General features: G+C 42.0%; 1 protein-coding gene across 2 annotated transcripts; it reads left to right on the top strand.

The window, feature by feature from the left end:
- The first annotated feature begins 24,626 nt into the window (after positions 1–24,626).
- LOC109889605 (nuclear factor of activated T-cells, cytoplasmic 3) lies at positions 24,627–49,604 on the top strand. Of its 2 annotated transcripts, XM_020481160.2 has the most exons (12): positions 24,627–24,664; positions 24,788–24,858; positions 25,937–27,706; positions 32,481–33,672; positions 34,045–34,207; positions 35,979–36,178; positions 36,961–37,133; positions 38,595–38,735; positions 39,125–39,180; positions 39,292–40,360; positions 41,211–41,270; positions 48,259–48,371. In XM_020481160.2, exons 3-11 carry the CDS (start codon positions 27,622–27,624, stop codon positions 41,237–41,239), a joined length of 3,108 nt encoding a protein of 1,035 aa, XP_020336749.1. In that variant the 5' UTR covers positions 24,627–24,664; positions 24,788–24,858; positions 25,937–27,621; the 3' UTR covers positions 41,240–41,270; positions 48,259–48,371. The 2 variants fall into 2 exon arrangements, with proteins under 2 accessions (XP_020336749.1, XP_020336748.1); XM_020481159.2 differs by lacking the exon at positions 41,211–41,270 and having other exon boundaries at positions 24,633–24,664; positions 48,259–49,604.
- The last annotated feature ends 21,261 nt before the right edge of the window (positions 49,605–70,865 follow it).

The raw sequence follows: 70,865 nt of genomic DNA, 5'->3' as shown, positions 1-70,865 counted from the left end.
CAGATCGTTATTCCTCATCCACCAAACATTACAGTTGGCACTATGCATTGGGTCAGGTAGCGTTCTCCTGGCATACGCAAAACCCAGATTCATTCGTTGGACTGCCGGATGGTGAAGCGTGACCCATCACTCCAGATAACGCGTTTCCACTGAGAGTCCAATGGCTGTGAGCTTTCCACCACTCCAGCCGATGCTTGGCATTGCGCATGGTGATCTTAGGCTTGTGTGCAGCTACTCTGCCATGGAAACCCATTTCATGAAGCTCCCAACAAACAGTTTTTGTGCTGACATTGCTTCCAGAGGCAGTTTGGAACTCGGTAGTGAGTGTTGCAACCGAGAACATACCATTTTTACGCGCTATACGCTACAGCACCTGGCGGTTGCCTAGACGTTTCCACTTCACAATAACAGTACTTATAGTTGACCGGGGCAGCTCTAGCAGGGCAGAAATATGATGAACTGACTAGTTGGAAAGGTGGCATCCTATGACGGTGCCATGTTGAAAGTCACTGAGCTCTTCAGTAAGACCATTCTACTGCCAGTGTTTGTCTATGGAGATTGTATGGCTGTGTGTTCGATTTTATACACCTGTCAGCAACAGGTGTGGCCTACGTAGCCGGATCTACTAATTTGAAGGGGTGTCCACTTACTTTTGTATATATATATATATATATATATATATTGTATCATTATTTAGTTTGTAAGTACAACATTAAGTTCTCTCTCTCTCCAACAGCTGCCATAACCATTAAGCCCCAGTCAGGTAAAACACACTGCTTATGCAAGGTTTTATTACTATTTTATATGCAGTTTAGTTCAGATTTCTAGAGCAGTCTTGGTATGAAGAGATTTTACACTAAGTTATTTGTAAAGCATCAGGTGTTTACAATGGGTTCAGTACTTGGAATGTTAACTGGAATGTATTTTAGTGCACTTTTTGTAAATGAGAAAATAACAATAATAGCACAATAAATCAAATACCTATCGGAAATGCTTTTTCTCATTGCCATTCTCATTTACCATACACTATATAGTATTCAACTGTTTAAATGTGCCAATAGTGTACTGGTAACTGCCAGCCAGAGACAAGAATAAAAAAGTATTTACATCACTTTGAAATATTTTAACCATCGCATTGTTGAATACATGTTTCTCATTGGCTTGAAGAGCATTCTAGAACGTGTATTATTTCCATAAAAAGCACGGAATATTTGCACGCTAGAATTCAATGGCTATAGTTAATTCTTATGTGAATGAATGCCAAGAGTGTGCAAAGCTGTCATCAAGGCAAAGGGTGGTGTCATGGTTGTCATAGTGAGGAGACCAAGGCGCAGCATGGTAAGCGAACATAACTCTTTAATTAAAGAGAGAACACTGAACAGAACTAAACAAAGTGTGACGCAATATGGCTAGTGCAGCACAGGCAACTAAACATAGAATAACAACCCACAAACTATCCAAGGAATATGGCTACCTAAATATGGTCCTCTGATTGAGAACCAATCTAGGCAACCATAGACTAGAAAACCCCCATAAACATACAAAAAACCCTAGACAATCCAAAAAAACAACACAAACCACTCTTGTCACACCCTGACCTAACCAAATAATAGAGAAAACAAAGTTAACTAAGGTCAGTGTGTGACAGGTGGCTACTTTTTGAAGAATCTCAAATATAAAATATGTTTTGATTTGTTTAACACTTTTTTTGGTTACTACATGATTCCATATGTGTTATTTCAAAGTGTTGATGTGTTCACAATATTATTCTACAATGTAGAAAATAGTAAAAATAAAGAAAAACCCTGGAATGAGTAGGTGTGTCAACTTTTGACTGGGACTGTATATTTTTTGGGGGCCTATTTTGTATGTTATTTTTGGCATTAATATGTGTCACATATCAGTTTGCAAACCAACATGGTCTCTTTTTTGCTTTCTTGGGTAAGGCAGCTCCAAAATGCAGGTGTTTCAGCCTAGTGCTTTCTGTGGTGGTGGGATAGGCAGCGGAAAATGCGGAGTGTAGGGGTTGGTAATGTTCTCTAGTTGCGCTGTAATTGGCTCAGTGTTATGTCACTAATGGGGACACTACGTCACCGCAAAATCTAAGGGTTGAGCTCGAAAATTCCAGCTCCTTGGGTGCTGCCATAGAGTTACATTAGAAGTGCCCATCCAAGAAGGCTCAAGGTCACTAGCCACAGATAAAATTACGTCAAATCATGTTATATCTACAGTAGCTTTGATTGGACTGAACATGTCACATCATACTTTCAAAATCTTAGCTAGCAAGCTAGCAGTCATCATCATGAATTAAGTCGACAAATTACTGGCAAATCCTTTTCAATCCTTGTCATATGAAGATAAATAATGAAGAGAAATTATAGATAAAATGTATCGGAGATAAAATAATGGCGCCGAAGGGGATGGCTGCCGTTTTTAGACAACACTATCAACCAAGACCCCACTCAACGTGCTGTATAAGGCCATAAGCAAACAAGAAAATGCTCATCCAGAAGCGGCGCACCTATTGGCCGGGACTTTAATGCAGGCAAATTTAATGCAGGCAAATTTAAATCTGTTTTACCTCATTTCTACCAGCATGTCACATGTGCAACCAGAGGATTAAAAAAACTCTAGACCACCTTTACTCCACACACAGAGACAGGTACAAAGCTCTCCCTGGGAAATCTGACCATAATTCTATTCTCCTGATTCCCGCTTACAAGTGAAAATTAAAGCAGGAAGCACCAGTGACTAGATCAATAAAAAAGTGGTCATATGAAGCAGATGCTAAGCTACAGGACTGTTTTGCTAGCACAGACTGGAATGTGTTCTGGGATTCCTCCGATGGCATTGAGGAGTACACCCCATCAGTCATTGGCTTCATCAATAAGTGCATCGATGACGTCATCCACACAGTGACCGTATGTACGTACCCCAACCAGAAGCCATGGATTACAGGCAACATCTGCACTGAGCTAAAGGCTAGAGCTGTCACTTTCAAGGAGCTGGACTCTAACCCGGAAGCTTATAAGAAATCTTGCTATGCCCTCCGACGAACCATCAAACTCGCAAGGCGTCAATACAGGACTAAGATCGACTCGTACTACACCAGCTCTAACACTCGTCAGATGTGGGAGGGCTTGCAAACTATTACAGACTACAAATGGAAGTACAGCCGAGAGCTGCCCAGTGACACGAGCCTACCAGATGAGCTAAACTACTTCTTTGCTCGCTTTGAGGTAAATAAAACTAAAACATGCATGAGAGCACCAGCTGTTCCAGAAAACTGTGTGATCACGCTCTCCTCAGCCGATGCGAGTAAGACATTTAAACAGGTCAACATTCACCAAGACATACACGGACCAACTGGCAAGGGCCTTCACTGACATTTTCAACCTCTCCCTGTCCGAGTCTGTAATACCAACATGTTTTAAGCAGACCACTATAGTCCATGTGCCCAAGAAAGCGAAGGTAACCTGCCTAAATGACTACCACCCCAGAGCACTCACATCGGTAGCCATGAAGTGCTTTGAAAGGCTGGTCATGGCTCACATCAACACCATCGTCCCAGAAACCCTAGACCCACTCCAATTTGTATACCGCACCAACAGATCCACAGATTACGCAATCTCAATCGCACTCCACACTGCCCTTTCCCACCTGGAACCTTAGTCATACACCTCTTGTAGCCTAGCCCATAGACCTATATGTTTGTATCACAACTAAAGTAGCCCAATAACTTCTTAAAATTAAACACATTAATCCGCTTTACAGGGTGTTTAGAGCCTACGTGGCATACATAAGCAGCGCATGAGTGTTGAGTTTGGGGAAGATACTTTTCACCATAAAAATGCACCTTTATAATAAAAGCATTACATGCATAATCACGTGATGGAGAGCCATGTGAGTGAGAAGAAAGGCACAACGACCACAGGCTGCAAAAGGCATGGAATTTTTTAGGGTTCATTACAGCCACAAAGGGGATGCCACCGTGAAATTTGAGGAATTATCAAGTGCTTGTCAAACTGTGAATGAGAGACTAATGAAGTGTGTACAGCCTGCTCAAAAAACAAAGCAGAGCTCATGCCTTTCAAGCACCTTTTTTCAAATCATCATTAGTCACATCATGCAGCCTTACAATGTATTAAAAATCTAAACATATAGCCCAATGTTTGTAGAACTGAAGTTACATTAATAACTCTAATTGAAGCATATAGGAGTAGCTATTTCTTTGTTAACCGCTCAACACAGAATAGCCGCATGTGCGCACTCCCTCAAATCGCTTGGAGAAAATATTTATATTTTTTTCAGCTTTGTTCAATTATTTTCTTCATACTATAAAATAATTTAAAATAATGCCACGGAATTCTAAGCAAATCTGGTCTGCTAAACGAACTAGTGTAGCCCACAGCCATTTGGCATAGCCACATCAGGACCTAACATAAGGACAACTCAGAGTATGATATTCATTTATTTTGAAATAGACTATATTTTCTTCATATCATGCTTCTTTAGACCTGTCTAAAATAAATAATGGATTTATTGTGAAGGTGTAGGCTATATTACATGGATTTATTTGATTTTTTAAAATGTAGATGTTCCAAAGGTATGTGTGGAAGCCAGGAGATGCTAAATGTGTTTGTTAATTAAAGGTCAATTATTGTGAAACTGGCAGGCATTTGCTTGACAATCACCGCCTCACACATCCCTAGGCCTGATCACCGACAATGATAATAGGGAAGAGGTCAGAGACCTGGCAGTGTGGTGCCAGGACAACAACCTCTCCCTCAACGTGAGCAGGACAAAGGAGATTATTGTAGACTACAGGAAAAGGAGGGCTGAACACGCACCCATTCAAATCGACAGGGCTGTAGTGGAGCGGGTCGAGAGATTCAAGTTCCTTGGTGTCCACAACACCAACAAACTATCATGGTCCAAACACACCAAGAAAGTAGTGAAGAGGGCACGACAACGCCTATTCCCCCTCAGGAGACAGAAAATATTTGGGTACCCAGATTCTCAAAACGTTCTACAGCTGCACCATCAAGAGCATCCTGACCGGTTGCATCACCGTCTGGTATGGTAACTGCTTGGTATCTGACCGTAAGGCGCTACAGGCGGTAGTGCGTACAGACCAGTACATCACTGGGTCCAAGCTTCCTGCCATCCATGAACTATACACTAGGCAGAGTCAGAGGAAGGCCCCAAAAATTGTCAACAAGTCCAGTCACCCCCCCCCCCCCCCCCCCCCCCACCCGTTGTTTCCGGTGCTGCTGCTCAATGTTTATTATGTATGCAAATTCACTTTAACCCTACCTACATGAAAAATTACCTCGACTAACCGGTACCCCCCCACATTAACTTGATACCGGCACCCATGTATATAGCCTCATTATTGTTATTATATTGTGTTCTTTTTTCCCCCTTTTTAAAAAAACTATAGTTTATTTAGTAAATATTTTAATTAACTTTATTTTCTTAAAATTGCATTGATGGTTAAGGGCTTGTAAAGTAAGCATTTGAGGTCTACTACACCTGTTGTGTTCGGCGCATGTGACAAATACAATTTTATTTGATCACCGACGTCATCACGATTCTACCCTGTTTTTTCCCCGAGTTCCCTGTTGTCTTGAAAGCACCATAAATCCAGAGAATGCCAGACTGACGACAAAGTTTGCTGACAAAATTTGCCCACGAAGGACCGCCGCGCCACCTTCCTGTTCAAATGAGCACAGCACAACAAGTAGAGTCCAAAAAATGTCTTGTAAGCTGCTGCATAAATTATGTAATTTACCGGGGAGATATGTATACTGTAGCTAAGAAAGTAATACAAACGTTAAGTGTATGTTGTGTAGTGAGCTTTACATGCTAAAATCGCCACTGCTTACATGTTCTATGTTTTTGGCTGCTTTTGAAAGCAAAATTCAATTTGAAAACAGTATTGGCATTGTTTAATTCGATTTACATTATGTCAAACTAGGACTGATGGTTTGGTTACCATGGCAACTACTGTAGCTATCTCGTAAACTTGCTAGCTACTTCAGTGGATGTTAAACACATTTCTACCGGCAAATTAACCTATTTCTAGCGACAAATGTGTTAAAGTATAGCCATGGTATAAAAGGGTAATCAACTCAGGGGCCTCTGGAAAATAATATAATTCCTTGGAAGGACAGTTTTATCCCCGCTAGCTGTTCTTGGAACACACCTTCCGTGTCATTCATTATTTTCCATAGAATGCATAGCCCATCGTTGATTATCCCTTACATAACTTATGTTTTTTTTTTTTTTACGTTCGCCTGGTTTATAAACAATATACAGTGAGGTATGCTGCACACAACACACCAGGGACTTATTCAATGGAATTATTATATTTAGAACACATTACTCTCATATTGAGTATACCTGTTCTATGCGGGTATATTTCGATACTGAGTCGACTAGGTTTGATGACCCAAGGAAATAGCGAGTCAACACGCGTCTTTGGAAGTTTCTAATGAAGGCCACTGCAATGTACTTTCTGTAAATGACGGTGAGTTATTTTAATTGTGGATGAAAAACTTCATATCGTAAGTGCCAGATGTGTGTCCTCCAATTATTTTACGAGCAATAAATGCCACTCGCTGTTTATTATCAATGCGTAGCTACTACACCCCTACCTACATGCACAAATTACCTCAACTAACCTTTACCCACGCACACTAACTCGGTACCGGTACCCTTATATGTTATTGTGTTACTTTTGATTATTTTTTTAAACTTTGGTAAATATTTCCTTAACTCTTCTTGAACTGCACTGTTGGTTAAGGGCTTGTAAGTAAGCATTTAACTTTAAGGTCTACACCGCATGTGACAAATAATGTTTGATTTGATTTGACTTACACGTTTCTCTAGTTGAACACAAGCAAACTGCTACACTACTGTGGAAGGTCAAGAGATTTAATTTGTCTTACACTTGCAACGATAGTTTTTCACTTGCTATTTTCTAGTGTCAAATGTAATTTATTGAACACGTGATTTTTTTCACCTGTCCAGTGTGTGTTTACAGGCGATTTGAACACTTGTTTTGGTCATTTTTACACGCGTTCATTACATCTGTTCAATGTGCAATTACAGGTGATTAGAATGCTTGTTATGAGCATTTTACATGCGTTCATTACACCTGTTCATTGTGCATTTGTGACTCACAACCTGGATTCGGTCTTATGTAGCAACATTTTAAATTATTATTATTTTTTTACATTGGATAAAAGTAGAGACTCAGAGCTACAAAAGTGTATATCATACACTGCATTTGAGGAAACAATGGGAAAGTAATTCTGCTTTGATAGTTGATCAACTTGTAAACTCTCTTTTGAGAAAACTGCCATTCAGTGTTTTGGTACTACTATTGGAGAGCCCTTCTTTGTCCTCACCCATTCAACATTGTTCACACCCTCTTAAGACTTAGCACCACCCATCTCTTTAAGGGTTGATCCATGTGTTCTGTACTAACCTGTCAGCTACTTCCAGACTTCTAAGAGACAGAGAACAGCTCACTGAACATTACTTGCCCTAGCAGAGCTGGTTAGGCTGTTATGTTATCCAGAGCATTGGTGACTGCAACTGTGCTGTCAGATTGTCCATTTGTAAATTCATAGCGTTTCACGTTCTAAGCGCACACTGGGCACTCTGGCCAACAAGTAGGGTTGTTCCGAAAGCTCTGACCTCACAACGACAGTCAAGCACCCAAGCTAACTGCCTAACATTGGCTAGCTAAACTAAGCAAAAAAAGAAACGTCCTCTTACTGTCAACTGTGTTTATTTTCAGCAAACTTAACATGCGTAAATATTTGTATGAACATAACAAGAGTCAACAACTGAGACATAAACTGAACAAGTTCCACAGACACGTCACTAACATACATGGAATAATGTGGCTCTGAACAAAGGGGGGGTCAAAAGCAAAAGTAACAGTCAGTATCTGGTGTGGCCACCAGCTGCATTATGTACTGCAGTGCATCTCCTCATGGACTGCACCAGATTTAGCCAGTTCTTGCTGTGAGATGTTACCCCACTCTTTCACCAAGGCACCTGCAAGTTCCCGGACATTTCTGGGGGGAATGGATCCAGAACGTCTGGATCAAACAGGTCCCAGACGTGCTCAATGGGATTGAGATCCGGGATCTTTGCTGGCCATGGCAGAACACTGACATTCCTGTCTTGCAGGAAATCACGCACAGAACAAGCAGTATGGCTGGTGGCATTGTCATGCTGGAGGGTCATGTCAAGATGAGCCTGCAGGAAGGGTACCACATGAGGGATGTTACAGGATGTCTTCCCTGTAACGCACAGTGTTGAGATTGCCTGCAATGCCAGTCCGATGATGCTGTGACACACCGCCCCAGACCATGATGGACCGTCCACCTCCAAATCGATCCCGCCCCAGAGTACAGGCCTCGGTGTAATGCTCATTCATTCGACGATAAACTCGAATCCGACCATCACCCCTGGTGAGACAAAACCACGACTCGTCAATGAAGAGCACTTTTTGCTAGTCCTGTTTGTTCCAGAGATAGTGGGTTTGTGCCCATAGGCAACGTTGTTGCCGGTGATGTCTGGTGAGGACCTGCCTTACAGCAGGCCTACAAGCCCTCAGTCCAGCTTCTCTCAGCCTATTGCGGACAGCCTGAGCACTGATGGAGGGATTGTGCATTCCTCGCATATCTCAGACAGTTGTTGTTGCCATCCTGTACCTGTCCCGCAGGTGTGATGTCCGGATGTACCGATCCTGTGCAGGTGTTGTTACACGTGGTATGCCACTGCGAGGACAATCAGCTGTCCGTCCTGTCTTCCTGTAGCACTGTCTTAGGTGTCTCACAGTACGGACATTACAATGTGCTCTGGCCACATCTGCAGTCCTCATGCCTCCTTGCAGCATGCCTAAGGCACGTTCACGCAGATGAGCAGGGACCCTGGGCATCTTTCTTTTTAGTGTTTTTCAGAGTCAGTAGAAAAGCCTCTTTAGTGTCTGTGACGTTAATTTCCTACCATCTGTAAGCTGTTAATGACCGTTCCACAGGTGCATGTTCATTAATTGTTTATGGTTCATTGAACAAGCATGGGAAAGTTTTTAAACCCTTTACAATAAAGATCTGTGAAGTTATTTAGATTTCTAGATTTCCAGGTTCTATGGCCATAACTAGTCAAGCAAATGTGTCTGAGATACGAAGAATAAGATCATACACATAACGTTAACTAGCGAGCCAGCCAGCTAATGTTAGCTAGCGAACAGTACACTTGAAATGAAACCACTTTCTGTCAAAATTAGAAATGTGTAATATTTGAAAATGTAGCTAGCTACATGGTCTGAAATCGGAGTAACGTAAACTCGCTCACTTTTGTACATCGCCTTGGTCCGTACAAATTACCTTATTTTTGCGCCCAAAAAACATAATACTTCCAGATCAACTGTAATAGCAATACCAATGTAAAGCACAATTTCTCTCCTTTCCAACAAAATGAATGACGAGACCTTCATGATGCCCATCTCTGCATAATTCCCACCCGACATTTAAAAAAACGTTAGGTGGGGAGCTAAGGCTACAAAGTGATCTTGAAAGGTGGAAATATCTTGTGTGAAGAAACAGGTTATTTATTTAGAAAGTCATGTGTCCTCCGATACACAACCCAACCAAGCCGCACAGCGTGCATCCAACCCGGAAGCCAGCCGCACAAATGTGTCGGAGGAAACACCGTGCACCTGGCAACCTTGGTTAGCGCGCACTGCGCCCGGCCCGCCACAGGAGTCGCTGGTGTGCGATGAGACAAGGATATCCCTACCGGCCAACCCCTCCCTAACACTAGGCCAATTGTGTGTCGCCCCACGGACCTCCCGGTCGCAGCCGGTACCGACAGAGCCTGGGCACGAACCCAGAGTCTCTGGAGGCACAGCTGGCACTGCAGTACATTGCCCTTAACCACTGCGCCACCCGGGAGGCCCAGAAACAGGTTTTTTCACCCGATTTGTCCAACTAATCAACTTTAAAATGTAAATAAAACATAAAGAGTTTATGTAATGTCTCATCACATACCTGTTTGAAGGTTTGTGTCAAATTTGAAGAGGGATTTAGGGCTGCGCTAACGTTAGCCTCACAAGTGAACTGCAGCTGTTCCGGCTTTTGAATGTGATGATGGCTCGCAGTAATGACATGTAAAAGAATGCAATTGGCACCCTAGTCATGAAATATTAGTTTATTATTAGCAATAATTATATTAATTTAGACAAAAATCATGAATAATTAAGTTTTCTTACAAGTGTATATGGTTAAGCATGATTTTAATCTGCGAGAGAAGGGTGGTGGAAAGAGGCTGTACGGCACAAAATTAGTTGCAAATGTGCGCTGTACGTTACGTAGTGACACGTCATGATGTAACGTACAGCGTCAGAGGGGTCAGTTTTTAAAATATTTTCTCCAATACTGTTAGTCCATTACCATGTCTATCAACGCTGAATCAAAACGTAGTTCACACCCCGGATTTTTGATGCCAACACAGTCACTACATTCCCATTCGTTTTCATTGCAGCCTCGTTTGAATGTCACAGTTACGCACATTTGTACGGAATGGGGTGAGTTTACGTTAGATAGCCAGAGCAAATTTGCCAGCTAGTACGTCTATCAACAGTTGCAGTGACATTCTATTGAAATGGATTCTTGCATGGAGTATTTTGTTAAGACATGTAGCTAGCTAGCTAAACAATGGACCATAATTACAACTCATGACGTTACTAGCCTGCATGAATCTGCAGGTAGCTAACTAACCAGGTTCTATGACTATAACTAATCAAGCAAATGTGTCTGAGATACGAAGAATAATATACACTACGATAGCTAGCAGCCCAGCCAGCTAACATTAGCTAGCTACCCAGCCAGCTAACGTTAGCTAGCTAACAGTACACTTGAAATTAAACCACTTTCTGTCAAAATTAGAAACATGTAATATCTGAAAATGTAGCTAGCTAGACTATTTTACCAGTATACATCATGGTTGGACGCGTTTCCTGTCTGATGCCATGCATGGTTGCCCTTAGTTTGACGACGTAATCCAGACTGGCTATCATACTCGAATTCCACAAATTTCAAAACTCGGTCCTTCAGAAAGGGGAGAGCATACACATAGCGTTAGCTACCGAGCCAGCCAGCTAAAGTTAGCTAGCGAACAGTACACTTTAACTTGACAGGTTTGTGTAGTTTTACTACGCGATACATTAAAAAAGCCACATTTGACACAATTACCAAGACATACTGACCAGCTCCAATAGACAGACGCATGCTATATGGTAGACCAATCCGAACTCATCTCTCGGCATGTCCAGCCCACTCATTATCTCAGCCAATCATGGCTAGCGTGAAGGTTTCTCACTTTTCCAGTGGCTAAACCAACTAGGCTCGTAATTTAATTTTTTTATTCATATTTACAGATGGCTTGCAAGTTTGATATTAAGGCATTTCTGCCAAAAAACAAACGTCAAATATTTTTCCGTTCAAACATCTCTCCTGTGAAGTCGTGACTTGCGACATACGCCTCGTTTCCTGAATCGGGTCACATTTACAGGTGATTAGAATGCTTGTTATGGGAATTTTTACACATTTTCATTACACCTGTTCAGTCTATTGGGTAAGGAATGGCATTTTTGTAGTTTTTGGATAATTGGCGAAAACATATTTGATAGCTAACTTCGCATTTATGTATTGAAAAAAAGCACAAAGTCTTCGTAATTCAAAGGTATTTTTTCTTTTTAATTAGCTATCCATAATGTTTCCTTGTCTCTAATATCAAGTCTATGTGTATATAAACACAATGACTGTTTCCATCCACCAGATGGGATTGTTTTGAGAAGTACCTACTTTTCCAAAACCCCATTTGTTTGATAAATCAATTAAAGCAATAGTCACTACACTTTCAAAACCACAAAGGCTGAATTAAAATGTTTTCTAAAGAGGAATTTATAAACTTTTACAGAGGAAGCGGAGGAAGGACCAGGGTGCACAACATTTGAGATAAATAAGCTTCTTGTGTGTATGGATAATGTCTGGGATATTTTATTTCATGAAAACACTTTACATGCTGCATTTATATTTTTGTTCAGTATTGAATGTACGTCCATGTGAAAATGTGGTGCAAATTGAGATGCTACCGCTGAAGTTGGTAATCCAATGTTTTGAAAATATCTGGCTAGCCGTCTGTCCAGTACGTAACATGCACATATCTAATGTTATCTTAAGGCTACCTCTGCACAGTTTCTTTTGTCATTGATACTGCAGGCAGTACATTTACCTACTTAATTCCCTGACATTGTCCAAGTTCTGATTTCACATTCATTCTCCCTTCCTCCAATGTATTTCATATTGCTCACTTCCTCACCAGACAGTAGCAACAAACTATTAGAAACGGTGCTAATTTCATTCATCAGCAACATTTTAAGGGTAGTAGACATTTCCCCGATCATAGTCTAGCTCAAAACGAATGACTGTTTCAGCATGTAAAAAGTAACAGTACAAACATACTTATTTTATGTTTGCTAAAATAATGTGAGTTGACTGAATAGATAGTTAATAAACAGTTAAACATTTCAAAACAATACATTATACAATAGAACTGCTAAATTACCCACATCCAGCATAAAAAAACATTAAACAGAATAAACTAAAATAATTCTGTATTTATTTCAGATGTAACAATTGTTCATGAAGCAAACATTGCATGACTTGGTGAAGGTATGGTAGATAGAAGCTGTCTGTTTTCCTCCGCCTCCTTCATCCGTGGTGCTCTTTCAACATAGCATTTGGAGATTCCTGTGAACATCAACAGTCATAAACATGTCATTCTGGATAGCAACATCTTCCTAACAAGAATTTGGACCAGTTGACAATTCAACAGAATTCAGTATTGTTAATGTTGATGATCGGTACAACATGAGACAGATGGCAAGATAGCAAGCCATGGTATATCAGACCATATACCATGGGTATGAGTCAATATTACTTGTTTACTGTTGTAATTATTTTGGTAACCAGTTTTTAATAGCAATAAGGCACCTTGGGGGATTCTGATATATGGCCAATATATCACGACTACGGGCTGTATCCAGGCACTCCGTGCTGGGCATTCAACTGAACACAAAATAACAAGAGAATGAACTAAAACGAAACAGTCACAAAACTACCCACAAATCATAGTGGGAAAACAGGCTGCCTAAGTATGGTTCTCAATCAGAGACAACGATAAACAGCTGCCTCTGATTTGGAACCATACCAGGCCAAACACAGAAATACAAAAACATAGAACACATAGAATGCCCACCCCAACTCACGCCCTGACCAAACTAAAATAGAGACATAAAAAAGGAACTAACAGGACGTGACACCACCAAAAGGGTTCTACCTGGAACCAACAAGGGTTCTTCAAAAAGTTATTCTATGGAGACAGCTGAATAACTTTTAAAGTTCTAAATAGCACCTTTTGTTTAAGAGTGTAGCTTTAGAGACATTTTCAGGAAAAGCAACTCATTTAGCAAGCCACTACAATGTCTGATATAACTAGCTAGTAATTGTCCGACAGGTTTTCCTCCTCGCTGTACTTGACATTGCATAAGAACAATAACTAGAGCTAACAACTTGATCAGATAGAGTTTCAGGAAAAGCAGCTAATTTAACAAACTAATAAAATACCTACTGCATTGGTTCAACCTTGAAATATAGCTACTCAAGATATAAATCTTACCTTTTTATCTCTGTAGCAGTTTGCTCTCACCTCATCTGGGCACTGCAATAGCCATATCTCATTCCCCATTCTCTATTGTCTAGATTCTGCAGCCTGCTCTCCTCAAACATTAGCTTACAACGCAAAGGTCAAAACCAGTTCGGAGTCCAATAGATACCGAAGGGCAGGCAGATTCAAGGTCAGGGCAGGCAGGATGATCAGGCAGGCGGGAAAGTAGTCCAGAGTCAGGCAGCGGTCAAAACTGGGAAGACTAGCAAAAGAGAATAGAAAGGGAGTACGGGGGAACACCACGGTGGTGGACTTGACTAAACATACAAGACGAACTGGCCCAGAGAGACAGGAAACACAGGGATAAATACACTGTCGAAAATAAGTGACACTTGGAGGAGGTGGAGACAATCACAGGAACGGGTGAAACAGATCAGGGCATGACAATATTTGACATAGACAGGACTCATGTCCTTATGTGTTCAACATGTCAAAGATGGGACCCAACATGACTGTAGCTATGTTGTCATGAACTTGTCCAGTGATTTCTATTTTGTCGTCATTTAGAATGTTCGCATAGAAATTTGATGTAAAAATTATGTGGCGCAAGTGTTTCCATTATCCTATTAGGCAAATTGCGCATGAATAAAGTGGCGACAGTCTGTATGCCCTGCCCACATATCTTTAATGTCTCAAGTAGCCCGCAAAAGCCAGCATGGATTGAATGCAATTGATTATTTGCCATATTCTAATAATTCTCATGTGCCTACTTATCGAGCCGTCACTAACTTCCACAGCCACAAAGTAGCAATGATGGTTAAACCCCGCCTATTTATACAATTTCTCTTCTTAAAAATGTATTTTAAATCTAACCCTAACAGTGTTGCAGCCATTGAATGAATAGAGCTGATGGGTAGCTTACCAAACTTGCTAACGGCCCCCGCTATTGGCCTGTTATTATTGGCCAGTTATTCAGCCCTCTACTGTCCTGCTGAGCTAATCACTCTCTAAACGCTTCATGATTGAATTTGAATAATATGAATGATGAAGACAAATGGTGATGGGAGTTAGAGGTCTGTTCCAAAATGGATACGCAAATCCCCGGACCTGATATGAATAAGTTCATTTTTACAACCCATTCCTAAAGGACAACCAGACCCATCCCCCTTTTATTTTTTTTATTTAACTAGGCAAGTCAGTAAAGAACTAGTTCTTATTAACAATGACAGCCTACCCTAGCCAAACCCGGACAGCACTGGGCCAATTTTGCACCCAATCACGTCCAGATGTGATACAACCTGGATTTGAACCAGGGACTGTAGTGACACTTTTTGCACTGAAATGCAGTGCCTTAGACCGCTGCGTCACTCAGGAGCCCTTGTGGACTGGTCCGATCAGAGTGAGGGATGCAGCACAAAAGCCAATTGTTTTGTTACATTATTTAACCAGAGCCATGGTGAAAAGGGAGAGAGAGAGGCACAGAGCAAGCTGCTGTAGGCTATAGGGAGCGGAGGCCATGCAGGGTGTGTGTGAGCCTTGGAACAGCAAAGGGTTAGGCACTGAGAGACAGCAGGCATAGAGAAAGAGACCGCAAACCCTGTTAACTCGCGCTAGACTAACTTCTTGCTAGTTATTTATCATCCCATCCGATTACATAGTACCTGTCTTTACTGCATCAACCTGAGAGAAGTTAGCTAACTAGGCTAATTCTAAAGTTAGCCTACACATAATGACTGCGTTCAGATCATAGCCTAAATAGCATTCTTTGCATTAGCAGCTTGTATGCATGGAAGCCTGGAGATGCTAAACATGTTTATGTTACTTAACGGTAAATTACCGTGAAACTGGCAGGCATTTGCATGACAATTACCGGCTGACAACTTTTATGACTGCCCTAATTGTGGATCGACCAATTGCACTATGACCTAGGAAAGTTGCATAGGTAATTCAAGGTTTGTCTTTTCACCTGATAATTACTCAATCACAAAATACAGAGGGTGTAAATCAGAGATGACTTGCTATATACCAACTTTACCAAGCAAATGATAAATTGTGTCATCTTAGAAGTTGTTGGGGAATAATCAGAATTAGTTGGGTAACATAGATAAGATGTTTTATTTTCATGATATGCTTATGAGTTACTTCTCATCAGAATGTATCTTGTTGTACTATAGTGGTGGCCATTTGCAGTTATCTGTTCTCTGTCAGGACTAAGTTATTTGGGCCGCAGAGAGGGGAGGGGTCAAGCTTGTCTTCATATGTAAACATATCTTTTAAATCAATTATCTCTTGGCTCCACAATGTCTGTGTTGCCAGTCACTGTGTCTATGTGATCTTGTCAAGGAGGGGGTATTTGATATATACCTGTTGATTTGTTTTGTTTTATGGTTCTGAGAGCGAGAAAAGAACATAGTTTAGGAGACAAAGCTGAACGATAATTTATGGCCAATGCTGTCTGGCTATGTGTGTCTTTGCTATAAAGGATCTCAGTTGCAATGTGTAAGGACTCTCAAAGAATTCATTGATAGACACTGAATTGATCTGAGAGTCACAGGGTTGTGATGGAGCTCATATAATTAACGATGGACTTTATAATAACTCTGACTTGTGTGTGGTTTGCTCCCATGATTCGGTAAATACAGGAAGTTTCCACGACAAAGTATATTAAGAAATGCCTTTGGTTTTTGTATTTGGAGGCCATCCGCTATGATAACCATGCCTGTACTGCCTGTGTCAGGCAGTACTGCCTGTACTGCCTGTGGAGTGTCCACTGGGGAAGCAACTAAAGTCTGCCCAAACAAAGAGATCTGGCACACGTCTTTTGAATCATGATGTCCGAGAACTTGAACTGTGAATTCCAGTTAATTTCCTATTAAATGTAGTTCTATTTAATATATTATTTGATTTGTGAACTTTTTTTGGTAAAAGGTACTCAGACATTGTAGTATTGGTATGGTACTCAAGTTTGATGTTTGGGTATTTAAATCTACACCTATGTTTTCCAGTGAGGGCTATGGGCTGCAGGAATACCACAAGAACTCCCAGGCAGAACTACAAGCCAGAAAGGAAGCCATCCAAACCAACCTTAATCACCTGGACCACCCTGTCCTAGACAGTGATGTCACCACAATGTGTGTGAAATTTGAAAGGTTTGCCCTATTTACAGTACAACTGCTTTTCCTCATCACTCTTTTTGGGGATGCCGGTTGTCACTTGGGGGACATTCAGACCAGTTTGTAAACATTTGTTTAGGTTCCATATGATTTCAATTACTTTCTGACTACACCGCTTTTGATTTTAACATTTCATACATCTTTTGCCATGGTGGAAGTGGTCAGAAAGTTACCTTTTTTGACTTTTTGGAAAATATTCAGGAGATGGAGGTGCTCAAAGTTGACCCATTTTGCATACCCTACCATAAGAATATAAACGGTTGAGTTTGATGTCATTTAAAAGCTTACAAACAGGGTTGTCAAACTATTCTTTGATAAAAAAAATTAGCTTTAACTTAAATTACAGTGAGCTCCAAAAGTATTTGCAAAGTGACAATTTTGTTGTTATTTTGGCTCTGTAATACAGAAATTTTGAATTGAAATTATACAATGGCTATGAAGGTGCATTCTGTTAGCTATAATTTGAGGGTATTTTTAATCCATATCGGGTAACCGTTTAGAAATTTCAGCATTTTTTTGTACATAGTCCTCCCATTTTAGAGGACCAAAAGTTTTGGGGCAAATTCACTTACGTGTATAAAGTAGTAAAAATGTAAACATACGGAAGAGTTCGTTCAAATCAAAAGAGGTACAGTCAGAAAGTGATTGAAATCATATGGTACGATCCTAATGTACAAGAGTGGGCAACATACGGCCCACGGAGGTTTGATGTTTTTGGGGGGGAAAAAAACACTCAAATCAAATTTATTTTGTCATTTGCTTCATAAAAAACAGATGTAGACTAACAGAGAAATGTTTACTTACAGGCCCTTCCCAACAATGCAGAGAGAAATAATAAACACGTAATAAATACACAATGAGTAACGATAACTTGGCTATATACACTGGGTACCAGTACCGAATCCATGTGCAGGGGTACGAGGTAGCTATGTACATATAGGTAGGGGTAAAGTGACTAGGCAACAGGATAGATTAACAGCAGCATATGTGATGAGTCAAATGAGCTAGTGCAAAAAGTGTCAATCCAGGTAGTCCGGGTAGCTATTTGGTTAACTATTTAGCTGTCATATGGCTTAGTGGTAGAAGCTGTTCAGGGTCCTGTTGGTTCCAGACATGGTACATCAGTTCTGCTTGCCATGCGGTAGCAGAGAGAACGGTCTATGACTTTGATGGCAGGAGTCTTTGTCAATTTTTAGGGCCTTCCTCTGACACCGCCTGGTATAGAACTCCTGGATGGCAGGGAGCTTGGCTCCAGTGAAGTACTGGGCCATGCACACTACCCTCCGTTGTGCCTTGCGGTCAGATGCCAAGCAGTTGCCATACCAAGTGGTGATGCAGCCAGTCAAGATGCTCTCAATGGTACAGTTTTTGAAGTTGAGGAGGCCCATGCAAAATCCTTTTTAGCCTCCTGAGGGGGAAGAGGTATTGTCGTGCCTTCGTCACAAACTATGTTGGTGTGGGCGGACCATGTTAATTCCTTAGTGATGTGGACACCGAAGAACTTGAAGCTCTTGACCCGCTCCACTACAGCCCCGTTGATGTGGATGGGGGTATGCTCGGCCAGCTATTTCCTGTAGTCCAGGATCAGCTCGTTTCTCTTGCTGACATTGAGAGAGAGGTTGTCCTGGCACCAAACTGCCAGGTTACTTAGTGCCAAGCAAAAATATTAATCCGCCTTACCAGAGTTTTTCATATTTTGTTGCATTAGAACCTGTAATTTAAATGGATTTCTATTTGGATTTCATGTAATGGACATACACAAAATAGTCCAAATTGGTGAAGTGAAATGAAAATAATTACTTTTACTGAAGTGAAATAAAATGTAAAAAAGAAAAGTGGTGCATGCATACAGTGCCTTGCGAAAGTATTCGGCCCCCTTGAACTTTGCGTCCTTTTGCCACATTTCAGGCTTCAAACATAAAGATATAAAACTCTATTTTTATGTGAAGAATCAACAACAAGTGGGACACAATCATGAAGTGGAACGACATTTATTGGATATTTCAAACTTTTGTAACAAATCAAAAACTGAAAAATTGGGCGTGCAAAATTATTCAGCCCCTTTACTTTCAGTGCAGCAAACTCTCTCCAGAAGTTCAGTGAGGATCTCTGAATGATCCAATGTTGACCTAAATGACTAATGATGATAAATACAATCCACCTGTGTGTAATCAAGTCTCCGTATAAATGCACCTGCACTGTGATAGTCTCAGAGGTCCGTTAAAAGCACAGAGAGCATGATGAAGAACAAGGAACACACCAGGCAGGTCCGAGATACTGTTGTGAAGAAGTTTAAAGCCGGATTTGGATACAAAAAGATTTCCCAAGCTTTAAACATCCCAAGGAGCACTGTGCCAGCGATAATATTGAAATGGAAGGAGTATCAGACCACTGCAAATCTACCAAGACCTGGCCGTCCCTCTAAACTTTCAGCTCATACAAGGAGAAGACTGATCAGAGATGCAGCCAAGAGGCCCATGATCACTCTGGATGAACTGCAGAGATCTACAGCTGAGGTGGGAGACTCTGTCCATAGGACAACAATCAGTCGTATATTGCACAAATCTGGCCTTTATGGAAGAGTGGCAAGAAGAAAGCCATTTCTTAAAGATATCCATAAAAAGTGTTGTTTAAAGTTTGCCACAAGCCACCTGGGAGACACACCAAACATGTGGAAGAAGGTGCTCTGGTCAGATGAAACCAAAATTGAACTTTTTGGCAACAATGCAAAACGTTATGTTTGGCGTAAAAGCAACACAGCTCATCACCCTGAACACTCCATCCCCACTGTCAAACATGGTGCTGGCAGCATCATGGTTTGGGCCTGCTTTTCTTCATCAGGGACAGGGAAGATGGTTAAAATTGATGGGAAGATGGATGGAGCCAAATACAGGACCATTCTGGAAGAAAACCTGATGGAGTCTGCAAAAGACCTGAGACTGGGACGGAGATTTGTCTTCCAACAAGACAATGATCCAAAACATAAAGCAAAATCTACAATGGCATGGTTCAAAAATAAACATATCCAGGTGTTAGAATGGCCAAGTCAAAGTCCAGACCTGAATCCAATCGAGAATCTGTGGAAAGAACTGAAAACTGCTGTTCACAAATGCTCTCCATCCAACCTCACTGAGCTCGAGCTGTTTTGCAAGGAGGAATGGGAAAAAATGTCAGTCTCTCGATGTGCAAAACTGATAGAGACATACCCCAAGCGACTTACAGCTGTAATCGCAGCAAAAGGTGGCGCTACAAAGTATTAACTTAAGGGGGCTGAATAATTTTGCACGCCTAATTTTTCAGTTTTTGATTTGTTAAAAAAGTTTGAAATATCCAATAAATGTCGTTCCACTTCATGATTGTGTCCCACTTGTTGTTGATTCTTCACAAAAAAATACAGTTTTATATCTTTATGTTTGAAGCCTGAAATGTGGCAAAAGGTCACAAAGTTCAAGGGGGCCGAATACTTTCGCAAGGCACTGTATGTATTCACCCCCTTTGCTATGAAGCCCCTAATTAAGATCTGGTGCAGCCAATTACATTCAGAAGTCACATCATTAAATAAAGTCCACCTGTGTGCAATCTAAGTATCACATGATCTGTCACATGATCTCAGTATATATACACCTGTTCTGAAAGGCCACAGAGTCTGCAACACCACTAAGCAAGGGGCACCACCAAGCAAGCGGCACCATGAAGACCAAAGAGCTCTCCACAGGTCAGGGACAAAGTTGTGGAGAAGTATAGATCAGGGTTGGGTTATACAAAAATATCCAATACTTTGAACATCCCACGGAGCAGCATTAAATCCATTATTAAAACATGGAAATAATATGGCACCACAACAAACCTGCCAAGAGAGGGCTGCCCAACAAAACTCAAGGACCAGGCAGGGAGGGCATTAATTACAGAGGCAACAAAGAGACCAAAGATAACCCTGAAGGAGCTGCAATTCTCCACAGCGGAGATTGGAGTATCTGTCCATAGGACCACTTTAAGCAGTACACTCCACAGAGCTGGGCTTTACGGACGAGTGGACAGAAAAAAGACATTGCTTAAAGAAAAAAATAAGCAAACACGTTTGGTGTTCGCCAAAAGGCATGTGGGATACTCCCCAAACATATGGAAGAAGACACTCTGGTCAGATGAAACTAAAATGTAGTTTTTTGGCCATCAAGGAAAACGTTATGTCTGGCGCAAACTCATGCTGTGGGGATGTTTTTCATCAGCAGGGACTGGGAAACTGGTCAGAATTGAAGGAATGATCGATGGCACTAAATACAGGGAAATTCTTGAGGGAAACCTGTTTCAGTCTTCCAGAGATTTGAGACCGGGACGGAGGTTCACCTTCCAGCAGGACAATGTCCCTAATTGTGCCAAAGCAACACTCGAGTGGTTTAAGGGGAAACATTTAAATGTCTTGGAATGGCCTAGTCAAAGCCCAGACCTCAATCCAATTGAGAATCTGTGGTATGACTTTTGCTGTACACCAGCGGAATCTGTGGTATGAAGATTGCTGTACACCAGCGGAACCCATCCAACTTGAAGGAGCTGAAGCAGTTTTGCTTTGAATAATGGGCAAAGATTCCAGTGGCTAGATGTGGCAAGCTTATAGAGACATACCCCAAGAGACTTGCAGCTGTAATTGCTGCAAAAGGTGGCTCTACAAAGTATTGACTTTGAGGGGGTGAATAGTTATGCACGCTCAAGTTTTCATTTTTTTTGTCTTATTTCTTGTTTGTTTATCAATAAAAAATATTTTGCATCTTCAAAGTGTTGTGTAAATCAAATGATACAAACCCCCCCAAAAAATCTATTTTAATTCCAGGTTGTAAGGCAACAAAATAGGAAAAATGCCAAGGGGGTGAATACTTTCGCAGGCCACTGTACCTCCTCCCTATAAGCTGTCTCATCGTCGTCAGGCCTACCACAAACTTAATGATGGTGCTGGAGTCGTGTGTGGCCACACAGTCGAGAGGGAAACCGGGAGTAAAAGAGGGGACTAAGCACGCACCCATGTTGAGGGTCAGTGTGGCGGATGTGTTGTCTACCCTCACCACCTGGGGGCGGCCCATCAGGAAGTCCACGATCCAGTTGCTTAGGGAAGTGTTTAGTCCAAGGGTCCTGAGCTCAGTGATGAGCTTGGAGGGCACTATGCTGTTTAATGCTGAGCTGTAGTCAATGAATAGCATTATCACATAGGTGCAATTACAGCTGCCCAGGTGGGAGAGGGCATTGTGGAGTGCAATTGGGTTTGCATCATCTGTGGATCTGTTGGGGCGGTATGTGATTTGGAGTGGGTCCAGGGTGTCTGGGATGGTTGTGTTGATGTGAGCCATGACCAGCCTTTCAAAGCATTGCATGGCTACAGATGTGAGTGCTACATGGCGATAGTCATTTTCGACAGGTTACCTTGGCATTCTTGGGCACAGGGACTATGATGGTCTGGTTGAAACATGTAGGTATTACAGACTGGGTCAGGGAAAGGTTGAAAATGTCAGTGAAGACACTTGCCAGCTTGTCAGCGCATGCTCTGAATACGTGTCCTGGTAATCTGTCTGGCCCCGCTGCCTTTTGAATATTAAAACCTGTTTAAAGGTCTTGGCTACGGAGAGTGAGATCAGTCTTCCATAACAGATGGTGTTCTCATGCATGGTTCAGTGTTGCTTGCCTCGAAATGAGCATAGTAGACATTTAGCTCTAGCTCGTCTGGTAGGTTAGTGTCACTGGGCAGATCGCGGCGGGTTTCCCTTTATAATCTGTGATAGTTTGCAAGCCCTGACACATCCCACTCGCGCCAGAGCCGGCGTAGTAGGATTCGTTCTTAGTCCTGTATTGACTCTGGCTCATCGGAGGTCGTAGAGGGATTTCTTATAAGTGTCTGAATTAATGTCCCGCTCCTTGAAAGCAGCAGCTCTAGCCTTTAGCTCAGTGCAGATTAGAGCCCTGCACGGGCATGATTTTTAAGCCCAAGCCATACCCATGCCTGTGATGTTCAGGCCATATCCTACCCAATTGCTTCTGCCAAATTTAAGGCCCTGCCCGAAACCCGAAATCAGAGAACTTCCTCCGTTAGTAAATCCATTAGTTGCTCCTCAATGTCAATGTCTGTCACTTGCACCCTGCATGCACTCTGCTCATGGCGGTTCTGAGTCTGTGTAGCCATAGTAATGGCTACGCTTTGGTTTCGCTGCTCAATGAAGAGATATGAGAGAGCAGTTAGCTGTTAGCTGCTTTATCACTCTAAACTACAACAAAACTCAATACACATTTATTTTCTGCGAAATAATCTCTCCTGTTTTATATTTGACAAGGTTGAAGCACTTGACTGCACTGCACAGCAGAGCATGAGCAAATGGCTCAGCTTCAAAATGTTAATGATCAGTTTAGTGATACCTGAGCCCTGCCCGTACCCTAGTTATTGATGAAGAAAACAGGACCCTACCCGGCCCTAACCTGATTTAAAATGTCGGGGCTCGGGCTTGGGTCGGGTAGCTCTAGTGCGGATGTTGCCTGTAATCCATGGCTTCTGGTTGGGATATGTACATACGATCACTGTGGGGACGCCGTCGTCGATGCATTTATTAATGAAGCCGTTGACTGATTTGGTAAACTCCTCAATGTTATCGGATGAATCCCGGAACATATTCCAGTCTGTGTTAGCAAAAGATTCCTGTAGATTAGCATCCACTTCATCTGACCACTTCTGTATTGAGCGTGTCACTGGTACTTCCTGTTTGAGTTTTTTTGCAGGCCACTCTTGAATGCCTAAAACATAATAGAAAGCATATAGACATGATAATGGATCTATATTATCAAATAACTGCCCATTTTCTGGCCCGCAAATAGCTTTTGCCTAACAAATCAGTCCACACAAAAATCTGTGCAGCCCTCTGCTGAATTTTGAAATCCCCATGTGGCCCTCGAGCCTAAATAATTGCCCACCCCTGCTATAGTAAGTTCCTAGTTAAGTCACCTGTTAGTATCTATGTAGGCAGGTATTTCCTGTAATATATACAGTACCAGTCAAAAGTTTGGACACACCTGGACACATACGTTCAAGGGTTTTTCTTTATTTTGACTATTTTCTACATTGTAGCATAATATTTTTTTTTTGCGGCTCCACTCTACCGAGAACATCTTAGGGCTAAACTCGCCAGGGTACTCCCCCCTAAACACACAAACATCACACTACTGTCGTAATATGTACAGTCATAATAATATGTACAATCATAATGTACAATATGTCATATTTACAGACGTGTTTAACGAATCAAAATATATTTGATATTTGAGCATTCCAGGTGACTATCTCATGAAGCTGGTTGAGAGAATGCCAAGAGTGTGCAAAGCTGTCAAAAATGCAAAGGGTGGCTACTTTGAAGAATCTCAATTATATTTTGATTTGTTAAACACCTTTTTGGTTACTACATGATTCCATATGTGTTATTTCATAGTTCTTATGTCTTCACTATTATTCTACATTGTAGAAAATAGTACAAATAAATAAAAACCCTGGAATGAGTAGGTGTGTACAAACTTTCGACTGGTACTTTATGACGTTTGACTGTAAATATGACATATTGTACATTATGATTGTACATATTACTATGACTGTACATATTATGACAGTAGTGTGATGTTTGTGTGTTAGGGGGGAGTACCCTGGCGAGTTTAGCCCTAAGATGTTCCCGGTAGAGTGGAGCCGCAAGAAGAAACTGGCGCAACCACGATATGAGATGGTAAGTTGACCACTTTATATTAGCCATGGTCTTACAACATACAAGCTGTCAAAAGCATTTATGTGTAGTGTTGATATGTGCGTTTGCTTTCTAACAAAATGTATTGTGTATGATGTTTTCAAGTACAGCACTCTCAAGACCGGGCGTTCCAATCCATAGTTAGTGACAAAGAAAAAGTACAGATCCACTCTGCGGTGAGTTTATACAGTGCCTTCAGAAAGTATTCATACCCCTTGACTTATTCCACATTTTGTTCTGTTACAGCCTGAATTGAAAATGGATTAAATATATATCTATTTTTACCCATCTACACACAATACCCTATAATGACAAAGTGAAAACATGTTTTTAGAAAATGTATTGAAAATATATTTGGAATGTCAGCATGGTGGTGGCAGCATGGTGTTGGCCGCATCATGCTATAGGGATGCTTTTTAGCGGCAGGGACTGGGAGACCGGTAAGGACAGGGGGAACAATGAACGGAGCCATATACAGGCAAATCCTCAATGAAAACCTGCTTCTAAGTACAAATGACCTTAGGCTTGGGGCGAAGATCTACGTTCCAACAGGACAATGACCCCAAGCATACAGCTAAAGCAGTGCTAGAATGGCTTCAGAACAATAATGTGAAAGTCCTTGAATGGCCCACCCAAAGCCCAGACTTCAATCTCATTGAAAATCTGTGGAAAGACTTGAAGAATGCTGTTCAACGCTGCTCCCCATCAAACTTAACAGTGCTTGAGAAAATCTGCAGGGAAGAATGAGGGGGAAAAAAAAAAAATCGCCAAATCCAGATGTGCAAAGCTGATAGAAACATACCCAAGACGAGTCAAAGCTGTAATCGCCGCCAAAGTGCTTCTACAGAGTATTGACTCAGGGGTTTGAATACTTATGTAAATGAGATTTCACTTTCACTTTCAATCAATTTGCACACATTTCTAAAAACGTGTTTTCACTTTGTCATTATGGGGTATTGCGTGTAGGTGGGTGAGGAAAAACATATGTTTAATCCATTTTGAATTCAGGCTGTAACAACAAAATGTGGAATAAGTCAAAGGGTATATATACTTTCTGAAGGCACTGCAGTGAATGTGCTAAGTCACCCAGGGTGTGTCCCAAGTTAAACCCCGTGAATGTAATGCTTAATAACACTGTTATAGTAATGCATATTACGTAACAATGCTATAATAATGCTTAATAGCTGTGTTATTCACTCATAATAATGCCAAATGACTTAACACAACACTTTCTCTTTTATTATATCCATGCAGGGTGAAGTCAAAGAAAAATGCAGAACAGGCTGCTGCTATAGTATGTCTACGTGTTCTGGGACTGCCAGAGGGGCGGGCGGGTGAAGAGTACTCTGGGTTGGTGGGCAAGAGAAAGAGGGAGGAGAAGAGGAATGAGAAGCCAGATGACGAGGACACCACTGTAGAGTAATGGAGCCAGGAAAAGACCCCTGTCTAAAAATCCAAAGGAGCAACAGCTGCGGAAGACAACAGGGCACCAGCTATTCCAACTGGTGTACAGCACCAGACAAGCACAGAGTGATGCTGCACTGTGTAAAATGACTAATGCTTTACGACCGCAATAAGACGGTATGCTCCTTTTTATATTAAATGGTGGCGGATTTGCAGCAGGGGTCAGCTCTTGCCAGGGGGAGTGATTGATACAGTAGCGGCCATATTGTTGTGAGTTTGAGACATTGCCTACAAGAGCAGCGTACTCTGAGTAACTGAGACACTGAGTAACTGGAACTGTCAGCTCTCACCCCAATAGTCAAACATCAATTAGCATGAGGCGTTCCATGCTATTTATTTTCTCTCCTGGATTATTTTGTTTATAGACAACAAGCATGTTTGGTGTTTGTGTGAAGAAGGCATGCTCTACAGGGGATTAAGAAATGGCCCTATTCTTATTTTTTAAAATTTGATAACCAAAACCGATAATTAGATTTTTTATTTTTTTTTAACTGGTCAAATACGTAACAAGACAGTATGGCAGTCTACTTGAAATCACACATTCTCCTTATGCTTGCAATACTGAATGTATTCTGCTGTAATGTCACGATAGAAAAACCACTTAGCAACTTTCAGCACCACATCATATTGACCAGAAGCAAGGTAATTATTGGTTTTGTTTTATTGTTATTGACAGGAGTGTGTAATAAAAGGTGCCAGAGGAGGGCAGTACAGGAGCTGTATAAAGCTAGTTAGAATTATCAGACAGTATTTATTTTGTAAGGCCTTTCACAATTGGTGAAAACTTACTTTTTTTGTTGCAGTTTTCATCCTTATAAAGTGGTTGTTGCTCTATCACTGTTAAACTATAAAGGTTGATGATTTGATTGTGGTATGAGTGGTGTGTGTGTCTGCTGTTGGATCACGGATGGTTTATTTGTTTTTAAAACTGTTTGCTTCTAACGAGATAAGTATTCGTATCGTTGATTGATTGCAGTCTCCAGAAATACATTAATTGTCTTGTCAGGTGATTTGATACTCTAAAATGGTCTAGTAGCTTGTAGGCCTACAGTACTCTCTCACCAGCTACTTACAGTACGCGGGGTGATGCCGGGTGTAGTATTTTGCTGACGTCATGAACCAAGCTGTCTGTAATGCTTTGTTTGTAATGTGGAAGTTTGGAGTAGACTACCAGCCTACTTCATCAAGAGTAACTACGGTCGAACCATTGTCTGCGTCTTTTCTAGTCCGAGAACTGAACTGGTGAAGTATCAAGAGAATATAATAGATTCATAATAAATGTCGCCTGGAGGGGACACGCATTTAGGAATCGCTTTAGTTATTTACAACTTCGGATAGGCTTCTTGTTGCAGTTTATAGTGTAAACATAGTGTAAACTAAACAAATTTTCCTCCTGTTGTATCGTTAACATTTTGAGTCTAGTTTTGAAACAACCCAGGAATAAAGAACTGTAAAGAACCGACTCGTAAGACCGAATGACTACTGTAAATTGTAGCGGCAATGAGGAACTGGACTTCAGACTTATTTTCGGAGAGGACGCGCAACAGCTAGGCCCCGCAGGTGAGTTTTTATTTTTGTTATTTTTTACAATGTATCCGTATTCCACAAAGCTTTAATAGAATTTTACAAAGTTACCAATTTGGTGCAAATGTTCTGTTTGTGTCGCCTTGGCTAGATTGCGGTATCTGGTCATAGAGCCGAACCACGACTGTAGGCTGCATTCATTGACTAATATCAAATCATATTTTATTGGTCACATACACATGGTTAGCAGATGTTAATCCGAGTGTAGCGAAATGTTTGTGCTTCTAGTTCCGACAATGCAGTAATATTTAACAAGTAATCTAACAAATTCACAACAACTACCTTGTACACACAAATGTAAGGGATGAATAAGAATATGTACATATAAATACAGTGGGGCAAAAAAGGATTTAGTCAGCCACCAATTGTGCAAGTTCTCCCACTCAAAAAGATGAGAGAGGCCTGTAATTTTCATCATATGTAGACTTCAACTATGACAGACAAAATGAGAAAAAAAATCCAGAAAATCACATTGTAGGATTTTTAATGAATTTATTTGCAAATTATGGTGGAAAATAAGTATACTGAAAATAAAGTATGATAAATTACAGGCCTCTCTCATCGTTTTAAGTGGGAGAACATGCATAATTGGTGGCTGACTAAATACTTTTTTGCCTCACTGTATATGGATGAGCGATAGAGCAGTATATACATATGAGATGAGTGATGTAGGATATGTAAACATTATTAAAGTGCCGTTATTTAAGGTGACTAGTGATACCTTTATTAAGAACATTTATTAAAGTGGCCAGAGATTTGAGTCTGTATGTTGACACAGCCTCTCTATGTTAGTGGTGGCTGTTTAACAGTCTGATGGCCTTGAGATAGAAGCTGTTTTTCAGTCTCTCGGTTCCAGCTTTGATGCACCTGTACTGACCTCACCTTCTGGATGATAGCGGGGTGAACAGGCAGTGGCTCGGGTGGTTGTTGTCCTTGATGATCTTTTTGGCCTTCCTGTGACATCGGGTTCTGTAGGTGTCCTGGAAGGCAGGTAGTTTGCCCCGGTGATGCATTGTGCAGACCGCACTACACTCTGGAGAGCCTTGCGGTTGAGGGCGGTGCAGTTGCCGTACCAGGTGGTGATACAGCCCGACAGGATGCTCTCGATTGTGCATCTGTAAAGGTTTGACTGTTTTAGGTGACAAGCCATATTTCTTAAGCCTCCTGAGGTTGCGTCTTCTTCACCACGCTGTTTGTGTGGGTGGACCATTTCAGTTTGTACGTGATGTGTACGCAGAGGAACTTAAAACTTTCCACCTTCTCCACTACTGTCCCGTCGATGTGTATGGGGAGGTGCTCCCTCTGCTGTTTTCTGAAGTCCACGATCGTCTCCTTTGTTTTGTTGACATTGAGTGAGAGGTTATTTTCCTGACACCATACTCCGAGGGCCCTCACCTCCTCCCTGTAGGCCGTCTCGTCTTTGTTGGTAATCAAGTCTACCACTGTAGTGTCGTCTGCAAGCTTGATGAGTGAGTTGGAAGCGTGCATGGCCACGCAGTCATGGGTGAACAGGGAGTACAGGAGAGGGCTGAGAACGCACCCTTGTGGGCCCCAGTGTTGAGGATCAGCGGGGTGGAGATGTTGTTTCCTACCCTCACCACCCGGGGGTGGCCCGTCAGAAAGTCCAGGACCCAATTGCACAGGGCGGGGTCAAGACCCAGGGTCTCGAGCTTAATGACGAGTTTGGAGGGTACTATGGTATTAAACCTCTCTGGGATCTAGCGTCCCACCTCGCCAACAGCCAGTGAAAGTGCAGGGTGCCAAATTCAAAACAACAAAAATCTCATTAAAATTAAAGAAGCAAGCATGCATGCATTGAAGCATGCGTCGGCTATTGTAGCCCTCTACATAACCTAGGCTATCAATTGAGTAGCCGAATAATCCTAGAGTAGCCTACAGATTAAGTTGAATAAGAATGTACTTTTTATATCTTTAAATGTTAGGATTAAGTTCTAACATAAAATACCACACTAGTATTTTATTATTGTACTGTAATCAATGTGCATAACAAGTAGTGACGATTTTAGCATGTAAATCTTGGTGGGGCAATTTTGTTTTACATGCATGCCACAATACTAAACAATAGATTCATTGCATTATAACGGTGACAAACAGTGCCCACAAACTGTTAGGACCTACATAAAGCTGTCCCAACACCTTACCACTGCTACACCTGGCTATCAGCGGAGCCTTGTCTGGCAGCGAAACAGTTCATTCAGCCTCTTTTACTGCCTTTTAAAAAATATAGCTGATATGGCTGACTTGCTTAAACAAATGTGGTTTCTACTGACAATTGAGATGTACAAACTATGGCATAAGGGGACGAAGAGCGGATAAGAGGCAATCCGTAATATCGATTAAGACACGGGCGTAGTCAATATAACGGTTTGTTCAGCACTTTTGAAATGTACAGCGACAGAATTCAGACCAAGTCACAACCATAGGATAAATAAATGGGGCATAGCTGTAGTCTAGTGGTTAGAGCATTGGACTAGTAACCAAAAGGTTGAAAGTTCAAATTCCCGAGCTGACAAGTTACAAATCTGTCGTTTTGCCCCTGAACAGGCAGTTAACCCACCCTAGGCCGTCATTGAAAATAAGAATTTGTTCTTAACTGATTTGCCTAGTAAAATAAAGGTAAAAATAATAATAATAATAAGCAGGCAATGGAAGCTCTTACAATATTCAATGATGACTTTTCTCTAAAACAGGCTATAGGCTAAATTTGCACCACCAAGTCAGAACAGTTAGTTATGAGGCCGCACAAGCTTGTCGGAGGAAGCAATGTGAAACCAACACTGAAAGCACGGAGCTAGGCTAAATCCTCTTCAGTTTGGAGCTGCCTTTCTCAAGAAAGCAAAAAGAGACCATGTTTGTATGTGGCTTTATTAACTCAATTATATATTTAGGATATGTGACATGTATTAATGCCAAAATAACATGCAAACAGAATATAAATATATATAATTATGATCTTTTTTATATATATATTTTTTATATTAGCTTAACTGCCCTGAATGACGTGTCGCCACTGATAATGACGCACCAGACATCTTGAATGACATGGAGTTTATTACACAGTTGCATTTGATTATATTTAATCAGATCCTGGTCCAGTTTACATTTGGATATATGCAAAATCTGAATGTCTCAATATACAGTATCACTGTGTAATTTGTCGAGTAAAACCCTATTGTATTGACAACTGCCCATTTTGTCATTTGGGGGGTCTTGCACAGAGATTTCAGGGGAAAGGCCTGGGGAATGGGTCAAATGTCAGTGACATTGGGGTTTGTTTCGCCTTGGCTAGATTGTGGTATCTGGTCATAGAGCCGAACCACGACTGTAGACTGCATTCATTGACCAATGTGTCGGCTACTGTAGCCCTCTACATAACCTTGGCTATCAATTGAGTAGCCAAATAAGCCTAGAGTAGCCTACAGATTAAGTTGAATAAGACTTTACTTTTTATATCTTTAATATCTATTGTAATAGAAGAGAATAAAACATGATAGCCACCCACTTCCTGTTTTCCATCGGCCATTTCTCTTGTCTGTTTCCTTCCTTATTTCCAACTCCTGTAAATGGCACCCGCATCTCAGTCAGGCGCCAACACATTCTACCACCCAGCCAGAGGGGCAGCCAAGCCGGTGTTGCATCAGATAACGTTTATATTCATTACATTCATTTTGCAAATAAGTCAAGGCGAAGGGCTGTTCTTTTATGTGCTCCATATCGTGGCACACACAGCCCTTTGACATCTCACCATCTTTGCATTTTGTGTGCAGACCAGGCCAGAGCAGGACAGTGTGTGGTTACGTTTGTCCTTGTGTGAACTAGTGTAGACGGTAGGCTGTGGAGTTTAAAAGTATCGACACGACCACTTTATCGCAGGCATTTTCCTGATATTGTTCATGAAGATAGGTAGCCTATACTAGAGGAATGTGAAGTTTGAGGTGAAATAAGTTTGCTAATATGGGTAATTTGGACCATTGATGGCTACAGTCATGAAACTAGTAGTAGTAGGATGACTTGGTGCACATGAATGTTATAAATGTATCATTCTATTTATTGTTATGGAATAAATGCAGGCATTTTATCATGATATGGACTTTGGTCCATATTGACGACCAGCTCTAGAAGGCCGCCGCTTTTGTTGCTGTTGCTAAGTTGACACCGGTGATAACGTACAGTTAGTTAGTTGTGTGATTTAGACTTGTGAGCGAGCGCTGCTGTTGTTAATCTATCCACCGCCAAGCCGCAGGAGCCCCTGCCAAACAGGTCAATCTCTATGTCTAGTCTTCCCCACAATTTGTGGACAGACTCTGAAATGGCATTTATGACAACATTCCCAGTGGGTTATGGATGACTAGTCTAGGCTGTCTGTGTTAAAGGATCGATCAAAAGACAGAGTAGTAGATGGTGAGTAGTTGATCAGAGAATTATCATTTGTTTGTCTGTTATCTCCTCTCTGGGGTAATGCAGGGAGCAATGGCACCAATTTTATCTGCTGCTGTATGCCCTAAAGACTAGACACTTTGCATTGAAAATGAACCTCCCCTCAATTTGCCTACACTCCTATCTAGAACCAAAAAGGGTTCTTTGGCAGGCCCCATAGGAGAACCCTTTGAAGAACCACATTTGGTTCCAGGTTCCCTTTCCAGAGGGTTCTACGTGGAACCCAAAAGGGTTCTCCTATGGGGACAGCCGCAGGAACACCTTTTTCTAAGTGTCCTTTTTTTATACCCAGGTCCAGACCCTGGTGACAGCACGCCATACTATACCACCCAGTCTATGGTCAATCAGCCTATTGGCCAGGCCCAAGACTTACAACAGAGCCAGCAGCACCACCAGGCTGCTTCTCAACAAGCTCCTCTCCAAACCTATGGTAACTACCACCCCAGCTCCAGCTATGAAGTTCACAGTTCCAGATACTGTCCCATGGGACACCTCCCCAAGGCGTTCGACTGCCCAAGCATCCAGATCACATCTATCAGTCACAGTCACCAAGAGCTGGGCTCCAGCCAGGATGCCGTGCCCATCAGCGGGGCAGACGGCGGGGGTGAGTGCGGTCGTGAACGGTCCTGGTCCAGGGATCACCTCTACCTACCCCTGGACCCCTGTTACAGGGACTCATCGTCCCTGAACCCCAGCCCTTGCAGCAGCCTGTCCTCCAGGAGCTGGCTGTCCGACGTGTCCTCCTGCGAGTCCTTCTCGCACGTTTACGACGACGTGGAGGCTGAACTGAACGAGGCGGCCGCCCGATTCACCATGGGTTCCCCGCTGGCCTCTCCCCTGACCTCCCCTGGCTGCTCCCCACAAGGCCAGGCCGTGGGGGGATTCGGGGTAGAGCTGTGGCAGCAGCAGTACTTCATGAACACCCACTCCCTCTCGCCCCACCAGTCCCCTCGCCAGTCGCCCCGTCAGTCCCCCTGTCACTCTCCGCGCAACAGCGTCACAGACGAGAACTGGCTTAACCCGCGCCCCACCTCCAGGTCCGGCTCAAGGCCCACATCACCTTGTGGGAAGAGACGACACTCCAGCGCAGACGTCTACGGACAGGGACCTTCCCCCTCCCCATCCCCTCATCAGTCCCCCTGCCCCACCCCCAGCCACTCTCCCAGGGGCAGCGTAACAGAGGACACCTGGGCGGTTGGAAGCCCTGGTGCCATGGGGGCCCTTCTGTACAACCTCCCTGAGGTAGACGTTCCCTCCAAAACCAGGAGGACCTCTCAGCAGGCTCACATGGGTTTACTGCATGGACAGGGAGACTCGGGGCTGGTGCCCGAAGAACAAGGAGTCGTGTTGCCTCACCTGGACTCACCTGCAGATGAGTCTGGGTCTACTCTAAAACAGGATGGCCTTTTTGAAGAACTCTTTCTCTCGGTTCCCTCACACTTCACCTGGAACAAACCCAAACCTGGCAACACACCCCTTTTCAGGTTTGTTTTTCATAATTACATAAGCATCAATTCTCACGTGTGCTTCATCATGCTATCCACCAGGTGAACACTCATTTCTGCGATCACTCAGCATGGTGCAGACATTGTACTACCATAGCAGCCCTAGCAAAGCCAAGGGCCAAGAGATCATAACTAGAGGTGAAGAACAAGATACCAACCCCTATGCTGAATGACAGTATGTTTATGAGAAATAATGTCTGGGTTGTAGTCGTTAACGCACACTGTAGCAAACATTCTTGCAATGGAAAATAATAATTTCTTATTGGGCAAGTTGGGCAATCCCTCTCTGTTTGTCTGTTTTCTTCCATTTGCTACCTAAGTAATATGACCCTGTGTTGCCTTCCCACCCAGGACCTCCTCCCTACCCCCACTGGACTGGCCCCTGCCCAGCCAGTTTGGCCAGTGCGAGTTGAAGGTGGATGTGCAGCCACGGGGCCACCACAGGGCCCACTACGAGACAGAGGGGAGTCGGGGGGCTGTCAAGGCTGCCTCAGGAGGACACCCTGTAGTCAAGGTTAAGAGAAAGTCTTTCCCAACCTCATGACACCAGACCTGGGTCCAAATAGTATTTGCACTTGTAAAGCTCAATCTAGCACAGCTAAAGTATTTAAACACATACTATTTGAATCCAGGTCTGCATGACAAATGTACAGTTGAAGTCTGAAGTTTACATACACCTTAGCCAAATACATTTAAACTCAGTTTTCACAATTCCTGACATTTAATCCTAGTAAAAATGCCCTGTTTTAGGTCAGTTAGGATCACCACTTTATTTTAAGAATGTGAAATGTCAGGACTCTGACCAAGAAGATCAATATGATTGCGCTAAACTTTATGCCTGGTTCACATAACAAGTTGTGTTTTGATAAACTGCTGTTTGCAATTGTAACCTTGAGGTGTCAATCAACGTGTGACATCCTGAGATATCAAAGGAGGTGTTCTTGTTACAATGAACTGTCTTGAGTAGGTGTTTTGTGCAATTACTCCCTCCCTGTTATTACTTGAAATTGACATTTATTGAACAATGTTATCAGGGGTTTGTGACACTTGTTCATGTATTAGGCTCAGTAAATATGGGGGGTGACGTAGCTTATTCAAACCCAACCAACCACAAGAGCACTGGCGGCCCTAATCTCGCACTGTAGTTTCTCGCTCTCTTGCTCTCCTTCTCTGTAAACGACAGATACATGGTAACCCTCAGACAGACAGCCTGTTATTGTAGCCCAACAGCTCTTCATTTAACACAGGCGCGTGCAAGCATGTGTGTGTGTGTGTGTGTGTGTACATGTGAGCTTTGTGTTCTGTATATTCAAGTCCACATCAAGCATGGCCTTGGAAGCCATAACTCTAGTAAACAACTAGCCTGTGCTGTGACTCACTACATGAGAGAGGAGGGATCCAAGGTGTATGCATTTAAACCCATGGATGGTCACAGCTCGTACTCTAGTTACTCCAAAGTGCTGCACATACACCAACAACCACACCCTTTGATCTTTTACCATTTTAAGTAGTCTGTGCTCGGGGTATCACACTGGGCATCACATTGGGTATATCACCAGAGCGTATCACCTAACGTTTAGCAGAGCACTACTTGCCAGTGGGGCTGGAATACAATCCCTGGATCAGGGCTCAGAGTATCACCTAACATTGAGCAGAGCTCTATTTGCCAGTGGGTACCGTCTAGCAGAGCACTATTTGCCAGTAGGACTGCAGTGGGACTGAACTACCATCTATGGATCAAGGTGCAGCCAGGCTGGAACAGATGCAGGCTGAGATAAGCAAAGCTTCATTGAGGCCTGGCTCTCATGTAATATATACCAGCTAGTTTATTTTTGGGTGGCTTCATTACTCTAGTGTTAAAGCCACACAGCTTCACACTCTAGTCCTCTGTAATGCCACAATCAGTGTTTCCCTGTACATTGCATCACGTAGGCGTGTTGGACATTCCTCAACCTCAGGCTGGCTCTTCAGGGGCACAATTTATTTTTGGTGACCTCAAATGGTTTGAATTGGGTAATTTCATTGCAGGCAATCCAGGATGTACATTGCATAGCGCAGGTCACATTTTTAGACATTGTCTGGGTGTATTGCTATCAGTACAGAGCTTTGGCATTGGTTTTGCATACTGTTTCTAAACAGACCCAAACACACTTATTTAAATGTACAGTGCAGAGAACAAGAGTGCTCATAAGAAGAAGTGAAACATGGTGTATTCGTGTATTTGTAAATCGTATATGAATGCGTATATGATTTCTATGATTTCTATGGATTGGTGTCATTTTCAGCTCATTGGATACAACGAGAAGCCAGTCAACCTGCAGATTTTCATTGGAACGGCAGACGATCGGTACTTGAGACCACATGTCTTCTACCAGGTGCACAGAGTAACGGGAAAGACGGTGGCTACTGCTTGCCAGGAAAGCGTAATAAGCAGTACAAAGGTTCTGGAAATCTCTCTCCTCCCCGAAAACAATATGTCCACCAGGTACGGGTCATAACCATGTCATATTTATGTTTTCAAAGCATCACAAGGCTAAAAATAGAACATTTGTGCTTGTGATTTATTGGTATTATGATCTAAAATGTAAAATGGCTTCCACTGTGAATTCTCATCATTTTTGAACGATTTAGAACAGATGATAGCATGTTAAAAATGGGAATGGGTTTTCGTCTAAGAATAAGCATATTTCTACACCTAGAACAAATAGAAACAGACAGAACATAACTATTTTGTCACGGAAATGTAGCTGCCTTACATAATAGAAGAATCCAGGCGTTATTTTCTCGCACTATCTGATACTTATTGGTCACTATTCAACAAACGACATAACATCATAAAATGACATGTGAAGAATGTGAACTATTTAAAGCATTATGGTCATTCTTTATTAAGGGCGGCAGGCAGCCTCGAGGTTAGAGCGTTGGGCAGTAACCGAAAGGTTGCTGGTTTGAATACCGTTGGGCAGTAACCGAAAGGTGGGGGAAAAATCTGTTGCTGTGCCCTTGAGCAAGGCAATTAACCCTAATTGCTCCAGGGGGGCTGTACAATGCCACCCTGGACATGACCCCACACCCTGCGGGTGTCTCAGGGGTAGTTGGGACAGGCAAAAAAAAATAAAAAATCCATTACACACTTGTGTATAACAGGAAAAATATAAGCACCCCCAAAAGTAGGATTATTATTAGCTTACTGTAAATATTAAAATGGAAATGTTTATATGGGCCTTTATAGAATGTTGTCTCATGCTTGTATTTCTCCCTCTACAGTATTGACTGTGCAGGCATCCTGAAGCTGAGGAACTCTGACATTGAGCTCAGGAAGGGGGAGACTGACATCGGGAGGAAGAACACGCGTGTGCGAGTGGCATTCCGTGTGTATATCCCTCAGCCCAGCGGCAAGGTCCTGTGTCTGCAAGCTGCCTCTATTCCTGTGGAGTGCTGTGAGTACCTTTTATTCAGTAGGCCGGCCTACATACTGTAGTAATAGTACCAGTCCAAAGTTTGGACACACCTACTTATTCAAGGGTTTTTCTTTATTTTTTACTATTTTCTACATTGTAGAATAATAGTGAAGTCATCAAAACTATGAAATAACACATATGAAATCATGTAGTAACCACAAAGGTGTTAAACAAATCAAAATATATTTTATTTGCGACTGCACTTGAAAAAACTTTAAAAGTTCTTGAAATTGTCTGGATTGACTGACCTTCATGTCTTAAAGTAATGATGGACTGTCATTTCACTTTGCTTATTTCAGCTGTTCTTGGTCTTGGTCTTTTACCAAATTGAGCTATCTTCTGTATACCACCCATACCTTGTCACAACACAACCGATTGGCTCAAATGCATTAAGAAGGAAAGAAATTCCACAAATTAACTTATAACAAGGCACACCTGTTAATTGAAATGCATTCCAGGTGACTACCTCATGAAGCTGGTTGAGAAAATGCCAAGAGTGTGCAAAGCTGTCATCAAGGCAAAGGGTGGCTACTTTGAAGAATATAAAATATACTTTGATTTGTTTAACACCTTTTTGGTTACTACATGATTCCATATGTGTTATTTCATAGTTTTGATTTCTTCACTATTATTCTACAATGTAGAAAATAGTAAAAATAAAGAAAAACTCTTGAATGAGTAGGTGTGCCCAAACTTTTGACTGGTAATGTACATGCGTTCAAAGATCCACATACATTATTCATATAGTCCTGAGTTTTTCCCGATTATGGGACTTGACCAGAAATAATCTTTACATTTATATAATCTATATTTAGTGTTTGGTATAATAATTAGTTAAAGGCTATAACTTGTGACCAGACCTCCTCTTAAGGATCAGACCCTTTTTTTCCAATTTTCACCTAAAATGACATACCCAAATCTAACTGCCTGTAACTCAGGACCTGAAGCAAGGATATGCATCATATTGATACCATTTGGGAAACAATTTGAAGTTTGTGGAAATGTGAAATTAATGTAGGAGGACATAACACATTAGATCTGGTAAAAGATAATACAAAGCATTCTTTTTTAACCATCTTTGAAATACAAGAGAAAGGCCATAATGTATTATTCCAGCCCAGGCACAATTTAGATTTTGGCCACTAGAAGGCAGCAGTGCATGTGCAAAGATTTAGACTGATCCAATGAACCATTGCATTTCTGTTCAGAATTTTGTATCAAGACTGTCCAAATGTGCCTAATTAGTGTATTAATACATTTTCAAGTTCATAACTGTGCACTCTCCTCAAAGAATAGCATGGTATTATTTCACTGTAATGGCTACTGCAAATTGGACAGTGCAATTAGATTAACAAGAATTTAAGCTTTCTGACAATATCAGATATGTCTATGTCCTTCACTGTTCAGTATATGTAATAGTTAAATGTAATTGACTTGCAGCCCAGCGCTCGGCCACAGACCTTCCCCAGATGCAGAGTTGCAGTCCCCTCAGCTGCTTGGTCAGTGGGGGTGGGGAGATGATAATTACTGGCTCCAACATATCCCCCGAGTCAAAGGTCATCTTCCTGGAGAAAGGCCCTGGTAAGAGACGCTGACGCTGCCTTGACTTTATCGAGTTCATAGAAAGGCTAAAGGATAAGTCTGGTTTATCCTTGTCCCGAACCATACTCACTTGGATATGTTCTTTCCAGCACCATTCCAGCAACTATAGTAAAGTAGCTTTGCCTTGTGCGAGCCGGACCGGCTCATAGGAGCAAGTGCTCCTATGATCTCAGGGTGAATACTGTAACCACGAGTCCACCGAGGTGGTCCAACAACTATGGTGGTGCATAACCAGGCCAGCACAGTGCAGCTTTACGTGACTTGGCTCAGTAGTGTGAAAAGTGTAAAAACCGATGCCAAAAAAAGGAAAATATTCTTCCATTAACACAATACAACAGTGTGTTAATTGTGATGTTTTATCTCTCCAGATGGACGCACACAGTGGGAAGTTGACGGAAAAGTTATTCGAGACAAGAGTAAAAGAGTAAGTAGAAACCTAAATTACATGATTAAAGTTAGCCTACATGAAATCAACCTCCCAAACCCTGGATCCCTTGAATAGATGATAAATCATTTGGAAACATTCTCTTTGCAGTCCAGAATCGTGGTTGAGATTCCTACCTACCACAACACCACTGTGAGCTCTGCAGTCCAGGTGCAGTTCTACGTGTGCAACGGGAAGAGGAGAAGAAGCCAAAGGCAAAGCTTCACATACTTGGCTGGTGCTTCTCCACACCATTATCCCACTGCCAGTGACCATGCAGTTGTGGCTCCTCGGGTGAAGCAGGAGCTCACTGACTCAACCTATCTGTCTACTTGCAACAATCTCCCTGGCCTATATCCAACAAGCAGCAAGCAGAATTCTTCTGACGGGGCCTTCACTCAGGACAGGCCCTTGTATGGTTCCTCTGATGGTCACCCTGTGCCTTGTGGTCCGCCCTCCCAGCCAGCATACACTCCCTCAGGCTCCTCGCCTCTTCAGCACTCCCCTCACCTCCACAGCTACAGTCCCAGTATGGGATACCAGCGGATAAGCCCTATGCATACACCTGATTCAATGCCACCCCCTCGGACAAAGCCTGTCTACCAGGCCACACAACATAATGTGCCTTATAGTGGCCAGGCCAGCTCTCCCATGAGACCTGGTCCTGCCGCATTCCAGGTCATTCGACCTCAGTCTGCCCAGCCCAGGCCAGCTGTCTCCAGCCCTCATAGGGAAAGTGTGATGTACCAGAGCCTCATTGGACCTGATCTCTCTGTTGCCACTCTCCAGTCTGCCAGAACCCACACCCAGAATGCAACCCAGCTGCAGTCTCTAAAATACCACTTTTCCCACTCAGACTCTGACCTAGCGGCTCTACAGGCTGAGTATAATCTGAGCTACCATTCTGACAAAAACTTGCCTGCTTCGTATTCTCCCACTCCTGGAGTAGCAGCAACCTGCTCCACCTCCCCGTTAGCATCAGCCTCCTCTGGGGGTCCCCTGAGGCACCTGTCCCCCAGCAGCGCTCAGGGGCTGGCCTCTGGTATCGACCCCCAGGAGTGTCCCCCGGCACCCCATTCCCTCTTCTCAAACGACAGAGGGAGGGTGAACATCAAGCAGGAACCAGAGGAGAAGCTGCCTCTTGGCTCCATGGGACTCCAGGAGATCACACTAGATGATGGTAAGGGGATCATATGATACTTCTTGCCATGTAGTGTATGTGGACATCCCTTCAAATGAGTGGATTCGGCTATTTCAGCCACACCCATTGCTGACAGGTGTATAAAACAAAGCACACAGTCATGCAATTTCGATAGACAAACACTGGTAGTGGAATGGCCCGTACTAAATACACCAAATACGCCAAATACAACCGGTGTAGTAGCTCTCACAGTGAAATGCTTACTTACAAGCCCTTAACCAACAATGGAGTTTTAAGAAAATACCAAAAAACAGTAAGAGATAAGAAAAGCAAATAATTAAGGAGCAGCAGTAAATAACAGAAAGCGGGGCTATATACAGGGGGGTACCGGTTCGGAGTCAATGTGTCAATGCGGTGGCACCGGTGTCGAGGTAATTGGTGTAATTATGTACATGCAGGTAGGGTTAATAAAGTGGCTATGCATAGATAACACAGAGTAGCAGCAGCTTGGGGGTGGGGGGTGTAAGTAGTCTGGGTAGCCATTTGATTAGCTGTTCAGGAGTCTTATGGCTTGAGGGGAGAAGCAGTTTAGAAGCCTCTTGGACCTAGACTTGGTGCTCTAGTATCGGTTGCCGGGCGATCTTATCGTTGTCGGTGATCAGGCCTACCAATGATCTGGCCCCCCTGAGTTGAGGATCAGCGTGGCGGATGTGTTGTTACCTACCCTTACCACCTGGGGGTGGCCCGTCAGGAAGTCTAGGATCCAGTTGCAGAGGGAGGTGTTTAGTCTAGTCATTAGCTTAGTCATGAGCTTTGAGATCACTATGGTGTTGAACGCTGAGCTGTAGTCAATGAATAACATTCTCACATAGGTGTTCCTTTTGTCCAGGTGGGGAAGGGCAGTGTGCAGTGCAATAGAGATGGCATCATCTGTGGATCTGTTGGTGCGGTATGTAAATTGGAGTGGGTCTAGGGTTTCTGGGATAATGGTGTTGATGTGAGCCATTACCAGCCTTTGAAAGCACTTCATGGCTACAGACGTGAGTGCTATGGGTCGGTAGTCATTTAGGCAGGTTACCTTAGTGTTCTTGGGCACAGGCACTATGGTGGTCTGCTTGAAACATGTTGGTATTACAGACTCAGACAGGGAGAGGTTGAAAATGTCAGTGAAGACACTTGCCAGTTGGTCAGCGTATGCTCGGAGTACACGTCCTGATAATCTGTCTGGCCCAGCTGCCTTGTAAATGTTGATCTGTTTAAAGGTCTTACTCACATCAGCTGCATAGAGTGTGATCACACAGTCATCCGGACAAACTGATGCTCTCATGCATGTTTCAGTGTTACTTGCCTTGAAGCGAGCATAGAAGTTATTTAGCTCGTCTGGTAGGCTCGTGCAACTGGGCAGCTCTCGGTTGTGCTTCCCTTTGTAGTCTGTAATAGTTTGCAAGCCCTGCCACATCCGACGAGCGTTGGAGCCGGTGTAGTACGATTCGATCTGAGTCCTGTATTGACACTTTGGCTGTTTGATGGTTCGTCAGAGGGCATAGCGGGATTTCTTATAAGCTCCTGGGTTAGAGTCACGCACCTTGAAAGCGGCAGCTCTGCCCTTTAGCTTGGTGCGAATGTTGCCTGTAATCCATGGCTTCTGGTTGGTGTATGTACGTACAGTCACTGTGGGGACAATGTTCTCGATACACTTATTGAAAAACTCAGTGACTGATATGGTGTACTCCTCAATATCATCGGAAGAATCCTGGAACATATTCCAGTCTGTGCTAGCAAAAGAGTCCTGTAGCTTAGCATGTGCATCATTTGACCACTTTTTTTGAAGAGCTCGGGGACTTTCAACATGGCCCCGTCATAGGTTGCCACCTTTCTGACAAGTCGGCTCATAAAATGTCTGCCCTGCTAGAGCTGCCCCGGTCAACTGTAAGTCCTGTTATTGTGAAGTGGAAATGTCTAGGCGCAACAACGGCTCAGCTGTGAAGTGGTAGGCCACATAAGCTCACAGAACAGTACCGCTGAAGTGCGTAGTGCAACTCTCATTACTGAGCTCCAAACTGCCTCTGGAGCAAGGTCAGCACAAGAACTGTTCGTTAGGAGCTAATGAAATGGGTTTCCATTGTCAAGCAGCTGCATACAAGCCTAAGATCACCATGCGCAATGCCAAGCGTCGGCTGAAGTGGTATAAAGCTCCCCATTGGACTGTGGAGCAGTGGAAACACGTTCTCTGGAGTGCCCGAATCACTCTTCACCATTGGCAGTCCGACGGCTGAATCTGGGTTTGGCGGATGTCAGGAGAACGCTACCTCCCCAAATGCATAGTGCCAACTGTAAAGTTTGGTGGAGGAGGAATAATGTTCTGGGACTGTTATTCATGGTTCGGGCTAGGCCCCTTAGTTCCAGTGAAGTGTAATCTGAATGCTAAAGCATAGAATTACATTCTAGACGATAATGTGCTTCCAACTTTGTGTCAAAGCGAGGTCCATACATAAATGGTTTGTCGAGATCGGTGTGGAAGAACTTGACTGGCCTGCACAGAGTCCTGACCTCAACTGACCTCAACAAGTTGTTTTATAGTCTTATAGGCATAATTTGAACCAAATGTTATTGTTCACAATGCATATTATTGCCCACAATATTTGTTTAGTAATGTCAATGCATATTGTTGTCCACAATACTTCTTTAGTAATGTCATCCATGTGAATATCGAAGACCCCGTGAAACACAGCCTTTATACATAGGCCTCCATCAAACCCGGTCATTCTCATCAAATCCCATATTTCTTTATTTCTGTAATATTTCACTAAAAGGTGTTCTAAATTCTGTTCATCATGACAATTGGGCATAAGACACAATTTACTTTTGTCAAAACAACTCCAATTTACTACAGCATGCACTGGTAAACATCGTACGGAAATCAACCAGAAAAAAAGATCGCTTTATAAATAGTTTTGTTCAAGAGACTGTTCCAGTTAATATTTCATTGTCTGAGAGACCCGATCATTGTCTGAGAGACCCGATCATTGTCTGAGAGACCCGATCATTGTCTGAGAGACCCGATCATCACCACACCGAAAATCCCCACATAATATCGCACACATAAATAGCCCCTAGTTTCATAAATAATAGCTTTTTCTTAGATGCTGTGTATAAATGTATCACTGTTATTTTCGTTTCCTCTAAAGAAGCAGTCCAGTATTAACTAATCGATGTCTGCCAAAAGCTAATATTCTCAGCTCATTTAGATTATTTGCTTACCTTCTACTGGGGACTTGGTTTCTCATTTTTCTTTTTAACTTGGCTTTGGATTGAACTGCGTTTGGAAGTGTAAACGGCGTAACTAACTCTTGCGGGGAAAGGGAGCAGGGGTTGGAAGGAATCTGTCTCTCTTTCAGGGGTCGGGGGATCAGTACTGAAGTCTGACTCGTTCGCGTCCTCAAAGGACTCTTCTTCCTTGCTCTCACTGCAGCTAGACCTGGAGGATTGGATACTCTAGTTGACACCTTCCTGGGAGACCTGGTCTCCTTCACTTTCTTTTTCAGCTCCCTCAGCTTCTCTTGCATTCACTGGCACTTGCCTCTCAGCTGTGCTTTGACCTGTAGTGGTGACCTCGCGCTCTGCCGTGGCGTGGTGGATGGAACTCACTGTTGAGGTTGGTGGCTCTGACTCCTCTTCCAGCTCTTCCTCTGGGCTGGATTGGGGACCAGCCCTCGCTTTGTAGGCATAAGACTGGGGACACTTGCAGAAGTCGTGGCCCTCTTTTCCACACAAGGTGCACTTGCTTGGAGACTCACAGTCCCTGGATTTGTGTCCAAGGTCTCCACATCTCCCAACACTTCACCTCTGGGCAGTCCTTGACATGGTTGTCCAGCCTCTGGCAGATGTAACACCGAGGGGTTTGTCCAGGGAAGGAGATCTTCCCCTTGTACGGGTCAAGGGATATTGAGTTAGGGATTGTTATCGACTGCCCACTTGTGGTTTTGCGCACTTTGTACTTGCGTACTCCATACCATATCCCGAACTTATCTACCAGTTTCACTGCAGGTTGTAAAATTGTGCAATACCCATTTAGAAACAGTTCGACGTCATGATCTGGAACTCTTCCCGTCCAGAACTTTACAAAGACCATCTTGACGTCCAGCACAATGGAGGACTCCACTGTCCCGTCCTTCTAATTTGTGGCTGTCTCTTGAGCTAAATGGACTCCAGGAAGCGGCGTAATGGGGGTTCTTCCTTAAAGACGGGCTGTAAATCTCTCCTGTTCGGAAATGCAATGAATCAGTAAACATCAACTGCACAAATCTAATTGGTTTGGAATAAGAGTGTCTCTCTAACATAGTCGCAACTTGGTGGATCGAGATTGACGGTGTATTTTAATCTTGCCCAGTATTGACCAAAACGAGCGACATATGTCGACCACGGATGAGCCATACAGCTCTGACAGCTCGGGACTACAAAATGATTATTATGGGAGATAATTGATCTATACTTTGGTTTGTCATGGACAACCGCCATGATCTGCCAGACATCGTGTGTTCATCCAAAATCGAATCCAAGTGAATCAAAAACATTACACTTTTGGTTTCATGAGTCTCCAAGTGGCCACACGCCTCTCCAAAAGTGTACACAGTTCCTAAGTCATTTCAATGCACTTTTATGCACTTTTTTTTTGTTCTTCTAGCTGTGCCGTTGAGGAACTAGCGCACACTTGTAGTTGTTTTGTTTGGAACACAACCCTGCAATCACACAATCACTGTTTGTTTTCCCAATCCAAAAAAACGGCCCATTATAAATCACAATTTGGGTCAGGTGAGCTTCACTTCAACACTTGTTCTATTTCCCAACATGACTAGCTAGGTTTAAAAAAAGATACGATCTTACAGTGTTAGGCTTTCACAGAGCAATTCAGAGAAACAGATGGTCATTTTGGGACACATAGAAAGGAGTCATGCATTCAGGTGCGTGTTCTGCTGCAAACTTTCTTTACAATAGACAAACATAGGCACATTCTGTTCAGAACAACCCAGGGCATGAAGCCATGTCATCTTGTAACTGTACATCAAACATAGTGATCATAAACGCTGACACTGTATAGGACATGAGTTTTATGATTATTGAAGTGAAGTGCACATTTGGACTCACGGGTGTTTGGCTTGCTTGTATTGCATCATAGCTGTATTTATTATAATCCCCAACGTCTCATCTTTCAAAGTACATTGAGTCCTCTTAATTTACAGCATTTCCCTCACTCTTTCAACAGTTTGCTAATGTTGTCCAATTAGCGGGAGAGATGGAGGTAACTTCTAGTCATGTGCTGTGCTCAAGTTCAGAACGGCTGTCAGTCAATAACCATACAGCTCTGTGAAGCACAGAGCCTGAGCTTTGACATCATTTATAGCATGTTCCTGTACAGCCGCTGTCTAATTTAGGTTCTGATCAGTGCCCCAATCTGCCATTTTCAACCCGTATACTGGTAGGAATATAAAGGGGAACTGTCAATTATCTAAAAACTAGTAAAACCCACATTTTTTCATATTGTAGCTTAGATCCTACTTTACATCACCTAAGGTTTTTGTTGTGCCTGCCATCGGTTGAGACACTTGCTCTTGAATACAGGTTTGATGTAATTTCAATCATAGAAATATAATTCTTAGAATGGACCTATCCATTCAGACCACTGCAATTTAGCTGGTACACCATTGAAATTGTAATTGAATTAACATTTTAACTTCTAATTACTACCACAAAGATGGCCGCCAGTCCACCCACTGTCGAATGTCAACTTCAATGGTCATGTGTTTTCTATTATTTATATTTCTAGGATCTTAGTAGGTTTCTTATGGAGGATTGACAGTATAATTTAAAAGAACAGATATTCCCATTCAAGTCAACATTCTCTGATGTGTGGACCTCCCATCAGCTTTGTGGTACCATTTTAGTACATTTATGAGCCAAAACATGACACCCATCCTGTATTCAAGAGTATGTTGTGTCTCCACTGATGGTGAACATAACACAACAACCTCAGATTATGTAAAATAGGGTCTAAACTACAACATATGTGAATTATGAATAAATCTGAGTACTCGTTTTTAGATAGTTGACGTTTAAGTTTTTTTTAAATACCACAAAAAAAATGTCTTCAATAGTATGACAACTCTGTTTGGAAGCTTTTAAATTATATCAATCTCAAACATTTATATTTTCCAGTGATGTAGACATGGACGCCTCGTCGTATGGTGGGGTATACAAAATAGGTCAACTTTTAGAACCTTTATCTCCAAAAAATCACTTTCTGAGCACTTCTACCTCGGGCAAATATGTATGGGAGGTTTCATTCAAATCAAAAGAGGTGCTGTCAAAAAGTGATTGAATTCATATGGATTTACCCAGCTTAAAGTAGGGCTGGCTGTAATTACAGGCCTTTAGGGGCCAGGCGATGAACCATAAAGCTCTCAGGATCTCACCATGCCGACCTGATTTTTTAATTAATCACCTCGCGCTGGCCGGACTGTGTTTGTCCCGACAACACAGTCACTGTGGCCCAGTATTCTTGTCACCATATGCCCACTAGGTCTTTGTTTGCTCCTCTACAGGGCTGCATGGCTGCCAGCCCATGTGTGTGCATTTGTGTGTGCGTGCATGCATACGTGTGTGTGCACTTGTGCACATACCGTATGTGTGTATGCGTGCATTATGATATAGGTTAATTATAGGCAGAAGCCCGGATTGCTAGCTAAGGAGATGACACTTTTTACTGTGTGTATGTTAGTATAGCCTACAAACTATAGTCACATAGAGGAGGCTAAAGATACCTTGCACGCTAATCTGCTTCAGTTACCATCTGTGGCACAGCTGTCACAGGGCAGTAATGACAGACAGGCTTTCATAAGACCCCCCCCCCCCCCCACTACATACGGCTTGAAAATAGGACCCCTGGCCTGAGCTGGGTGGAAGGGTCCTCTTTGAACTTGACTTTCACCCTACAGGGTTTCTGCAACTCTGATACTTAAATTAAGAAACAGCGAGTTTATGTCTCATTAGGTGAGATAAGATAATCATTTAATTGAAAGGATTTAATCAATTTGTAATTTCAAATTAAAGTGATTTCATTGATGTACAGTTGTGGGATCTTTTAGTTTCAATGATTTTGTTTTTCTTAATGACTAATTTTCGGCCGTTACATTGTCTTGTACGTGTTCTTGGAGGAAGGGAGCTGGTGCAGTCAAGCTGTCGGAGTTCCTGTTAGTCTATTGGTTGAAAAAAAAAACAGGGACTGGTTATTTCCGTTCCCTCAGTGCTAGCCTGTTTGTTTACATGTGTTGTCTATCATCTACCCTCATACACGGCTCGGGTTGCAAACACACCTTTTCATGGAAAGGCTATGAGTACGGTGTATATGTGACCATTTGATCCATGTGTTTTTGTTGCACTGTAGGGAATATAAATAGACATCACAAATGCAGACTGGAACCTCAGCCTTCGACATGGATCCCACCCTTTGATAAAGCTCCAAAATGTGTTCTCACCATTCAGCCATCTCTAACCTTTAGACCAGGCCTCAATCCTTGTTGTTTTTTTCATCATGCGTGACATCTGCAGAGGGAGACTGTTAAAACTAAAAGAAAGCAATGTGTATCAACAATGCATGGTATTCAACGTCTGTTCCACATTGGTTCACGTCAAAATAAGTAAATTATACATTTAGCGTTACAACAAACTGCACACACACTGGTTGAAACAACGTTGATTCAGCCCGTGTGTGTGCCCAGTTTTTTCGTACTGCAAAAATGTATAATTGACTTATTTTGCCGTTTTCCGTTTGGTTTAGATTTAGAAGATTGGCAATGCTGCCCTCAGATGACTGAAACAACTATAAAGTAAGACACGACAAGAGCCTTGAAACTAAACCCCGGTGTGTCTGTCTTTTACAGTGAATGAGATCATCGATAGAGACATATCTCAGCTCGGTGGCGGAGCAGCAGAGTCCAATCAACCAGAACAGGATACTTATGGATGGGATACTGTGATACTCCAGTGATAATGTTCTTCCATTCTGTGGCCTTCATTCGGTTTCTATTAATCATCATCATTACTCAGGACAGGAGTTGAATTGTGTTATCTATGCATTTGGCGGTTCTATTACTAACTGACCATAATATTGACGGCAAAACCCATTGTGGTTTAACTGGTGCAATTAACCCAGTTGCTGGTAATACATACACCTGTGGAGGTGGTTAGGCTGTAGAGAATGTAACCACTGGGCACAGATGTCAATTCCACGTCTATTCCACGTTGGTTCAATGTCATTCCATTGAAATGACGTGGAAACAACATTGACTCAACCAGTGTGCCCGGTGGGTATGCCTGTTTGTTTGCTTATCTAACAGTTCAGGATTTTCAAGTCAAACTAAAATATATTTTAAGATGGAAATACTTCTCATACCAAAGATGTTTTATTTGTTGCCCTTAAGGCACAGCTGAAATATGACAACTAATTGTCTGTAAATGCATGAAAATTATGTATTTGGTGTTGAAAGAACATTGACGTCAATGAAGAGGCTGAAAAAGGCCAAATACCAAATGCTGTGTTAATTTAATATTTATTGGTGAAATACATTCGATTTAAATTTATTTTTGATACTGTAGCTCTTGCAGTTGTATGATTCTTTAGAATAATGATACATTTTCATAACCTTCTAATGCCTGGTATTGTATGCCTATTTTCTATTTTAGTTTCCAAAGAATGTACAGTATATTATCCAGATTTATATGATACTTTGGCAGTATGCTTAGGTGTGAAGTAGCTATATCAAAGTCAAAGTTATAATGAACAAAAATATAAACACAACATGCAACAATTTAATTGATTTGACCGAGTTACAGTTCATATGAGTATATCAGTCAATAGAAATACAATACAATTGTTTGTTGTCCGTAGCTTATACCTGCCCATACCATAACCCCACCACCATGGGGCACTTTGTTCATAATGTTGACATCAGCAAACCGCTTGCCCGCATGACTCCATACACATACGTGGTCTGCGGTTGTGAGGCCGGTTGGACATACTGCCAAATTGTCTGAAAGGACATTGGTGGCTTATCTTGGCAAAGGTGAGATGTTCACTAACAGAAATAGGATTTTTGTGTATGGAACATTTCTGGGATCTTTTATTTCAGCTCATGAAACATGGGGGACCAACACTTTACATGTTGTGTTTATATTTTTGTTCAGTGCATTTCATCAGGTTTTTGTTCAATAAAAAAAAAAAAAAATTAATAAGCCTGTTCTCTGTGTATCTGTGAGTGGTTTTGAAAACATACAAAAGGAGGGGGTAGGTGTGGTTATACATTTGAAGTTGGACGTTTACATACACCTTAGCCAAGTAGATTTAAACTCAGTTTTTCACAATTCCTGACATTTAATCCTAGTATAAATGCCCTGTCTTAGGTCAATTAGGATCACTACTTTATTTTAAGAATGTGAAATGTCAGAATAGTAGTACAGGGAATAATTTATTTGAGCTTTTATTTCTTTCATCACATTTCCAGAGGGTCAGAAGTTTACATACACTCAATTAGTATTTGGAAGCATTGCCTTTAAATGGTTTAACTTGGGTCAAATGTTTCAGGTAGCCTTCCACAAGCTGGGTGGATTTTGGCCCATTCCTCCTGACAGAGCTGGTGTAACTGAGTCAGGTTTGTAGGCCTCCTTGCTCACACACGCTTTTTCAGTTCTGCCCACAAATGTTCTATGGGATGGAGATCAGGGCTCCAATACCTTGACTTTGTTGTCCTTAAGCCATTTTGCCACAACTTTGGAAGTATGCTTGCGAACTATTGTTTGTACGGATGAACGTGGTACCTTCAGGCATTTGGAAATTGCTTCCAAGGATGAACCAGACTTGTGGAGGTCTACAATAATTTTTTTGAGGTCTTGGTTGATTTCTTTTGATTTTCCCATGATGTCAAGCAAAGAGGCACTGAGTTGGAAGGTAGACCTTGAAATACATCCACCAATTGACTCAAATTATGTCACTTAGCATTGTCATGTCATGTCACTAAAGCAATGACATAATTTTCTGGAATTTTCCAAGCTGCACAGTATGTAAACTTCTGACCCACTGGAATTGTGAAACAGTGAATTATAAGTGGAAAAAATGAACAACACGTAGAAGTAGAAGTCCTAACCCCCCAAAAAAAAGCTAACATGAAATTTGTGGAGTGGTTGAAAAACTATTTATTTTTTATTTTACCCCCCTTTTTCGTGGTATCCAATTGTTGTTAGTAATTACTGTCTTGTCTCATCGCTACAACTCCCGTACGGGCTCGGGAGAGACGAAGGTTAACACAGCGCGCCTCCAACCCGGAAGCCAGCCGCACCAATTTGTCGGAGGAAACACCGTGCACCTGGCTACCTTGGTTAGCGCGCATTGCGCCCGGCGATGAGACAAGGATTTCCCTACCGGCCAAACCCTCCCTAACCCGGACGACGCTAGACCGATTGTGCGTCGCCCCATGGACCTCCCGGTCGTGGCCGGCTGCGACAGAGCCTGGGCGCGAACCCAGGGTCTCTGGTGGCACAGGCTCCGGAAAACGAGTTTTAATGACTCCGACCTAAGTGTATGTAAACTTCTGACTTCAACTGTACATACTCTCTCAGCCATTTTTCCCACTGGATCAACACATGCACGATGTTGCAACACACAGGAATGGGAGAACATTTAGGTATCATGCATGACCCTGAAGGAGAGCCCTGTGACAACATGTTAACTAGAGACCTCTCTGATCCAAAGGCTCCGAAACCGGAAGTATGTCAACATTCCAGTACCGGAAGATGGAAACTCAAAGAAATTGTTACAGAAACTCGCTAGGGAGGATGGTCGACACTAGACGGCAATCCTGTGTATATTAAGACAGCGCGGAACCCGGCGTGAGATATAGCTCGGGAAAAGTACCTCAATCCAGGAATGAGAAATGTGTTGTACTCCAAATTGCCCCATAACCCAACTGTTACACTGAGAAGATTGAACCACTGCTATTTGCCGATAACGTTATCAACGTGAACGAGTCATATTACTCAGTGTTTTTAATCCTCTGCCTAGTAGCTAGCTAGCCCCTTAGTCTTGGGTTGCTAGCTAAAATGTTAATATACCTGTGGTCTATACCTATTGTACTTAGCTATCCAAGGATGATACATATCAAACGTTACCACTTTATTACCTACAAACGAGCTAATATAAAGTTAACGTTAGCTAGTTTGAATAATGATTGACAAAAAGCTTTCAAAATAGTAGGGGTTGCACTCTGATCCCTTCAATCAAGTCTAAAACTCCCCAAAGTAGTGGTTTGTCGATTTTGGCAAACCTCGCGACAGATCAACAGGCCTTGCTGTTTTTGGAGAGATCCCCATGGCCCAGTTTGCAGACATACACGGCTTTGTGCACTGTATTGCTCGCCAGGATACTCTTGAGTAGCTACTCTACTGTCTCAGACACCTGGCAGTACTCCTGTAGAAAGTGGTGATGTTGTCGATGATGACAAAGCTTTGAATAGTACTGAATTGTCTGTTAATTGTGTTGAATAAGAACAACACCATTGCAATTGAGACTTTCACCTCACAACCCAAGGAAAACTTTCACCTTGATATTAAAATAATGGATTTGGGATTGTGTTCATTTGCTGTGTTTCATTTGATGATGAACGTTTCAGTTCAATATGTCATGCTGCTCATGTGATGGTGAATACAGCCTGCTGTGTCCTGATGCTTATTGCAAAGTAGATACAGTCCATTGTCTTTTGGCTGTTCCGCATCAGTGAAAAACAGGTTAGCAGGAATGTGTTCTGTGTTTGTCAATGTCAATCATCAGGGAAAATGGCCAATTTGGATTAGGGCAAAGTTGAAACATTTCAAACAGAATGACCATTGTTACCAATTGAAAGAGAACACTTTGGAGATTCAGACCAAAAGTGAGGACAGAACAGTTCACCTGACACAAGACTGAATCCAAACATTACACGGTTGATATTAGTGCCTTAATTTGTATACATGCATATTTACAGACTTTTCCACATTTTGTGTTACAGCCTGAATTTAAAATGTATTAAATTGAGATTTGTCACTGGCCTACACACAATGCCCCAACATGTCAAACTGTAGTTTACATTTTTTATTAATAAAAAAACAAACAACTGAAATGTCTTGTGTCAATAAGTATTCAACCGCTTTGTTATGATAAGCCTAGATAATAATTTTAAAAAAGCCTAGGAATAAACATTTGCTTAACAAGTCACATAATAAGTTGCATGGACTCACTGTGTGTGCAATAATAGTGTTTAACATATTTTTTTTTTAAATGACTACCTCATCTCTGTACCCCACACATAGAATTACCTGTAAGGTCCCTTAGTCGAGCAGTGAATTTCAAACATAGATACAACCATAACGACCAGGGAGGTTTTCCAATGCCTTGCAAGGAAGAGCACCTATTGGTAGATGGGTAAAAACTCAGAGCGATTGTTTTGGGCCCTGTACAAGGCCCATTGAGTTTGGGGGGTCCCCCCTCCCCCCTCTCTTATGTCATAAGAATCTCCCCCCAGCCCCCCATCCTCTGTTTAGTTAGATCATTGTTTACAGGAGGAAAAGTGAATGGGAAAAGACGTTTGAAGTGTCTTCACCTGTCTGTGTGTTATTTCAACAACAACAAAAAACGTGAAAACTCTGATTGCTAAGGTAGTTAGCCCTGATTGCTAAGGTAATTTTAAGATGTCAGGCTTGAAAACCATTTCAGCCATTTTGGCACAGTAACTCACTACCAAAACCAGACACAACTGGTTTGAAGTGGCCAAGAGACATCATGTGATCTACTACTGCCATCTAGTGGATTAACTGGGAATCAGACAAGTGATATTTATTTACATCAATGGATAGCTAGACTTCAGCTTTCTCTTCATACAGTATGTAAATCATTCATGTAAGACAAAAAATGAAGGCATAGCAATGTTGCACAAACCCTGCACTTTTAAAATGTCTGTGATGCTATGGGAATTTGCACATGTTTAGAGTGCCACTATTCAGTAGAATACCTGACAAAATATGTTTCTTGAATTTCTTTAAAATCCTTTTGGAACAGTAATTGGTGACATATTTTATCTCAAACCTAGACTGTCAAATATCTTCTTCAAGACATGTAATATCCCTTTGAGCATGGTGAAGTTATTGATTACACTTTGGATGGTGTATAAATAAACCCAGTCACTACAAAGATACAGGCATCCTTCCTAACGCAGTTGCCAGAGAAGAAGGAAACTGGTCAGGAATTTCACCATGAGGACAATGGTGACTTTAAAACAGTTACAGAGTTTAATGGCGTTGATAGGAGAAAACTGAGGATGGATCAACAACATTGTAGTTACTCCACAATACTAACCTAACTGACAAAGGGGAACGAATAAAAATATTCCAAAACATTCATCCCGTTTGCAACAAGGCACTAAACTAATACAAAGTGTTATGTCTGAGGCAAATGCAATACAATACATTACTGAGTACCACTCTCCATATATTCATGCATAGCGGTGGCTGCATCATGTAATGGGTATGCTTGTCATTGTTAAGGATCAAAAAGGATAAAAAAGAGACAGAATGGAGCTAAGCACAGGCAAAATCCTAGAGGAAAATCTGGTTTAGTCTGCTTTCCACCAGACACTGGGAGATGAAGTCACCTTTCAGCAGGACAATAACATAAAACACAAGGCCAAATCTACACTGGAGTTGCTTACCAAGAAGACAGTGAATGTTTCGGAGTGTCCGAGTTACAGTTTTGACTTAAACCTGCTTGAAAATCTAATGGCAAGTCCTGAAAAGTGTTAGCAATGATCATTAACCAATTTGTCAGAGCTTGAAGAATTCTGAAAAAAGTAAAAGGGTAATATTGCACATTTCAAGTGTAGAAAGCTCTTATTTTAGACTTACCGAGAAAGACTCACAGCTGTAATCACTGACAGAGGTGATTATAACGTATTGACTCATGTGATTGAATACTTATCTAATCAAGATATTAGATTTGTAATTTTTCATAATTGTTTTTAGAATTGTCCCTACACTTTGACATTACAGAATATTTTGTGTAGATTGGGGGGGGGGAGTCAAGATGTGTGAATACTTTCTGAAGGCACTGTATGTGCATTTACATTTTTTGGTACTTTTCGCAGCATTTGTCAATAACACAATCAGAAAATACTCTGGATACATTAGTAATGTAAAAATATTCATGTACATTTGGTGGCAGGTGCAACATAATAAAAAACGATTACAAGGGTTGGAGTGAATGGTCTAACTGGTGTTTCTAAGTGGCAACACACCTCTCCAAAATATGCATGGTTCCTAAGTTATTTCAATGCACTTTTATGACTCAAGGAAAGAGCCTTCAACTATAAGGTGCTTTTTTAAGCTTTCCTAGCTGTGCCGATGAGGAACTGAAGCAATACACTTGAAGTTTTTTTATTTGCAACACAGCCCTTCACCATCACACAATTACTATTGTTTACCCAATCCAAAAACATTCCATAATAAATCACTCTGAGTCAGGTGGGCATCATTTTAAAGCTTATTCTATTGCCAACGTGACCAGCTAAGTTATAAAATCTTACAGTGTTAGGCTTTCATAAAACCCTTCAGTCAAACAAATTGTAATTTTGGTGCGCACAGAATGGAGTCATGAGTTTCATTCAAGTGTGTGTTCTGCGGCAAATTGTCTTCACAGTATGACAATCAAACGCTCAGTCTGTTCCAAATATGTTCATGTGAAGTGCACATTTGAACCCACGGGTCTGTGGTTTGCTTGTATGACATCAAAGCGGTATTATTAAAAAACCCAACATCTCATCTTTCAGAACACATTGACTCCTCTCGATTTACAGCATTCCCCTCACTCAGACAACACATTTGCTAAAATGGCCCAATTAGCAGAAGGGATGGGGGTATGTTTTTGTTGCGCAAGGTACACACGTACACATGAAACCCATACAGCGATATAAAGAAGAGAGCCAGAGCTCTGGCGTCATACAGTGCTTTCAGACCCCTTGACCTTTTCCACATTTGGTGAGGTTACAGTCTTACTTTATTATTTTTTTAAAATCCCTCATCAAGCTACAGACACTACCCTAAAATGACAAATTGAAAATCAGGTTTAGTAATGTTAACAAATTTATAAAAAAACAAAACAGAAATGCCTTATTTACATAAGTATTCAGACCCTTTGCTATGAGACTCGAAATTGAGCTTAGGTTCATCCTGTTTCCATTGATCATCCTTGAGATGTTTCTACAACTTTATTGTGGTAAATTCAATAGATTGGACTTGATTTTGAAAGGCACAAACCTGTCTATATAAGGTCCCACAGTTGACAGTGCATTTTAGAGCAAAAACCAAGCCATGAGGTCGAAGGAATTGTCCGTAATGCTCCGAGACAGGATTGTGTCGAGGCACAGATCTGGGGAAGAAACAAAAAATGTCTGCAGCATTTAAGGTCCCCAAAAACACAGTGGCCTCCATCATTCTTAAATGGAAGAAGTTTGGAACCACCTAGACTCCTAGAGCTGGCCGCCCGGCCAAACTGAGCAATCGGGGGAGAAGGGCATTGGTTAGGGAGGTGACCAAGAACCCGATGGTCTCTCTGACAGATCCAGAGTTCCTCTGTGGAGATGGGAGAACCTTCCAGAAGGACAACCATCTTTGCAGCACTCCACCAATAAGGACTTTATGGTAGAGTGGCGTTACGAATCCCTTTTGGCCCGACAGTCTAGGGGGGGGGGGGGGGGGGCAGGAAAAGGGGCTGAGCTGGACCCAAGGAAAGAAACAATAAGTATTCAAAAACACCCCTAAGCTAGACTAGCCTACTTTAACAACAGCTAACTAACCAAAAATTCAGTGGGTGGTCCGCCCAGTTCTAACTAGTGTATTTAACTAAATCTACCTACGGGTAGTGTATGCCCATGGGCGACTTGTCTTGGTTTCCCCTTTTCCCACCAGCAATCAAACACCATAACCAAAAACAATACTCACAGGTGATGACAAAGTGCTATGGAGGTGCTCAAACAAAAGAGAGGTTAATACACAAAGAGAGAGTGAAACACAGAGACCTACAGACATGGCATTTACAGAGAGATTGAGCTCTAGAGCAAACAAATGATGGGGTTTTTAAACCATGGGAAAGGAACTGTGATAGGGTAGGAAACAGGAGGAGGTGTGTCTTCTGATTGATGATTGGATTGGTGACTGATTGGGGAGTGATGATTTTCACCTGTGAGGGGAGAAGGAGAGAAAAGAACACAGGATACACACACACACACAGACACAGGATACCTGTATCCGTAACAAGTGGCCTGACAGAAGCCACTCCTCAGTAAAAGGCACATGACAGCCAGCTTGGAGTTTGCCAAGAGGCACCTAAAGGACGCTCAGACCATGAGAAACATGATTCTCTGGTGTGATGAAACCAAGATTGAACTCTTTGGACTGAATGCCAAGTGTCACGTCTGGAGGAAACCTGGCACCATCTCTACGGTGAAGCATGGTGGTGGCAGCATCATGCTGTGGGAATGTTTTTCAGCAAAGATGAATGGAGCAAAGTACAGAGAGATCGGTACAGAGAGATCCTTGATGAAAACCTGTTCCAGAGCGCTCAGGACCCCAGACTGGGGTCAAGGTTCACCTTCCAACAGGACAACGACCCTAAGCACACATCCAATACAACACAGTAGTGGCTTCAGGACAAGTCTCTGAATGTCCTTGAGTGGCCCAAATAGAGCCCGGATTTGAACCCGATCAAACATTTCTGGAGAGACCTTAAAATAGCTGTGTAGCAACGCTCTCCATCCAACCTGACAGAGGTTGACAGGATCTGCAGAGAAGAATGGGAGAAACTCCCCAAATACAGGTGTTCCAAGCTTGTAGTCATACCCAAGAAGAAGACTCATGGCTGTAATCGCTGCTAAAGGTGCTTCAACAAAGTACTGAGAAAATGGTCTGAATACTTATGTAAATGTGATATGAAAGTTTTTTTTAAATATACATTTGCAAAAATGTCTCAAAAACAGTTTTGCTTTGTCATTAGAGGGTATTGTGTGTAGATTGAGGGGGTTGGGGGGACAACTTAATCCATTTTAGAATAAGGCTGTAACTTAACAAAATGTGGGAAAAGTTAAGGGGTCTGAATACTTTCCGAAATGCACTGTATAGAATGTTAATGTACAGCCACTGTGTTTAAATGTAGGTGCTTATCAATGACAAAATGGTTACCGGGTGGTTTCCGACGCGTTTTAATTTAGAGACAACTTTAAAAATTCGGTTGGATCCTCTTACCTTTGTTGCTCTAATGTATATGGATCAACATGTTTAGTGAAGTGCTTCTCTGTTTTATGTGTACAGCATTAACTTATCTGATGATGCTCCCTGCTTTCATTGTTTTCTCATGTTTCCTTTCAGTAAGTACTGGTGTCCGTTAGAACTGGACATGTCATTATCCGGTAAGTGATTGTGCTGGCAATTACCAAAATAATGCATATCTTGTATGAACCCATTACCAACTGGTGGTACATCTGAAAAGGGTACACACGCACACACTGAACCACATGTTCCTGCTCCCTCCAGGTACTCTTATCCACCTGTGGGACCTGAACCATGAGGGGACTAGAGTAAGGTATCATACATCTACTCCACTGATTTTGTGATGGAGCTGGCTCTCCTGGGGCTGGACCTCCACGCACCACATCCACAGTTCAAAACCCCCGTCCTCAGACGTTCTGTCACATCTGTTATTACTATTTGCGTTACTAGCGTTATTGCTAAGGTCCTTCCATCTTTAGGTCCCTTCTTGTTGTAACCGTAAGGTCTTCTTTCTCTCCCCTTCTTACCCCTCCAACCTCTCAGCTGTTGGGTGCCATCTGTATCTCCATGGCTAGCGTTGTGATCTCCGTTGCAGCTACGCTACCTGCTTGACGAAGTCCGTCGCCACAAGAACTACCTCCGCGTCATCCACAACATGGAGAGGCCCGGTTTGTTGCTCAATCCGCTAGCTTTATCCGTCTTCAAAGAGCGTGGCAGTACGTGTGTAGCCTACAGTACGTGTTTAGATGACCTTTTATACGGTGTCTCTGTGCTCTGAGGCACATTTGAAGGCAAACTGGAAGCAGAAAACGGATTTCCGTGATCTAAGAAGATAATGGACAGAGTGTTGTTTGTCTAAATATGTTGCTGATTGGTTGATTGCAGGTTTGCCGTGGCCACCTCTGATGAGCTGGTAGCCAACAATGATGACTGTGCTATCTGCTGGGACTCCATGACTACAGAACGCAAGCTGCCGTTTGGACATCTCTTCCACAAGCGAGCAGCTGTCTGTAAACTGTAACAATTTTTTCTCCACCGCTGTGCACATTTGAACAACCGCAACATCTATCTGTTTTCGTTTGCAAAGGCTGTTGTATATGTATATATTGATGTTTAAATGGCTGGGTAAAATATTTTGGGCTGGTGGACATCAACTGATAGTGAATGAATGATGTGAGTCCTCCACCATCCAATGTGGAAGTGCTATATAAATGTATAATATACACAGTACCAGTCAAAAGTTTGGACAAACCTACTCATTCTAGGGTTTTTCTTTCTTTCTTTTTTACTATTTCTACATTGTAGAATAACAGTGAAGACATCAAAACTATGAAATAACACATATGGAATCATATAGTTACCAAAAAAGTATTTAACTAATCAAAATATATTTTATATTTGAGATTCTTCAAAGTAGCCAAACTTTGCCTTGATGACAGTTTTGCAGACTCTTGGCATTCTCTCAACCAGCATCATGAGGTAGTCACCTGTAATGCATTTCAATTAACAAGTGTGCCTTGTTAAAAGTTAATTTGTGGAATTTCTTTCCTTCTTAATGCATTTGAGCCAAACAGTTGTGTTGTGACAATGTAGGGTTGGTATACAGAACATAGCCCTATTTGGTAAAAGACCATTTCCATATTAAGGCAAGAACAGCTCAAATAAGCAAAGAGAAATGACAGTCCATCAAGGTCAGTCAATCCAGAACATTTCAAGACCTTTTAAAGTTTCTTCAAGGGCAGTCGCAAAAAACATCAATCGTTATGATGAAACTGTCTCTCATGAGGACTGCCACAGGAAAGGAAGACACAGAGTTACCTCTGCTGCAGAGAATAAGTTCATTAGGAGTTACCAGCCTCAGAATTCCAGCCCAAATAAATGCTTCACAGAGTTTAAGTAACAGACACATCTCAACATCAACTGTTCAGAGGAGACTGTATGAATCAGGCTTTCATGGCCGAATGGCTGCAACAACAACAAAAAACACTACTAAAGGACACCAATAAGTAGAAGAGACTTACTTGGGCCAAGAAACACAAGCAATGGACATTAGACCTGTGGAAATATGTCCTTTGGTCTGATGATTCCAAATTTGAGATTTTTGGTTCCAACCGCCGTGTCTTTGTGAGACACAGAGTAGGTGAACGGATGATCTCTGCATGTGTGGTTCCCAAAGTGGAGCATGGAGGAGGAGGTGTGATGGTGTGGGGGTACTTTTCTGGTGACACTGTCAGGGATTTATTTAGAATTCAAGGCACACTTCACCAGCATGGCTACCACAACATTCTGCAGCGATACGCCATCCCATCTGGTTTGCACTTAGTGGGACTATCATTTGTTTTTCAATAGGACAATGATCCAAAACACACCTCCAGGCTGTGTAAGGGCTATTTGACCAAGAAGGAGAATGATGGAGTGCTGCATCAGATGACCTGACCTTCACAATCCCCCGACCTCAACCCAATTGAGATAGTTTGGGATGAGTTGAACTGCAAAGTGAAGGAAAAGCAGCCAACAAGTGCTCAGCATATGTTGGAACTACTTGAAGACTGTTGGAAAATTCCTCATAAAGCTGGTTGAGAGAATGCCAGGAGTGTGCAAGCTGTCATCAAGGCAAAGGTTGGCTACTTTGAAGAATATAAAATATATTTGGATTTGTTTAACACTTGTTTGGTTACTACATGATTCCATATGTGTTATTTCTTAGTTTTGATGTCTTCACTATTATTTTACAGTGTAGAAAATAGTAAAAATAAAGAAAAACCCTTGAATGAGTAGGTGTGTCCAAACCTTTGACTGGTATTGTAAATGTAGAATATATGTAGAATATATAAATGCCTTTGTGTGCCCAGCTCCTTCCCGCGCTCTTGGTCGGAGCAGTACACGTCGTGTCCCACATGCCATATGTCTCTTAACATCAGTGAGGGGGCCGGAAGGGGGAGAGAGGAGAGGCAGAGGGAGCCCCTGCTGGAGGATAACATGGGCCCTGGAGGCCCCGGGCCCAAGGCACGGCAACACCTCAACCAGCACAACCACTTTTTCCACTTTGACAGTGAGGCCCCAAAACTCATCCAGTATCTTAATTTCTCTTAGCTGTCAGAACTACTCCATTTACGTATGTATGCATTTTATTTAACTGGGAAAGGATACATTAATCAACAGTTTGGCTTCCTCATCAATGTTAATGTTCCTATGAAAATAAATGACATCAGTAGTCCCTACTAGTTTTGTTGTTGTTTTCTGCATCAGGCCTTAGTATCTGTTGGGCTAAGAGCATGCGCGAAAGTAACACCCATACAATATGCAGATAAACAGTTAGCGACTCTTCAGGCTTTTCTCTAAACACAAGACACCCAAATACAGTGTAGAAAGTATATCTCTCATGAATATTCTATGAGCTTGAACTTACATGTATTTCACCCTTACAAGGTTCTCGCATTGCAAGCTGGCCACCCAATTTCTCATCCCAGCTTAATGCCATGGTCCATTGATCCATGACTTGTGTGCTTCCAGTGCCCTGTGCACTAAGTGAGAGGGGGGGTGAATGGTATCACAATATCTTTAGGACCATCAGATCGGCAGATGTTTCCTTGGGTTCCCTACCATCTGGTGCTCCAGGACCTGCAGCTGACGCCTCTGTAGAGGTCACCACTGACAACTTCCTGGTGGGACGCATCGTGGTGCATTTCCCCACACAGGTCAATCCAGTCCCAGTCCCAGTCCCACCACAAACCCTTTCTCACACAGGTCAGTCCCACATTCTCCACCTCTTCATAAGATGTTTGTGTCTGCTTATGTGAGCTTATGTGTCTTCTTGGCTGGTAGATTAACATAGGGAAGTACTGAAACAGAATTCAGGGTCAATTCATCCTATGAGCCAATATCATAAATTGCTTATAAAATGTTTTGAGTGGGATGCCTGACTTCAACAGTACATTTGGACAGACCCAACTTCCAGGATAGTCCCTAAAATGTCTGCTTTGCTCCTCTTCCTCTCCAGCCTGTGGATCGCATAGTCTCCCAGGTCAGCCTCTCCCCAGAGGATGTGGGTGGGGCCAGCGGGACTTCAAAGGTTGTGACTTTGGAGCTCAGGTGCTGCCGCTTCTCCAAGTCAGCCGAGAAGAGATAGAAGATGCTGCAGCAGAGGAAAGATGAGATACTGCTAAGGTCATGCAGGTACTGTGTCTGCTTATTTAAAAGCACTGTTTTCTATAGACTTCAATGGAACACTTCCAGGTTCCTAATCTGCTAGCCTGGATTTTCAAATTGCAGTCTATTATGGACAGTGTGAATGATGCCAATTAAAACGGTTTCCTCCTATTTATTACCTTTCAATACTCTACTTGTGCACATTTGACTATGGATGTTTTTGTTTGAATATTTTGTCCTGTATGTTACCCAGTTTTTTTTTTTTTCATTTAATTTTCTCTATTCCATCGATATCCATTTAGCTCCTTCTGTTTCTCATGCTCCTGTTAATGGTAGTAATCTATTAGCAGCGCTGGCTAATCAGCCCTAATGGTGATGAGGCTCTGGGTAGCACGGACCCCATTAGCACACCCATGTCCTCTGGCCCCATAACATTAACACGTCCGGCTTCAAAAAGTACTTGTCTTTCAAATACTTTGGCCAGTGAATTTGACAGACGGGCAGGGTTTGCAGTTGCACTTTTGGGAATATTCCATTGGTTCCATTGCACCAGGCAAGCTAAATCAACATGAGCTAAAGGATACCAACATTAACCACAAGCCTAACCCTAGCTTAATGTTCACATCCCGGTTCAACCCTGACCCTAGCCTCAGCCAGAACCCTAACCCTTTTCGATGTCTCCTCTCGCAGGAGATATCTGAGTAAGAGCCCTGCTGCCATGAACGACGATAATGATGATGAGTACGATGAAGGTATGCCCTTCAGTAAGAGTTAAAGGATTATAAGTCAGCCCCAGGTTTCCCAGCACCACCAAACCTGCCCCCTCTAGATCCCAAAGTCTTTCTAGGGCTGAAGTAGTCTACTGAATGGACTGTCTCAAATCAAATGTTATTTGTCACATGCTTTGTGAACCACAGGTGTAGACTAACAGTGAAATGCTTACTTATGGGCTCTTCCCAACAATGCAGAGAGAAAAATATAGAAACAAGGAATAAATACACAATGAGTAACGATAACTTGGCTATATACACAGGGTACCAGTACCAAGTCGATGTGCAGGGGTATGTATAGGTAGGGGTAAAGTTACTAGGCAACAGGATAGATAATAAACAGTAGCAGCAGCATTTGTGATGAGAGAGTTAGCGCAAAGAGGGTCAATGCAGATTGTCCGGGTAGCTATTTGGTTAACTATTAGTAGTCTTATGGTTTGGGGATAGAAGCTGTTTAGTGTCCTGTCGGTACTGCTTGTCATGCGGTAGCAGAGAAAAGTATGTGACTTGGGTGGCTGGAGTCTTTGACAGATTTTAGGGCCTTCCTCTGACACGCCTGGTATAGAGGTCCTGGATGGCAGGGAGCTCGGACCCAGTGATGGACTGGGTCGTACACACTACCCTCTGTAGCACCTGGTCGGATGCCAAGCAGTTGCCATACCAAGCGGTGATGAAGCCAGTCAAGATGCTCTCAATGGTGCAGCTGTATAACTTTTTGTGGATCTGAGGGCCCATGCAAAATCTTTTCAGCCTCCTGAGGGGGATGAGGCGTTGTCGTGTCTTCTTCACTACTGTGTTGGTGTGTATGGACCATGTTAATTCCTTGGTGATGTGGACACTAAGGAACTTGAAGCTCCTGACCCGCTCAACTACAGACCCATTGATGAGGATGGGGGCATGCTCGGCCCTCTGTTTAATGTAGTCCACAATCAGGAACAATTATCTATCCATTGAATTAGTCTGGCAGACAAGAAATGTGCATAGTAACATGCTGCATTTGAAATGTTCTGTTTGGGAGCTATAGCCAGACCAGGGACTGGGTTCTGTCATAGATATTACAGCTTTAATCAGTCTCTCTCACCCCAGGAGTACAGAGCATTAATGCCTGGCCTGAATTAAGTTGATGCTACTGCCGCTTTCACACTTTGGCATTAAATCTATCCATGAGTCATTCTGTCTGTTTATTACTTGATCCAGTGATCCTCAAACTAACAATGTCTTATTAATGTGAGTCATGAAAACAGGACACGATGCATTCTAAAGTGGGTCTATTGAATTCAGTCCTTGAAAGATTCTAGTCGATTATGGCTCTGCTTATACCAAAACAGTATTTGCTTTGGTTCAAAACAGCAGGTCTGGGACAGATAGCATGTCCAGTGAACAGGTCAAGGTTCCATAGCCGCTGGCAGAACAGTTGAAACTGGAGCAGCAGCACGGCCAGGTGGACTGGGGACAGCAAGGAGTCATCAGGCTCCATAATTTGCAAATAAATTCATAAAAAATCCTACAATGTGATTTTCTGGATTTTTTTTCTTCTCATTTTCTCTGTCATAGTTGAAGTGTACCTATGATGAAAATTACAGGCCTCTCTCATCTTTTTAAGTGTGAGTACTTGCACAATTGGTGGCTGACTAAATACTTTTTTGCCCCACTGTATAGGAGAAAGCCCTGCCTCCAGCTGTTTGCTTAGAAATTCTAGGGACAATTAGGAGGCCTGCGTCTTGTGACCGTAGCGTACGTGTAGGTATGTACGGCAGGACCAAATCGGAAAGATAGGTAGGAGCAAGCCCATTTAATGCTTTGTAGGTTATCAGTAAAACCTTGAAATTAGCCCTTGCCTTAATTAGCGCACGGATCCCGTTAATCGACAACATTCGGTGAAGCTGGAGCGAGCCAAATTCAAGTTACAAAATTGTAATATTAAACATTCATGAACATACAAGTGTCCTAAATCATTTAAAAGCTTAACTTCTTGTTAATCCAGCCGCTTTGTCAGATTTCAAAAAGGCTTTACGGCAAAAGCATACCATGCGTTTATCTGAGGACATCGCCCCACACACAAGTATTAAAAACATTTTCCAAACCAGCACAGGCGTCACGAAAGTCAGAAATAGCGACAAAATAAGTCACTTACCTTTGAAGGGTCCCAGCTACACATCAAATGGTCATTTTGTTCAATAAAGTCTTTCTTTATATCCCACAAAAGTCAGTTTAGTTGGCGCGTTTCATTCAGTAATCCACCCGTTCCACTAGTTCAACATGCATACAAAGAATCCCAAAAGTTACCAATAAACTTCGTCCAAACAAGTCAAACAACGTTTCTAATCAATCCTCAGGTACCCTAATATGTAAATAAACGATGAAATTTAAGACGGAGAATAGTATGTTCTTTACCGAAGATAAATAACCGGAGATAAATAACGAAGTGCGCACCCTCATCCACCCGCGCCACAACATTACAGTCAAAATGAGAGCCACCAAGAAAAACTACAAATTCTAGCTCAGTTTTCAAAAAACAAGCCGGAAATCCTTTCTAAAGACTGTTGGCATCTAGTGGAAGCCATAGGAACTGCAAACTGGGAGGTCTTCGGATGGATTCTCCTCGGGATTTCACCTGCCATATCAGTTCTGTTATACTCACAGACATTATTTTAACAGTTTTCGAAATTTTGGAGTGTTTTCTATCCAATACTACCAATTATATGCATATCCTAGCTTCTGGGCCTGAGTAACAGGCAGTTTACCTTGGGCACGTCAGTCATCTGAATTTCCGAACACTGCCTTAACTTCTTAACAGGAAGCCAGTGTAGAGGCTAGCACTGGAGTAATATGATCACATTTTTCATTTCAACTCAAGATTCTAGCAGCCGTGTTTAGCACTAACTGAAGTTTATTTAGTGCTTTATCCGGGTAGCCGAAAAGTAGAGCATTGCAGTAGTCTAACCTAGAAGTGACAAAGCATGGATACATTTTTCTGCATCATTTTTGGAAAGTTTCTGATTTTTGCAATGTTACGTAGATGGAAAAAAGCTGTACTTGAAACAGGCAATTTTGAGCTTCACCATGTTTCATCGAAATGTACAGCTGTGTGTCATCCGCATAGCAGTGAAAATTAACATGATGTTTCCGAATGACATCACCAAGAGGTAAAATATATAGTGAAAACAATAGTGGTCCTAAAACGGAGCCTTGAGGAACACCGGAATTTACAGTTGATTTGTCAGAGGACAAACCTTCCACAGAGACAAACATATCTTTCTGACTGATAAGATCTAAACCAGGCCAGAACTTGTCCGTGTAGACCAATTTGGGCTTCCAATCTCTCCAAAAGAATGTGGTGATCGATGGTATCAAAAGCAGCACTAAAGTCTAGGAGCACGAGAACAGATGCAGAGCCTCAGTCTGACTCCATTAAAAGGTAATTTACCACCTTCACAAGTGCAATCTCAATGCTATGATGGGGTCTAAAACCAGACTGAAGCGTTTCATATACATTGTTTGTCTTCAGGAAGGCAGTGAGCTGCTGCGCAACAGCTTTATTTATTTTTTTGAGAGGAATGGGAGATTCGATGTAGGACGATAGTTTTTTATATTTTCTAGGTCAAGGTTTGCCTAGAATCGGGTCCAGTTACCAGTATTTCCCTGGGTTAGTTATGTGTCAGAAGTTTAAACAGGAAGCATGTAAATCTGGATTGACCATACTGGCATGGCTATATACAGAAAAAAATATGTAAGAGAGCTTCCCTGGTGGCGAGGAGGATAAAATACCTGGCTTGGAAACAAAACATTGCAGGTACAAACCCCACATGTGCAGATTGTCAATATATAAAGTATAACAACTATGGTTGTGTTTGTATGATTTAAATGCGGTTCAAATGTCCTATGAATTAAATAATGTACAGATTGTCAACACATGAAGTGTAACAAATGTGGTTGTGTCTGTATGATTAAATGCTGTTCAAATATCCTATGAAGGAAATAATGTGCAGAATGTCAACATATGAAGTGTAAAGAATATAGTGTTCAGGTCCGGATTAATGCAGAGGCTTCCCGGGACCGTGGGGGGCCCAATAGGCAAAAACAACAACATATCATATACATATTTTTTTCTTACACTACAACCGCCAACTACAGGAGGATTCAGGAGCCCACTCTCAACGAGTGTAGCCAGCCTGCTGCTGCTGCACTGCTACTCATCAGATGGGAAGAGGAGAGGAGGTAGGGGGCCCACGTGGGTAACTGGGGGGGCCATGCCTTGATTGGGAAATGGATTAATAAAAAATGCTGCATATACTGCATAATAAATACATGTGACTGGTCAATTGTGTGAGTCGGGCTCAAGTGGCAAACAAACGAACAAAAATAGGCATAATCCATAGTTGGATTTTGGAAACTCTTACCCTGGCATTTTTTGTGTTAAACTCATGGGTTCACTAGCAATAGCTGTCAGTCCTGATTTGAATGGGAACTATCATCTATGGATTATATTTTCATGCTTGGTTGGGGCTGTCTGTTTGCCTTTTGCTATTTTCTAAATATAATTGAAGACCCAATAGAAGAAAAAAAATCTCAACAACTCCCAATTTCTGGCGAAGAGCAGTACTGATTTTCTAAGTAGCTCATTGTGAGAAAGGCTATTGCCAACAGGAGCACATCGGCCATCAAAGCCCCAGGGCCAATGATTTCTTAATCCGGCCCTGGTTGTGTTTGTATGATTAAATGCTGTTCAAATGTCCTATGAATTTAATTATAATGCCATGTGTCTCTAGATCACCTTCAAAATGCGAATTGCCATTAAATATGGAGAGAAACATAATGGGGATGTATTCCAATGGGGATGTATTCCAATCTGCTTTCTTACGCTTTAAGGAGCTCCACATTTGTATGCTGAGAATGTTGTGGTAATATTAGGTAAAATATAAAATAACATTTTCTAAATGTTCTTGAAATGTTCTGAGGACCTCCAAGGCAAGGTAAAATGTATATACTGTGAACATCAATGGAGCATTATGCTAAACCTGAAATATATGCTATGAATGTCATAAAAACGTACTTATTTGCAGTGGTGTAAAGTACTTAAGTACAAATACTTTCAAGTACTAATTAAGTCGTTTTTTAGGGGGTATCTGTACTTAACTATTTATATTTTTGATAACTTTTCCTTCACTACATTTATTTTTCCTGACACCCAAATGTACTCGTTACATTTGAAATGCTTGTCAGGATAGGAAAATGGTCCAATTCACACACCTATGAAGGAACGTCCCTCATCCCTACTGCCACTGATCTGCAGACTCACTAAACACTCATGCTTCATTTGTAAATTATGTCTGAGTGTTGGAGTGTGCCACTGGCTATCAGTAAATAAAATAAAAAAACAAGAAAAAGTGCCATCTGGTTTGCTTAATATAAAGAATTTGAAATTATTTATACTTTTACTATATGTATCAATAGAAATTACAAGTACAGTAACAGTCAAAAGTTTGGACACACCAACTCATTCAAGGGTTTTTCATTATTTTTACTATTTTCTACATTGTAGAATAATAGTGAAGACATCAATACTATGAAATAACACATATGGAATCATGTAGTAACCAAAAAAGTGTTAAACAAATTAGTGATGCACCGATATTACATACCGGTATCCGATATTTTCCTTGCAAAAAATAAATATACAGAGAACCGATATTTACCATTTTTGTGGCCTTTTAAGCATTATAGTACAGTTAAATAGTTAATACACACACATGGATGCAGCGGTCTAAGGCACTGCATCTCAGAGCAAGAGGCGTCACTACAGTCCCTGGTTTGATTCCAGGCTATATCACATCCGGCCGTGATTGGGAGTCCCATAGGGCGGCACACAATTGGCCCAGCGTCGTCCGGGTTTGGCCATTGTAGATAAGTTGGAAAATAATACTTATTTTCCACCATAATTTCCAAATAAATTCATTAAAAATCCTACAATGTGATTTTCAGGATTTTTTTCTTCTCATTTTGTCTGTATTAGTTGAAGTGTACCTATGATGAAAATTACAGGCCTCTCTCATCTTTTTAAGTGGGAGAACTTGCACAATTGGTGGCTGACTAAATACTTTTTTGCCCCACTGTATAACAGAAAGGGGTTTTAATCATTAATCAGTGGTCCTACAAGGGGTTGGAGGTCACAAATGAATGTTTTGGGACATACACATTGGTTGGGCTGGCACAGTTCATGATAGCCATGTGCTGGCCAACTCAGCACTATTTACCAAGGGTCAGGAGGGGAGACTCCTCCCAAGATGGACAGACCTTTCATGGAGTGAATGTGCCACTTGTAATATTAGGAGACGCTGCCTACGTACTTCTTCCGTGGCTGATGAAGCTCTACTCAGAGAGAGAAGGGAATCCCACCTGTGCTTGACCAAATTTAATGAGAGGCTCAGTAGTTCTTGCATGACTGTATAGGGCTTTTGCTCGACTGAAGGGAAGATGGAGGTGTTTGCTTCAACGCAATGACTCTCACATTGACATAATAAACACACTAATTACAGCACGTTGTGTGCTGCATACATTCTGTGAAATTCATAATGAGACTTGAGGATGATGAAGTACAACAACAAAGAATTCCCAGCAATGCAATTGGAAGGGAGGGCAACTCCCATAACTTAATTAAATGTTCTGGGAACCTTTAAAGAACTTAGAGCAGGTGTTCTGTCAACATTATTACAACATTGTAGGAATGCAACCTATCGTAAATTAAACATTGTATGAATGTCATCACAACTGAGCATATTGTGTGTTTTGGTACAGTACCTACAGTGCTGTGAAAAATGATTTGCCCCCTCCTTGATTTTCTAAATGTTTGCATATTTTTGATACTGAATGTTATCAGATCTTCAACCAAACTTAAATATTAGGTCATGGAAACCTGAGTTTACAAATAACTAAATACAAAAAGTATTTAGTTATTTGTGAAAAAAGTAATTGCACCCTTACATTCTATAACTGGTTGTGCCACCTTTAGCTGCAATGACTCCGACCAAACGCGTCCTGTTGTTGATCAGCCTCTCACGCCACTGTGGAGGAATTATGGCCCACTCTTCCACGCAGAACTGCTGTAACTCGGCGACATTTGTGGGTTTTGAAGCATGAACTGCTCATTTCAAGTCCTGCCACAACATTTCAATTGGGATTAGGTCTGGACTTTGACTAGGCCATTCCAAAACTTTTTAGCCATTTTCATGTAGACTTGATTGTGTGTGTTGGGATAATTGTCTTGCTGCATGACCCAGCTGCGCTTCAGTTTCAGCTCACAGACGGATGGCCTGACATTCTCCTGTAGAATACTCTGATACAGAGCAGCATAATGGTCCCTTCTATTAAGGCAAGTGGTCCAGGTGTCGAGGCAGCAAAGCCTCCCCAAAACCATCACACTGCCACCACCATGCTGGACCGTTGGTATGATGTTCTTACTGTGGAACGCAGTGTTTAGGTTTTCGCCAGGCATTTAATTGCTAGCCACCGGAGGACAACAACACAACAAAAAATGGTTTGTCAGTGACGTTTGGCTTGATGTGATTGGTGTGAAGCCAAATCTAAACGGGCTTCCCTTGACACTTTTTTGGTGCACAATGACCATTTACAGTTGAGCTCACTCAGTTTAGCTCAACACTGATTGGCTATTACTGTCTAAAAAAAATATCAAGGAGGCCTAATGCTCACTGGCTTTCCTTGCATTCAATGCTTCGGACAACAACAATTTCAAACCATTTTTGACCAGAAAGCATCAGATAGATGGCCTACACATACAGAGACAGAGGGGCACTGTTTTGCTCGATCCGGTGAGATACATTCAGCCTCTTGCGAATTGAAAAAAAAAAGATGAAACACAAAGAGATGAAATATACATTATTTTATTGGTACATTTTTGGGGGAAGCCTGGCTTCCCTTGGCATACATGGTATTCATGGAGGCCAAGGGAAGCCAGGCTTCCCCCCCCAAAAATGACCAATAAAACAAAATATAATTTGATAAGAGAGACGTAAATATAATTAATTGAATGTTCTTTTTCTTTAGTTGGTGTAAAAATAAATATAAATGTATACATTTTAAGGTTGTATTATTAGATTTGGGGAGGGGTCATCAGAAATTCTGGCGAAAAAGCAAATGGGGTCACCAGAAATTCTGGCAAAAAAAAACGGGTTCCCCTCTGGAAAACTTTGAATACCACTACTGTAGATATTACT

Source organism: Oncorhynchus kisutch, linkage group LG4 (genome assembly GCF_002021735.2).
Source record: "Oncorhynchus kisutch isolate 150728-3 linkage group LG4, Okis_V2, whole genome shotgun sequence".
NCBI lineage: Eukaryota > Metazoa > Chordata > Actinopteri > Salmoniformes > Salmonidae > Oncorhynchus > Oncorhynchus kisutch.
This window is presented reverse-complemented; position numbering and strand designations above follow the sequence as displayed.

Excerpts from the sequence above, each read along its gene's own strand:
- LOC109889605 (XM_020481159.2), top strand. The coding sequence starts at position 27,622 with ATGACTACTGTAAATTGTAGCGGCAATGAGGAACTGGACTTCAGACTT. Across the intron at positions 37,134-38,594 it reads CTCTATTCCTGTGGAGTGCT|CCCAGCGCTCGGCCACAGAC; the intron begins GTGAGTACCTTT and ends ATTGACTTGCAG. Across the intron at positions 38,736-39,124 it reads CTTCCTGGAGAAAGGCCCTG|ATGGACGCACACAGTGGGAA; the intron begins GTAAGAGACGCT and ends TTATCTCTCCAG.